A 72089-nucleotide genomic window follows, 5' to 3' on the forward strand; every position below is an offset into this window, starting at 1 on the left:
AAACAACTCATGTTTTATAAGGGCAAACACAGTTGTTTTACACACATTTTTTTTCTTATAAATTTAGAATACGCAATAAAATGAAATATTTTTTCCCGGTCAAACGGTGTTAACTTACAAATACACGTGCGACATTCTACTTCATGTGTCTAGCAACGTATTTGGGTTTGTGTACGGTTTAACCAGCAAGCAAACGTGCCACAAATACACGTGCCACATTCTACTTCAGTTGGGCTTATTCTTTGTCCATAGTAAAATGAACCAAAGAACAATGGCACACAAGTTGTCGCGTTCTTTAAACAAATGCAAGAAATTGCACAGATTATAACAAAATTTCATTCACAAGTGGTCAAATTCTTTGAACAAATGCTAGAAATTGCGCAAATTATAACAAGATTTTTCACAAGTTAAACTTTTTGAACAAATACGGGTTTAACTTATATAGTTGTAAACAACACCATCACTTCAACTACTCCACAGATAAAACATTGAACTAAACTTATATATATTTTACAACGTTTATAAAAAAGTTTCGCCTATATGTACATATAAATTGGTTTGTAACTCCATCAACTATAAACCAGAACCAGAATAAAATAAAATGCTTGTTATGCTAATTTCTTTTACATAAAACCTTGAATTAAAATTTTGTTCTAGCATAAAAAATAGATGCTGTCCCTATTACCGATCCCCCAGTTTATGTTAAACTAAGTGTTATGGGCGTCAAACACGAACGGCAAACCCATGTGAGCCACAACACCATGGAATAACGCCACTCACCATAACAACCAAAGGTTGATGGGTGCCAAATTTATGTTCAGCCAGCCCCTTGAGATGCTAGTACAGTAACGAGCAAAGGGGCTCAAGGTGGTGTAACCACAATCAAATCCAAGCAAATATATTTATAAAAACCAAAATGATTATAAATTGTCCCTTCACTACACTGATTTATGATTTTATGAGTTAGTTAATGCCACACTGCCTATGTGTAAGTAACGTCAAACACTTTTGGTTAGCTAGCCCGCTTCCATGACACTTTGTATTATGATGCAATATCATAAATTGTTTAGGGATGTGTGAGTAACATTAAAAATTCCCAAAGGATCAAAATATCCTTTGGGAAAACAGACAAAAACTCACCCCAACACTTGTTGTAACAACCATACCACATGTCCACTTTGCTGCCATCTATAAACCTTAAATGATCATCACACAAACACATATGCACACACAAATGGCAGCCTCAATGACACCACTACACTTCCTTTGTAGTGTTCTTGTTCTTATTATGATCACTACATCAACTGAAGCATATGGTTTTCCTAAATGTGGTTCAATAAACCCGGGTATGAAAGTCATGAGGCTGACATCATGTGCACTAGCTGCACAATATGAATTCGCTTTCGTGTCTCGTCGTTGTTGTGCGCAAGTTAAGAAACTCGAGAAGGATCCGGATTGCTTGTGCTCGCTTTTGTTGTCTAATGCTGCTGAACGGTATGGGATTGACCCCGAGATCGCAATGACTATTCCTAAACGTTGTAATATTGCTGATCGTCCCGTTGGTTATCAATGTGGAGGTTGGTTTAATACTTTAATTAACCGTTTAACGTGTTCGATTAATGTTTTCGTTTAGGACGTTGTTTTGGTTTGTGATGGCTGACCAGTTTGCATATTTTGCTTTGCAGATTATAAGTTGCCGTGAAGGGTAGTTGGTGTTGATGTATGTTGTATGAGTGTGTTTGTGATTTGAGTAAATCACATGTGGTTTATGTACTTTTGTTTCTTGTGTTGATTTTGTTATGGTTTGTAATAAGTTATGTTGCATATATATGGAGTGTAATTAGGGATGGAAATGGCTCGGATTTCCTGACTCATACTCGATTGTACAATTGTGATTCATACTCGATTGTACAATTGTGTCATGTACACGTCGAGTATCTATTACTCATTATCTGTCAGGTTTGCAGGTTTCCCCATGGGTATCGGACTATCAGGTATACATGCTTATAATATTATGTCTCTATTACCAGAGACTCCATCTTAAAACCAACCGAAAAAAAAAAAAAGAAGAAGACTTGAAATATAAAATACCCAAATGCATTTTTAACAATTTACATTTTTTTTATCAATTCAAGTTTCCAATAACTTCGAAATTCCGTTTTATCATATTTTTAAAGATTACCCAGAATATTAATACGTTTGGTTTCAATACAGGTAAACGATTATAATTAATCCCATACCAGACCCCATACCCAAATACCCATAACGAATATGTGCAATTCGAGTCAAAACGATCAAAGATCTTGTCAATCCAACTATATAAACTAGTGAAATATTACACGCGATATAAAAGTCAAAATCGATTTAAACAAGAACTAGATACCATATCTTCAGTAGTAGAGAGATCCTGCACAAACAAAAAAACACAACATTTGATCAAACATATGACAATTGAAACATGACATAAAACCTTGAATTATCTTTCAAACAATTAATAATTGGAAAGTAATACTAATACTACCTTGCCACCAGTTTCCTCTTGAAGCACTGTTTCCATTAGGATCTTCATCACCTCTTCCTTTCTGAAACTAATCAACCAAAAATCCCATCAATAAAAACTATAGATTCCAAAATAATACTTATGTTCTTTCTATTAATGGAAAGGAGGAAGATACTCACCGCACGCTGACCGCAATTGTTTTGGAGGATAAACATCTTGACCACCATAGTAGATTGATGAACTATAATAGCTTGATTCGGCTGTTTCAATTTGGTAACTTGAATTAATTCTGTTTTCGCATTTCATTCCTTCTGTCTTGCAATCTGTTTCCAAAAAAGGAATTTCATGAAATTGATTGAACACCTTAATTTTAGGTGTGTATGGGTCGGTATTAGGCTCAAAGAAGTTACATTTTTGTATTATTATTGTTAAAATTTATAAATCTCATAAATTATAACAAAATATAATGTTTTCAACAGAAGTTAAACGGGTAACAAGTTGTGTCGTAAACCCCTTTTGAATTGCAAAACTCAATCTTTTGAAGACTATATTGATAGATCTAGGAGTCAATCTTTTCAGTTTTCGGTACATGCAAAGCATAAGCCGGACCGGAAATTTGGTTCTTGAAAAAAAAATACATAAAGCCAAACCGTCCATTTTTAAATGAGTTCAGTCATTTTTTATTCAGTTATGCCAGTTATTTCGGTTACTAGTCAGTTATTTTGGTTGCATGCACGCCGTCATCTATCATATGTGAATGAAGCATTGAAGCTAAGTTATAATACCAACCTGTTGTTGAATGCTTGAGGTTTCCAAAATCCTGCTTGCTTGATGATCCAGCTACACCCTGAAACAAAAACCAGAGAATTATATATTTGTATTCGTATCAGTTTATGTTTAATTTATTCGTTCGAATTGAGGTTAAAACAAATAACACCCATGAATTGATTACATAATAATAAAATTATGTATCAACTAGAAAGCGTGACAGCGTACCGTGGAAGACGGGCCAAAAACAGAGCCAAAGAGGCCGGCAGAGGAGGCACAACCGTCCTTCGGGCCAAACAGAGTTTCCGTAAACGATGAAGACGATGACTGGTGCTTCATGTTCTCCATTATCACCAGACACGTGAGCTTCTGTATGGTGGTGAACAAATCAAACGGTATTCGTTATTTATAGGGCCCAAAAACGAATCCTTGTTATTAAATTATTATTAAATGTCACATTTGACAGTTGGTTTCTAGGATTCTTAGTAGTTTCACATGCACAATATTACAATGTAATTATATTTTTTAGTCACTGGTGTTACTCTTTTACCATAAGTTGTATTGTATAGAAAAGGAAGTTTATAATTTTCTTTTTTGTTATCAATTTTTAACCATTTAAGGGCACTAACTTTCATGTACACATATAAATCAGTGTCATCTAAATAATTTCATGCAGGATACATGTTCAAAAGCAGCATCATGATTCATAGTCGACATGTGTGACAAGTTTTTATAAAATAGTCAAGAGGGGATTTATACGAGGACTTGGTTTTCACAAATAATAAATTAAATAATATTGTCTTGATTTCCTTTACACAAGTTTCAAGAACATTCATGAACTTAAGCAATAAGCACCTACACATTTGGCAATATCTATCAATTCGTTATTCTGCACCCGTTAGTTGTTAGCTCGACAATCAAATTAATTGGATTTAGCCTTTTTGGGTTAAGGTTTCGTATTTCTATATTATACTTTATAATACTCGGTATTGTTTAATTAACATCCATAGATAAATGCACAAGCCATTATGTACATGTATGTACAACCTCTCACAATACACCATATTTATACGCTTTCGTGTTGTTCTTCTTTTATGCGATGATCTCAATTCTCATATATTTTGTTAAAAATCAATTTAATTTTATATAGACTATGCTATAAATATAAATAATTGATAGAGCTAGTCAAGTACAAGTTGGATATGATACGAGGTAGAAGCAATCGTCGTCAAATATAGGATATGATACATGATTCCTCTTAGAAAGCACTGCAACATGGAAGTGTTGTCAACTTCCAAGTCTACTATATATGGAATAATGATATTATCACGTTTTACATCTTCTATACCAACACAAATAGTGGTAGAGAGTATAGCTTAAATTTTAGAATCCAAATATATATTGCGTACACTAGTATATTTTTTGTATCATTTATTGATTTTATTTTATAAATAATCTGAGCTAATTACATATCATATATTTTTTCCTCCAAATGCATTAAGTATGATACCAAAATACGAAAAAGGGTGGGTTAGAAAAATATGATGCATGAAGGGCGAGATAATTAAAAATAAATAAATAACACATAAAAGAACCACTCATCTCATTGTTTATCAGCAAAGCAATGAGAAGTACTGATGATGACTGGTAACAGGGATGATTCAATCTTTTTAAAGATTTAAAGCAGAATAAAAGTTTGAGGCCTTTTTCCTGTTTTATTAAAAGTTTATTTCTCTAGCTTTATTTGATGAAAATTGTTTTATGGTATAATTATATATATTACTTTTTAGATTTATCGTAAGTGAAATTGAATTGCTTTTCCTTTTCACTATGGGCCGAGCTTTGGTCCCAAAGATAATATATGGAAGGTAATGTTTAGTTACGTGATCATTTACACAAGTTCCTCTATCTTGAATCACAAGACTACACATCTAAGAGCATATGGAGGAGATCAGTCATTACTGTTTTACCCCACTCCCTGGACCCACATCATCTTCCTCATTTATGAGGGGACGGCGGTTCTTTTCGATGAAGTTACACCCTCCAACTCATCACCTTCCACCTCCGCATCAACTCCCAATTTTTCATATCACCCATTGTCTAGGGCCGGCGGTCGGGCTAGCTAAATCTGGCCAATGCTTTAGTTCTTCAGTTTCATAGGGTCTCCATTTAAAGCAGAGTTATGTATTATAGGTTTTTGAAAGTGTTATTTTATTTTTTTATTATTAATTTATTGATTGACCACAAGCTAAGGAGAAAGACCTCGTGTCCATTATCACTATATATCATCTATATTCCATAATTAGTGAATTCTCTATAATGCTATTTATATGCATAAAAAGGAAAAAAAATATATCTCAACATTTTAGTTAGTTTTAGGTCTCCGAATACATTAAATCAGTACAAATTTGTCCACACAATTATGCACATGTTTATTTATTTATTTATTTATTTATTATTATTATTATTATTATTATTATTATTATTATTATTATCTGAGTACTTCTTTTTACAATAACATTCATAACTATGTTTTTGTTTTAAAAATCCATTTGTTATTTTAATACAATATAATAACTTATATTAAATTTGAATGTAATAATCTCCATAGCAGAATATCGCATAACCAAGCTTAGTGCAAAATACGTTACAGATTTACAGAGTTACAGTTAGAATCGATATTGAAGATTCCAAATAAGTTTCATCAATAAGCATTATTAAATTAACTATAAATAGTTTTTCATATCAATAAGCATCTTTTTTAGTTTGATTTTGATTAATCAATTATAACTAATTACAATTATTGGAATCATAGACGAACCCATTATTTTTGACACATTATATAACGGCTTTCGTAATTTGGTTGAAGATATTATGCATAGACGAGTAGCAATTTCGATATTCCTAATAAGGTGGAGGTGGGCCATGAGTGATCTTGGGCTTACAAAGTTTAAATAACCGGATTCGACTAGACCCACCTTTTTCTTGCCCAAATTGGGTTCATAAATGACTTGACCCTAACATATTCCAGTCTTTTAGTGATTTCTAATATTAATATTGTTTTATTTTTCTTTAATTCATTAAAACCTTATTCTATGGTTATATGTAATACATAGGTCATCAAACACAAAAATGATATAAAGAACAAAGACATATGTAATAGAAAACCCCAACCATGTTGACCTCGTTGCTATCCATTTTATTTGAAATAGGAATATGACAATATTATCATTACGTAAAGATCGATGTAATAGGCTGTGATATTTTATAAATTAAACTGGATAATCACCGGGACTAGAGTGGATGAAGGAGGCTACAACTGGACATGTTAGGGTTCTTTGAATAACCAAACTTTAAGAAATTATCTTCCAAAATTTCAGTATATTCATGATATAACAAGAGGAAATAGAGAAACAAAATTTTAAATATGTAAGTACTTTAAAATAGATCATGAATAGAGTCATTTATTTGAATATGAAAAACTAATTATTCTGACTTCAAGTCACACATATCACTAGATAATTAGTTTCATATCATACATCTAATCCTTTCCATTTTCATACTTTTATGTCATCAAAACAAAGTTGTGACCCGTATTCTTTCCTTTTTCGGTGTTAGTAGAATGCTGAGGCATGACCACTTGTAAAAGCTGACAGGAAAAAAGTTCTTAAAATTTGAATATTTCGCTATCAAGATAGTTTATTCTCGAACAGTTGACATGTTTTAAGTGAAACTTTGGTATTTTATAAAATTGGTTTATTCTTTGTTCTTTGTATGGGCAACATGCATGATCTATGGTTGAAAAATTGTTTTGTCAAAATGTCCAAATAAGTCAAAAAGAAAGCATGACACTTGAAATCCCATTTCTGTATTTGGCAAGAACATATACTATTCTAATCTTTATCATTATAGATTTGTGATTATATCTCATTATTGATTTTGTTCCTGATTGGTATAAAATAAAATAAAATAGAAACCAATATCCAAAGTGTGTTATGTGTACATGGTCAAAAGCAATTTGTTCCAAAATCATTCAACTCCCCATGCCAAAGAATTAATAATATTTATCAAATTGTGTTTGTGGAGCCCGTAAGTTTTTCGATAACAGATTCTTATGGTTATAGAAGGAAAAAAGTATTCATGGAATGATATTTTCAAAACTTAAATTTACTTTAATTTTCAATAGTTCACGATATCAAGATGGATGTTTCATACCGATGCTGTTTATAATAATGAAAAGTGTCAAAATCCCATCTTTGGTTTTTATAACATGCATGCCTTTGTACCTAGCGTTACCATATATCTCATCACCACACGAACTATATTTGTTTCCTAATCTTATTTAAGACATACTCATACAAGTATTTAGTATTTAAAAAGCAAGAGTTTCAAGTTCGTGTACATTTGGTGGCCTTTATCTCCTTGAACATGCGTTCAATGTCTATCTCATGCTCTATATTGTCGAGCCCCAAAAGAAGAAAGTTATGCTGTTATGGAACATTTATTTTTTGTAAAAAGATTTTCCTTTGTCTCAAAGTTATAAAATTTGGTAAAACATGCAACTTAAAAAAGTTAGACAATTGTTTGAATACTCTTTTAACATGTATCGCAAAGATAAAACCAATGTTTTCATAACCGGATCGGAAACGAACTGGATGGACAATCGGTTTACCGGTTGAACTGGTCAGATCGGCCGAACAAATTCGGTAAAAAAATGGCGGGTATGGTTGAAAAAAACAGATTTTTTCAAAAATAAAATATTTTTTTTTCATAGTAAACCGGTTCAACTGTTCTGGTTTTCAGGTTAGGCCAGTCAAACCGGTTCAGACCGACCGGTTCTCTGGAAGACGAGGGAGCCGAGCGAACTACATAGAACCGGACCGGTCAGTGGACCGAATCCCGATTGGACCGTTCAGACCAACCAGTCCGGTCCGGTTTCATCAACGTTGGATAAAACAAATAGATTTTATAATTGAAAATTCATCTCATAATGAGCAAATTCATCTCATAATAAGCAAATAGATTTTTTGTTTATTTTTCTAATTATATCCTTAAAAACAAGTTACATAATAAAATAAACTTCTACAAATAAAAGTTATTTATGAATTTATTTGCTTAGTACTACAATAAATAGAAATCGAGTTGTTCAAAACAAATTTTCAATTTAAAAATAAATTATGAAACATTACCGTCATACATAGAAATGGGAATTGTTCAACCAAAATCTCATATAATCGTATTTAAAGTCTCAATAAAAGTTAACATAAAGACATAAATTAACACAAGCATTCGAATCATCTACAAGCGTTTCAAGATTCAAACATGATTTGTGTATCATCATCTGCGTCTTTAACATTGCTCTGACTGCTCGTTCTCTCATTGGCTACATCTTCTATATCAAATATATATCAAGTGATCAATTGTCATTCTTTGTGTTATATGGCTATAAAGGAAACAAAATGCCATTATGACTTAGTTAATTAGCTAGGCCAATGTGATCCTTTAAAATTCTTGTCTGCTCTCAAATACTGAAACATTTTTCGATAATAATTTTTGTGGATGAACGTTTCAAATTGTATAAGTCTTTTGGCATGTTGAATTGATGTCCATCGCTGATCACTATTTGTGTATCATGTGCAATTGTGCATGCCAAATATAACCTAAGAATACATACAAAAGATATTGGGCTCTTTTACATATGCTTGAATGATTATTTTAATATGTATTTATATACCCAGGTAACACAAAGATAAGTGGTATAGTGACATTAATCACTTTATGTATGTACGAATGTACCATTTAAAGCTTCTAAACAATTCTAAAACAAAAAAGCAAGTTGTAATGAAACGATGGTAAGTATATGAAAAATATATAATAATTATATGATTCCCTGAACCATTTCCATATTTGATTAGTAGAATCCTTGGGAACATGTTCCAGTTCCTTAAGCAAGTGTGAATGCAATCTTGTCGCACATCGCAAACTTGAGAAGTTGTATTGCTAATTGTTTATACTTGTTACTTGATTTAAATAATACAAGCTATAATGTGACTGTGAGGGGAAACGACACCACTGTTCATGAGTGCCAATATTCGTATTTGGTCATAATCTTCTAAATGTTTTAAGGAGGTTCCACAACTTTTTGAAATAGATTTGATTCATCATAACTAGTATATGAACATCGTGTCACTTTCATATAAACACTTTAATCCATATCTTCAATTCGTTGTGTTTTACTTGTTTTGAAGCTTGTATATTTGATAACATATGTGAAGAAATGTATATTACATGAGTATACTTAAGTTGGCCTTCTATATTAGGCTTTAAACTTATTTATCTTCAGAGTTGCCTTACGTGTTGAGTGTAATAGCATATCAATTGTATTCTAAAACTTCGTGCTTCAAAAATACCCTCTTTGCACTGTCTCAGGCTCTCAGCTTTAGGAGTTGAGTCTAATTAGATATGTTTGATAACCTATTATGAATTTATGGATTTATATTTATATGTGAATGTGAATCCAAGTTTGATCCAAAACTAGTAACATCAGTTACACCACTAAGTAATAACTTTACACTATACATACCAAAACTAAATATAGAAACATCTATATGATTATTCAATTTAATTGAATTAAAAAGCAAAATTTCTAGAAGAATATTCCTAGGCCACGAGTGGACATATTCTTTGCCAATTTAAAGAAAAAAGCACGTAAAGAAAAAGATGAAGCTATAATTCAACAAGACATGGTCCCAAACTTTTCCACTTCCTTTTTATGACACGTGAAAATTACTTGCCTTCGACAATTATTTACTTCTTCAATAGATTATCAATTTATTTAATTATTCCATAAAAACTAAAACTCTATTTGAGAACTTAGGACTTAATCCATATAAACATTGATTGATAATAATTTATACAAGCATTTGATTAGTGACATTTTTAATGTTTACTTTTCTTGAAGGCTACAAAATGGAGGGTTCGATACGTGGCGTCAAGTCAACAGAAAGTCGGTTTTTATTTTAGGAGTGTAGTGGTTTTTAATCCAATATTGTCTCATCATATCATACACACACACACACACAACAACAACAATAATAATAATATTAACAAACAAACTCACGGTGGCAAATCTATGCCCCCCCCCCCTTTTTATCGCCCTGCATACCCCCCCCCCCCCCCGGGCATAATGTAGCTTTTTATGTCTTTGTTTTCACTTATACCGTTCCAAAACATTCTACAAATTTACGTTAATGTTAGAGAAAAAAATAGTTAGATTCATCAGGGGCATACTTGGTTAATTCTTGTTAAGATTAAAATCAACTTTGATAACGAAAATAAAAATTATAAATGTGATTTCTTAAATTGACATGTTTAATTTTCATAAATGTATGTCGATTGTTATAGAATTCAAACTCGTGTAATAAGTGGTTGATGTATGGGCTTTCATCCGAAGATTTCGCAGCCGGACTATCGCCAATAAAAAGTTAGAAAAAAAAATAAATTCAAAATTTTGAAAAATGTTAAAATACAAAGGGAGACAATAAATTAGAAATGTGAAAAAGGCTTTGCCCTAAAAAAATTAACAAAAAAAAAATCATAACTCAAAATATAAATAATAAACGTAAAAAACAAAAAAACTAAAATGTTTCTCCCATCTTTCTTATTAAAAAAAAGACACAGTTTCAAGAAAAAAACGACAAAAAGAAACAGAAACACGATGATAGATAAAAAAGACCCACTAGATCGCAAAATATAACATAATGTTGAGTAATATAACACGATATAAAGGAAAAAATACATAATGTCATTGAAAAAAACACAATCAATGACGTAAATTAATAAAGAACACAATGATAAATAAAAGACACAATAATCTTTTTTCTCAACATTGTGTGTGTGTAATATATATTTTTATTATTATTATCGAGAACGATAAGACGGGGAAACATTTTTGTTTTTTGTTTTTTACTTACTTTCTTAATTTTTTTTTATTTTAAGTTATGATTTTTTTATTAATTTTTTAAAAGGTTTTTTTTTCCCCAAATCCTTCTTAACCTTTTTATTTTTATGCTTTTTAAATAGGATTTTCATTTTCTAACACGTGTGGCCTAAAAACATATTTAAAAAACATTTATTATGTAAATATTTTTGTTGAAATTACAATTTCATATTAATTATATTAATATTATAATAACTATCATATTTAATATTTTAAAAATATTAAATATGATAATTATTTTAATATTAATGTAATTAATATTTTAAAATATTAATATAAATAACTTTAGCCTCAAAATTTTATACCGTAAGTTAAATGAAAACTATATATATTCGATAAAAAAAATGAAATATTATAATGAATACCTTACCTTTTTAATTTTCTTGATTTAACACCGACCTTAATTTTCTTCGAACCTACGTTTTCATTCATTCATTCATTCAAAGTGCAATCTTTTTGACAAAGATGAATTGGGCGTCTTGTTCATTACCATCACCGATACCAATCTATCAAGATAATAACATTACCATTACCATTACCATTACCATTACCATTACCACCCACTACTAGCACTACCCACAAACCAATCCATCAACTACTTTTAGCTTCCATTAGGGTTTTGTTATTCAGATCTTAATTAATCGTATCTGTAAACATTGTCAATTGAATATGCAAACTGAAGCGGCGGCGGCGGTAGGGGTGGTGGAAGGCGGTGGTCCGGCGAGGAAACTGGTGGCGCATCACCAGAGGCCGGCGCCGCAACAGCAGCAGTCGCAGGTGGGGACGGTTTCTCAGCTTATCGCCGGTGGGGTTGCCGGTGCGGTTAGCAAGACGTGTACGGCTCTGCTGGCTCGCCTTACTATACTCTTTCAGGTTTTACTTTAATTTTTATAATATTAATTTGTTTAATTATTTGATTTATGTTTTTGGAGTTTTGGAGATTATATATATGCACATAAAATCCGGGTTATAATTTCTGTCAAGTAACGGGTAGAATCCTTGCAGCGATTTAAAACGTGACAGAGTGGCCTTGTTGCCACAATCCAAAACATGTGACGGGATTATAAGCGGGTAGGGTGGCATTGCTGTCATAGTTCAAAACGCGTGACCGGGTATTGTGGATAATGGGCTGTTCAAAAAGCTCGAGGCTCGAAGCTCGGGCTCGTGGCTCGCTCGATAAAAGCTCGAATAAAACTAGCTATAAAAAGTTGATTTGAAACATCATGAGCTGAGTTGGATCATTTTTGTAACCAAGCCAAAATTGACTCAGGCTCGGCTCAAGTCATGGCTCGATCTTAAGCTCGTTTAACTTCAAAATCGAGCTAGAGCCTAGCTAAGTTGCCTCGTTTAATTTCGAGCCCGAGCTTGAAACCACCCTGGCTCGACTCGGGCTCGACTCATGAACAGCCCTGAATTGTTATGTAGGAGTGGCTTTAAAGCCATGATGGGGCATTGTAACAGGTAGAGTGGCATTGCTGCCATGTGGTGTTGTTAGTGGTAGAGTGGCCCGGTGATGGGGTATTGTAAGTGGCGGAGTGGCCTTATAGTGCACCATCATGCCAGTGAAGTTGTAAGGCCACTCTAATAGGGTGTTGTAAGTGGCAGAGTGGCTTTGGTGCCATGGTGGGGTATTGTAAGCTGCTAAGTGGCGTTGTTGCCATGACTTAGGACCTAAGCAGTTAATGCGGAAAAATATCGGATATCGGTTAAGGACCAATATCTGAGATATCGGTTATCGCAGTGAGATATCGGTAGGATATAGGTAATTCTAATAACATGTAAAATTCATATATATAACATTTTAACACTTATAATTCAGCATAGTCTCCTACCATTAACAAATTAACCTTTTGCAAATTGCAAAACACTAACAATCGTAGCAAGTAAGAATTGATTAAGACTTAAAACACCAACATTGAACACTAAAAGTTGATAATTAAGACTTAAAGCACTGATATCAGGAATATCGGTGATATATCGGTCAAATACCAGCCCAATATTGGTCAAATATCGGTCAATATCGCTGATATTATCGGTACCGATATTTTGACCGATATTTCGCCAAAGGGCCGATAACCGATATATCGGCGATATCGACTGCCTAGCTTAGGAGTTAGGACAGAGCGTAACAAAACGATTGGGATTTGCCAAGATGGCACACACTAACAGTGATTGTTTTTTAATATAGGCAATGTTCATATGAATGAAATTCGTATCTTGATCAATGTCCATGCAAACTAATGTTCAAATATTTCTCAATCTGATATATTTTATAATTCTACAGGTGCAGGGCATGCACTCTGATGCTTCAACTTTAAAAAAGACCACAATATGGCGCGAAGCCTCACGTATAGTTAATGAAGAAGGATTCCACACATTTTGGAAGGGGAACCTAGTGACAATTGCTCATCGGCTTCCATACTCCTCGATTAGCTTCTACGCATTCGAACGCTACAAGAATGTTGGTACAAACGTTCTTTGCAAGTTGATTAGCATCTACTCGGCTTTCCAATCATCATTTGATGTTTTTACAATGTTTTTTGTTTTTGTTTTTATAGATTCTGCAGCTGATAATGGGAGTTCAGAATCATGGGACAAGTATAAGCACAGACTTGTTTATACGACTCGCGGGCGGCGGGCTAGCGGGTATAACCGCTGCTTCGGTTACATACCCGCTGGATCTCGTGAGAACTCGCCTTTCAGCATAGGTAGAAACTAATTAGTTTGTGTTTATAATTAATATTATTATTATTATTAATTTTTATAACATCTTGCAGACAAATGTTATGTATTATAAAGGCATATGGCATGCTTTGCGCACCATCAGTCATGAAGAAGGCGTTCTGGGTCTATATAAAGGACTCGGTGCTTGTTTACTGGTACTCTATAATATTAATGTGATGGTTTTTACGTTTTTGCTGCTGTTTATGCCTCGGTTTGTAATATTTTTGTTACAAATTTTGTTGCAGGGTGTTGGGCCGAACTTGGCGATTAGCTTTTCGGTTTATGACACCACAAGATCTTACTGGCAGTTGCATAGGTAGTTGTACACATTGTTTTGCCTGTTGATATTATTATTTTTATTTTTTAAACATTTTAATTAACGGTTGTTACATATTGTGTGACAGGCCGCAAGATTCGACCGTCCTTGTCAGTTTGGCGTGTGGAAGTCTTTCAGGCATTGCATCATCAACAGGTTAGTCCTAAACCACCAAACCGGTCAATATTGGGTGGTTTGAAGTTATTTTTACTATTGCAATCTATTTGTTCAAAACATGCTTTATTACAAGTTAATGAAACATGTTGGTACATGTTTGCTGTAGTAACGTTTCCTCTGGATCTGGTGAGGCGGCGGATGCAGTTAGAAGGAGCCGGTGGGCGGGCCCGCGTTTACAAGACGGGTATTTTGGGTACGTTTGGTCAAATAATAAAATCGGAAGGGTTGTGTGGTATATACAGAGGAATTTTGCCCGAATATTATAAAGTGGTTCCGAGTATTGGGATTGTATTCATGACATATGAGAAACTGAAGCAAGTTTTGTCAAAATTAGACTCTTGCTAATGAAGAGCTGGAGGAGAAGGGTATTTTAGTCATTTTAGTAAAAGGATATAACCTTAGTTATAATCTTCTTCAAATTAGGAATCTTGTTTTTGTCTACACAAATTATATCAAGTTATTGTTGGTCCCTCTAGAGGGTGTAATCATTTTGACTTGTGTTTCAATGAGATTATTTTTGTAGTTTTAGGAAAGTTATATGTTGAAGTTTATTTAGGGGCATGCAATGGCTATAAACATTCTTTATTAACAATTTCATTGTTTCACACCACTTGTTAGCTAATCATTATCAAATTGTATATCGAGAAATGACAATAACTTTCGGTCTCATATTCCGCATGTCTTCGTGTTTTAGGAAATCATCTAACGTCCATCAAATAAACAGGTGACATGTAAACTAGCGATTAACACGATAAGAAATTGAGATGTTTGCTAAGTCATAGCGTAAAAGGTTGATACACAAACTTGGCTATGAACATTTTTTCAAAAACTTGAATTAATTGGGTAAGAAGACAGAACTCTCTTAGTTGAAACAGTACTTAAAATGTTTAATATTATTCCCAAGTGAAGAATTAACTTTATACTTTCTACGATGTTAATTCTTAGCTATTATTTTTTTCAAACGACCAACAAAGTCCGATCATCCGGATACATCCATTGAATTACAATATTAACATTCTAGAGAAACCAAAAACATAAAGGAAATTGATAAAGAAATACAGAAAACTTGCACGAATATTATAAATTGGCAAAGCTAAATGAAAATCCAAACAAATTGAGACAATAAGAAATATAAACGTGTCATTTTTTAATTGGTCACCTAACAAATCATGAAATATAGTATTTCATAAAAATCATTTAATTACATGTAATTCGTGGGACCTATAATTAGCCAAATTTCTTCTGTGTAAAAGACAAAAACATGTAATTTATGAAAACGAAAAAAACGTGTTAGATTTATAATCATGTTACAATAAAAAATTGAATAACGAAATTCACGTTATAGGGTTACCATTGTTGGTGTACATATCATTTTGATAGACTTACGAGGGAAGATTAAAAAAATAGCTCTCTTGATCCACAATACTTAGAAAATAGTTATTGATATATACTTTTTCAAGAAAGATATAACCTAATATATCTGTTTTCTAAAATTATCAAAATTCCAAAATGATTTTATTATTATTGAATTTTTATTGCATTCTTTTAAGTTCTATTACATGGCATTTAACATAAACATATACACAAAAATGGAATAAAGATGGGAGTAATTTCACTATATGTTTGTAAAAAAAAATAGGCTTTAGTGAATCACTCAAGCAAGTGGTGAGGGTTCAAACCCTTTGTAGGTATTTAGATGAATTCTATATGGTGTATAATTAGAATTTAAAAAAATCTCACACTTGTTAGTTAATTATAAGGATGGAGGTTATATTTCATTTTCATTCTACAACTATCTGTCATCTGCATCAACGTCATATCACATTTTCCACTTATCCCAAATCGTTGCAAAACCATGAGAATATGATTACCAAATCACACCAATCCCAAAGCTGATTTTTAATTAGCCAGTTAATAAAAAAGTTACTAAAATTAAAAAAATAACATGTAAGGTCCCGTTCCCAGTAACCTTACTTTGGTGTTGGATTTACTCATAAACACCATTCTAAAATCAGAGTTACTTAAAACTTTCTCGGAATAATTTAAAACTTCAAACATCACATTACAGAACATTCATTTTTGTTTTAACATACAAATTGTGTTTCCATAAACATTAATTAAAACATTCATGACACTTCTTCGTAGATGCCAGTCTCTTTAGCTCATGCAATGTGTCCCTCCTCAAGCCAGCTCCCTCAATCTATTTGTCTGCGTGCATACTAAAGTCAGCTACGCTGAGTGAGTTCTAGTTAATAAATTAACATACATTACATTCATATTCTTACTCATACGTGTCCGGAGATACGTATTCATAACCCACTTGCTATTACTTCTTTCATACGTACTTTATATACATACATACGTACTTACATACTTTCTTTCATAAAACCCTATGGTATACCATAAGTTTTTCTATCTTAAACATCACAGATATTATAAGGGTCTGGTCCCCAACATCACAAATATTATAAGGGTCTGCTCCCTAACGTCACAGATATTATGAGGGTCTGGTCCCTAACATCACAGATATTATGAGGGTCTGGTCCCTTCTGTCTCGAATAACCATACCTTTTATCATACGGGCATACTTCACATATCTTCTAGTTATAAATATATATATATACATACTCGTTCATACAATCATTATGTAACAATACATTCAATACACAATCATACACGTATCATACACTTACCAATCAAGTAAATGTATTATCTACCACATAGGAGTATGCACACAGCCCTGAAAACCTAACAAAGAAATGGGGCTAGAACTCACCTGGAGCCGATTTCTCTCGCCGTTAATGGTAATGCCCTTCCTTAGTTGTGTACGGCTAACTGTACAATACATTACGCGCGTCAATTATCGATTACTTCTACTTCCTACATCTAAGTTAATGAAACCCTCAACTAACGGGGGTCCAGGGGCAGCGCCCCTGGTAGCAGGGTCTAGGGGCGGCAGCCCCTAGCAGGGTCCAAGGGGTAGAGCCCCTGGCTGGGAAAAATTTTATTTTCATTAACAGTCCTTTAACAAAAATGCATCAGAAAATGAATTTCATGAAATTTCGCATGACCTTTTCGCTTCGCATGACTATGCGATGCAAAAATATTGATTTCGCTTCGCATAGCTGTGCGATGCGAAATTCATGCCTTTCGTCGTTTTTACCATTTTAAAGCCATTTTTCTCCTTGTTTCTTCCTTAGGACCCGATTCTACTCTTTTTATGGGTTTTGGGTTATACCAACTTTGTATACCCGTGTTTCTCATAGTCCAGACATCACCTTTTTGTTCTATAACACACCCGTGAGGCTAAAAGTCACCAAGTTCATGTTTTTCTTACATTTCACAACCCGATCTATCATTATATCGGTTTGCATGTCGATTCTAACCATAAACTTAACCTTTTGGCCGAAGCTTACCTTTTTGCTCCGGGTTCGGTTCAGATCTGGAAAACCCCGAAGATCTGGACGTTTTCTTGATGTTTGAGATACTTGTACACCAAGGTCCTCCTTAGTTTTAGCCCGGACTTGGATTCGGGTTTTGAGAGAAAATATGTGTGTTCTTGAGAGTGTGTGTGTGGTGAAAGGGAAGAAAGTGGTGAAAGGAAGGAGGGGTTGGGTTTATGTAGGGGACTATGGGCCCCACAACCGACTCACACTTCTAATTCCATTTATTATCCAAACATTAACACACCCAGTTAAGTTAACGACACACAGTTAATTATAGAACTTTCTGTTATTTATAATTCTCAGAAAAGCGGATGTTACATAACAATAGTTATTATTTAAATAATTAATATTAATTCATTTTAGTGATTTCATAAAACAACTTTTTATTATACTACTTTTTGGATTATTGGCAAACTCATCCCGTCAATCCCGAAAATGTTTCAATACCAATAGCATGGGGTTGTGTTACCCTTTGGCCTTTGGTACCAAACCACCCATCACCACTTACATCATCTTGTGACCACTCTGAAATACCTTAAATCTTTTTCATGATATATTTATAAGTTATTGGCATATAATTTATTACAATTAATCACAAACAAATAATGCAAATACAAAATCTTTTTCATGATATACTTTTATGGGGAAAGTGAATACGGTACTGTCAGCCGTGCAACCTTACGCGTAAAACCCATCAAAACTACGTAGTTTTGATAAAAAAAAAAAAAAAAACCCTAAAAGCTAAAAAGAATTAAAACACCCTTCAAAACTAACAATCTCCTCTCTGCTCTCTTATGCTTCATAATAAACCCTAGAAACTTCAATGATGATCGACGATTAACACAAACGGACGGAGATTGAGGCTCATTAACAGACCTGAAGGTATTTCATGTAGCCCTTGAATAATCGATTAGGTTTTGATTAGGATTGTATCTCCTATTTCTCTCTCTGCTCTCTTGTCTTTAATAAATCAAAAGGTTATGACTAGATTAGATCTGCAAGGTGATTAATTAATCAGTTTACATGTTCAAATATTTTTCTTTTATTGATACAGGACATTCATACCATAATGGATTTAGTAACGGTCCAATCAGAGAATGAAGCTTTTGAAACAAATCTTATTGAACATATTGATGCAAACGGGTATTTGGTCACAAATAACGGTTCCGATATTGAAGTAGAGGAAACAGAAGCCGTGGACCTGGATTCTGGGGTTGAAAAAGAAGTAACAAATGAAGTAATTGGACAGGTTTTTGATACTCCTGATGATGCTTATGAATTCTATAATGGTTATGCGTTTTTACATGGTTTTGGAGTACGTAAACGTGAGACTTATAAAAATAAGATAACAAACGAGGATTATCGAAAGAAATATGTATGCAATAAAGAGGGTTTTAAAGATTTGAAGCGTGATGGTTATGCGGGAGAAGCTAAGAAACGTCGTAGGAATATAAGGACCGGATGTGAAGCGTTTCTTCGAATTTCAAAAGGTAAAGATGGGAAATGGTCCGTTGATGCATTTAACAATGCACACAACCATGAACTAACCGTTACTCCGACCAAGGTAATGAAACATAGATCTCATGGGAAGTTTCACCGCTCACTGGTTTGCAAATCTCTGATGTTGGAACTTGGTCAATCCGGATTGAGACCTTGTCAAATCAAGAAGGTCGTAAACACTATGAAAAATCCAAGTGAAAATGATGTTACATCAAAACAATGTGCCGATATCTTAGGTGAACAACGAAAACAATACAAGGGTAAAGAGTTTTATGGCCTTATTAAATATTTCCAAGATAAATTACTAGAAGACCGCGACTTTTATTTTGTTATGGACTTATTTAACGATGGGTCTCCTAGAAATATTTTTTGGGCAGATGGGAGATCAAGAGAATCTTATATAAAATTTGCAGACGTTGTTGTGTTTGATGTCACATATATGACCAACAAATTTATGATGCCATTTGCTCCATTTGTCGGGGTGAATCATCACTGCCAGTCCATGCTTTTTGCCGGTGCGCTGTTGGAGAATGAGAAACAAGAGACTTTTGAATGGTTATTTCAAAATTTCTTAAAGTGCATGTTTGGTAAGCATCCATTGGCAATAATTACTGATCAAGACAAAGCTATTGGAAATGCAATTAAAAGAGTTTTTCCAAAAACCCGACATCGTTTCTGTTCATGGCATTTAAAGAAACATCATATTGAACATCTTCGAGCACTTACAGTTCGTTATAGTGATATTGAAGAGGCATACAAGCAGTGGATAAAGAGTAATACTGTTGAAGAATTTGAAAATCATTGGGAATTTTTATGTGGTAAATACCAACTTGAAAGTGGAAGTTGGATAACAGAGATGTATAAGCAACGCAAGTATTGGGCTAAAGCCTTCTTGAAAGATTGCTTTTTTGCTGGCATGACATCAAGTGGAAGAAGCGAGAGCATTCATTCTTTTTTTGATGGATTTTTGAATTCAAATACCATGTTGAATGAGTTTGTAATCCAGTATGATAAAACTTTTGCGTGCCAAAGGGGTTCCGAAAACGATGAAGACTTCAAGACCATGGACTCCGAGCCAAATCTTTCTTCTGTAAATATGATAGAGAAAAAAGCAAGTCAACGTTACACTAGAAAGCTCTTTGATATATTCAAGAAAGAATGGACCGAAGCTACCCTTAATTTAACCCATGAGACGATAAGAAAAACTTTAAAAGAAATTAAATATAAGGTTGGACAACTTGATATTGATAAAATATACTAGAGAACTGTTAACTTTCGACTCTCGGATAAGATAGATGTAACATGTTCATGTGCAAAGTTTGAAACAGATGGGATATTATGCAAGCATATATTATACGTGTTGAAGAAGAGGAATGTTGAAACCATTCCTGATCATTATATTTTACCTAGGTGGACACGTGATGTAAGGTATAAGTCTGATAATCACACGATCGCGCTCGAAGACACAAATAATGGAAATGAAGTCAGTGCGCTAACTTTATGGTGTGTTCAATCAAACTTTAGAAAAGCAATCGAGCATGCAAGAGATTCCCCATGTGAGATAAAGAAACCGAATTCTATCTTGGTAACTTTTTAGAAGAACAAAGCGTTCGAACACATTACAAACAGTTGGAATGCACTATACATAATTCTAATGTGGGAAGTTCGCAAGTAAACTTGATGCCTCAAATTTCTATTCGTGATCCACAAATTAAAACAAATAACAAAGGTCGTCCCAAAAGTGCCACTAGAATCAAGTCTTCCCTCGAAGCACCAAAAAATAAAACTTGTTCTTACTGCAAGCAACCGGGTCATTACATCACCGGATGTCCGGAAAAAAAGAAGGTAAATATGTATTACTGATAAATAGTGGTTGTTAGTATTGTACTTACATTAGTTTTTTTGCAGGACGATGAGTCGTTAGTAGAAACAGAAGGATGAAACGTGAATCGACTTGGGGACCGAATACTTTTGTAGATTTGCTATGGTGGCACTTCTTTAAGTAGTGTATGAAATAAACTTGTTTATGCCGTTTTTAGATCTTTGCAGTAGTTTTGATATTTTAATGGTAGTATGTTTTTTTAACCTTTTTGAAACGAAAATGTTTGCAATGGTTTTGATAATTTAATGCAGCAATTTGAAATGAACGGGCCCACAAATAGTAATATAAAACAAAACGAGCCAAATATAGCCGTATGAAGTTAAACGGGTGAACACGTAACAATATAAACTGAAACAGGTGAAAACGTAACAATATAAACTGAAACGGTTGAAAACATAAAAATATAAACTGAAATGGGTCCACATATAGTAATATAAAACCCCAAAATGTAGCAATATAAACGAGTCAAAAGGTAGCATGTTAAAGGGCCAAATCCCGAAAGTCAAAGTTAAATTTGAAACAGTCAATGCACAAGCCAATGTTAGACTTATGGTCAAAAGCTTAGGTACTGGTTAATAAATCATAGTCAAATCCCGAAAGTCAAAGTCAAATTTGAAACAGTCAATGCATAAGCCAATGTTACACTTATAGTCAAAAGCTTAGGTACTGGTCGGTCACGGTCACAGTCACAATGTCATGTAATCAATTGTTGTTCTGGTAGACTTTGAAAATGTCAACAGTGGCTTAATTTGAGTTACCTACTTACCTTATTATTTTTGTAGGACAATCCTTTAACAAAGGTAACATACATCCCTTTTGGTTATGTTACCTTGTTAAAGTTTGCATTTTTCCAATTTTAAAACTTTATAATGCGACATCATTGGTGGAAGTTTAAGAAGATTAAAAGTGTTACATGTTTGGATTATGTGCAGGCAACTATTGTGTCTGCTTGCGTTGGGACAAATTGGTGCATTACATCTTTATAGGTGTTAACAAAGTACATAACAAAACATAACTTTTTAGATTTCTTGCGAATACAATGAAAACCGTTTACATGGACATAAAAGTAACAACAAAAAATAGAAACCTATCCAAACTATAATCAAGTATCTCCTCATTCGTCTTGCATCATCGTCAGTTGCTTTCAGTGTGTTTATCTTCAAGTTTTTTTTTTTTTTTATCAAAAAAAACTTGCCAATCTTGATATCTCTATGCAAAGTACCTTGGCTGTCCATAAAGGATTAGCAGACAGACAGCTCAACAAGTTAGTACATGTCGACATTTCTTAGAAGAAAGATAACAATTCGTGGAGCTACCTCTTTAGCCATATTAAAGAGAAATCACCTGCACCCAAATTAAAAATGAATAAATATATAAATAAACAGTTAATGCATAAGCCAATAGATTCGGGCCAAAAAATGTCGATGGTTAGATTAAGATCTATTCGGGCCAAAAAACCAAACCCATCATGTGGCTTGAGCATAATATTAGTGTCAAAGTTGAGCATAACAGTTGTGTGAACAAAATAACATCAGGGGTAGCTGCACTTATCAAAATATCCATTTTATGATGTCCAGCAGTTCTAGAAGCATAGACGATCAGCCAACCTTTTCTCTCATTAACCCACGGGATAGTAAACTGTTACCAAACACCATAACGGGCCCAACCCACCCCGGATATACCCAGGAGACAGTCGTTTGACCTGCATCTACACCTGCACACAGTAACAAACATGCTAACCCAAACCAGAGCCCTCCCACCAGTAAAAGACAAGAAAATAAATTTCTGGCCCGTGAGGGTAAAAATGGAACGGGTTTTCATGAAACGGGTGATAAACGTCTCATCTCTAGGGGTGTCATTTTTAACCATAAACGTCCTTGTTTGTGCAGAATTATCCTTCACTGCCATTATCCTTCACTGTTATCTGCATCACACAATTGTGGTTTGAAATTGAACTACCATAAATCAAACTGAAGCGTATTTTCTGCAAATATGTGTTATAAAAACCTTATTAGATAATCAATTGCAAAAGACAAGGCCAAAACCTAGAAAAACTGAAATAACAAACATTACTTGTAGAGGAGAGTGTCCGTCCATCCTTGTTAATCGTCTTCATTTAGGTATGTACCTAGAATAATTGAGCTTCCTAGGGTTTGCAATGAAGCGCAAGAGAGCAGAGAGAGAAATAGGAGATACAATCATAATCAAAACCTAATCGATTATTCAAGGGCTACATGAAATACCTTCAGGTCTGTTAATGAGCCTCAATCTCCGTCCGTTTGTGTTAATCGTCGATCATCATTGAAGTTTCTAGGGTTTATTATGAAGCATAAGACTTTTTAGCTTTTAGGGGTTTTTTTTTTGAAGGGTGTTTTAATTCTTTATAGCTTTTAGGGGTTTTTTTTTTTAATCAAAACTGCGTAGTTTTAATGGGTTTTACGCGTAAGGTTGCACGGCTGACAGCACCGTATTCACTTTCTCCTACTTTTATATGCATGATTCTTTTACTAATAAATAAATAATCAAGAATTTAAACTTCTTATTGCATACAACGTATTTTGGAATCATGTACTCGATGACTCGATGTTGCACGGGACCAACTTTGTTTTGTCAAAATTCATTTTATAATAAATGCACAATCAAGGACCTAAATTAATGAGTTTGGACCTCCTCATTTGATGCATAGCCAAGCCTCTTTAACGACTTATCAAAGTTACTTCATAGTCGTTAAGAAAGAAATTAAAGTATAATAGACTATACAAAATAAGTTGATAAAAAGACAAGAATATGGCTCAAACTCGAGGTTGGGATATTGTTATTGAAAGATTTAAAAAGAGATTCTCTAGATGGAAAGCAAAAATGTCGTCTATCGGAGGAAGATTGATGTTGCTTACTTCATTTTTGGGATCTTTAGGTATTTATTTTGTCTTTATCTTAATGCCATCGAAGATAAAAAATAAATTGGAATCGTTGAGATCAAGGGAGGAGAAGGTAATGGCCAAAAGATCTCATGGGTGAAATGGGATTTTGTGATGGCTTCTAAAGCAAAAGGAGGGTTGAGAATAGGAAGTTTGGAAAGTTTTAATTATGTGTTACTTCAAAAAATGGCGGTGGAGGCTCGTCAACAATTGGAATTTGCTTGGATTAAAGCGATAAAATCCATCCATGGGGACCAAGCTGGTTTTAGGGATAGCTCAAACGTCGGTAGTGGAAGTGGCATTTGGAATCGTATTGTTAAAGCTTCAAATGTTCTTCACTCTAAAGATATTATTCCCATGTCTACAATCCGGAAAAAAGTAGGAAACGATGGCTCTACATTATTTTGGAAGGAATATTGGTTAGGTGATCAGCTTCCTAGTGAAAGATTTCCTCGTTTATTCAGGTTAGAGAATAATTAAAATTGTTTGCTTAGTAGTCAGCTTGATAATGGGGCACGGGAGTGGTCGTGGCGTAGGCCTATCACCGGGGGGGGGGGGGGGGGGAGCAATCCCAACTTGAGGGTTTGAGTCATTATATTCAACGGGTTAGTGCAAATAATGATTCTGATAACTGGAACTGGGAATTGGAGTTAGAAAAGGAATTTTCGGTTAATCGGTAAGAAATGTGATTGACTTACGCGTCCCCCCCCCCCCAGAGACGGAAGCTCCAACTAGGTGGAATCGGATGCTGCCTTGGAAAGTTAATATTTTGGCATGAAAAATTCTTTTATACCGCATTCCTATGAAAATAAATTTATGTAATCATGGTTTGGACATTACTTCGATTATGTGTTCGGTTTAGACAAGTTGAGACAACTGTGCATATGTTTGGAGAATGTGGTTTGGTTGTTCGGCTTTGGAACGCGGTGGCTCGTTGGCTTGAGGTGACTTTTCCTTCATCTTTGTCTCCTTCAGGTTTGGGCTTTTGGATCGATACTATTACTATTAGTAAATAAAGAAGATTGATTTTAGATGCTATTATCATGACTACTTGGTGGGTGATTTGGAAGCATAGAAACAACATGATCTTCGCTATAGGTCCAAATAAACGTGAGTTTATCTTTGATGATATTGTTAATTATTCATTTTTATGGTATCCTAGTAGGTATTCTAAATCTATAATAGCTTTCATTGATTGGTTAAAAACACCCGTTTTTGATGATGTAATTTTGTTTTTGTTTCCCTTTTAGCTTCTTGTTAATGTGGGTTTTTATAAAAACAACTTAAAATTATATAACAAATACTTGGCACGCTTTGATTCATTTACACTCCATGACGGCCTGACACACCAAATTATATGTTGAGCACCCCTAACACATGATACCTTTTAATTGTTACGTTTTGACACCTAAATATGAAATTCGATACGTAATAACTTTAAAAATGTGATGACCTAATCCGAAATGTTAAATACAACATTTTCTATTTTCTTAACTTTTTTGAGTATCAGAATCTGATCATTCAATACCAGTCAGATATACACTTTATTCTGTTAAACAATCACTTAACAAAATAACCAGTCAGATATAACCTAATATCTATATATCCGATACTCATAAAAAATACTTTTAAATCAAATTCGTATCTACTCTATCCGAATAATTCAAGTTTTTGGTTTGATCCTTGGAATATTGGATTCTAACTTCATTCATCCTAAATCAAATTAGGGATGAGCTCGATATCAACAATTTCAATCATGATTTTTCCAAAATCTTGATACCGGTATTGAAAACATAAATCGACAAATAATGGTATCGTATTGATCCCAAAATATCAAAAATCGGTACCGAATTAATACCGACGTTGCTAAACCCAGTACCGTTATCGGTTCGATACCCTTTTCCTCATTCCCTAAATCAAACCATTATTATGATTTAACCCAAAACCTTTAGTCAAAGTGACGTTATTATTTCCCTTAAATAATATAACCCCCAATCAAATCACAACACAACGCAGCACACCCTTTTAGGTTCTTCCTTAATCCTTCCAGACATGAATCGATAGATAAGCCGACACTCTTCCCCTAACCCTTTTCATCTCAGATCACACAAAACCCAATTCACTTTCACCAAAATAATTAAGGGTTTTTTGAACTAGGGTTTGAGATGGACCCAGTGGCTCTTGATAATATTATCCAGCGGCTAATTGAAGTCCGATCGAACAAGCCCGGGAAGCTGGTTCAGTTGTCTGAGGGTGAAATCAAGCAGCTTTGTGTTGCCTCTCGTGATATCTTTATGAAACAGCCTAATTTGCTTGAACTTGAAGCACCCATCAAGATTTGTGGTATTTTTTTTCATAATCTTGTTTGTTTGATGGCTAATTTGGTTTTTAATTTTTATTATTGTTTTGTTGCTTTTTGTGGGATTTGGGTGTTTGATGTTTTTTGGTATGTGGGGAATTTGACTTAATTGTTTTCGGTTATGTGGATAATATTTATATTGTGGTAAACATTGTGCAATGTGTTGAATTTGATGTGTTTGTTGTATACTTAGTACAAAAAACATATGATATAAGTAAATAAGTAATTAAGTACCGATTTTAGGTAAATAATTTAGGATGATCGTAGGCGAGATTGATTAGTTTATATATGTTTTCATGTATAAAGTAGTTTCTTGATGGCTATATGTAGTGTTACAATTGGAAATAAGCGTAAGGGAGTTGGGTACAACAACTAAAGGAAATTGCTCTCACTAACGCGTTTTCTACTAATTATATGGGAATAAAGGAGACAAAAGAAATATGAAGTATAGAGTGCGTGACGTGAACTACGTCGGTTTGGTGGGCACGTATGAGTCTCGTCCTGTTGAAATACGCTTGTTTTTAATGATGAAATCCGAAGAAGATTTGGCAAAGCCTTTTTGCAAAGTTTCCTTTGGATTTCATTATTGAAATTAAAGATATTTCATTGGGGTGAGACTGATACATGCCCTTCAAACTCATGTGGTTCTTGTCATGCGTTTTCTGCTTGCATTTCGTTGGTTTCTTTATTTTCCCATATAATTAGTAGATAGTGGGTTAGCGAAAGCACTTTTTTTTGTTGTTGTGCCTAATTCTTTTTATGTTTCTTTCTAATTGTAAAGCTATTATAATCATGAAGTATCTGTTTTATGCATGTAAATGAATATGAATTTGTCTTAGTGTCTCTTGTGATCTTTCTAAATTTTCTTCCTAGAATTGATAACTATCATATTACCAATATTTCATCTATACAATGTTTATAGTTGAAATTATTTTGAACCTATTGTTTTATAAAGGTAGTAATTTTGACCCATTTACTTATGAATGGGTTGTGTTTTATGACTTTTATCTCAAAGAGGTCAATTTAAGAAGTCTACTAAAAGGGGAATGGATCGAATTGGGCAAATGGGTTGAAAGGCACCAAAAGTTTTATTTTAATTCATACAACCTTCAAAATTATTTTATCTAAAAGTTCATATTTTTGTTATTGCAATACTACTATTTTTGCAATCATACCTAACACATTATCGATTATTATTATTTGTTTATGACTTGCACATTTTCGGCCCGTACGGAAAATGACTTATTCCAACCCGAGAGATTTTGACCCGTTACTCAACCTAGGCGTTCCACCCACTTTTAGCAAAACTAGACCATCTTTTGTGCGTTGCATTTTTGTTTCATGATGTAAATATAGCAATTATCTTTTACAAATAAAAACTGATATATCTCATTTATTGTCCGTTTTTCTTTTTAAATTTTAGGTGATATTCACGGACAGTATAGCGACTTATTACGACTCTTCGAATATGGTGGATTCCCTCCGCAATCCAATTACCTTTTTCTTGGTGATTATGTAGACCGAGGCAAACAAAGTCTAGAAACAATATGTCTACTTCTCGCTTACAAAATCAAATACCCCGAAAACTTCTTTCTTTTAAGAGGAAACCACGAATGTGCATCCATAAACCGAATTTACGGGTTTTATGACGAGTGCAAAAGACGTTTTAATGTCAAACTATGGAAAGCTTTTACAGACTGTTTTAACTGTTTACCCGTTGCGGCTCTTATTGATGATAAGATACTCTGCATGCACGGGGGATTATCGCCCGATTTTTCAGATTTGGACCAAATTAGGAATTTGCCACGGCCCACTGCGATTCCTGATACGGGCTTGCTTTGTGATTTGTTGTGGTCGGACCCGTGCAAAGATGTGAAAGGATGGGGGATGAATGATAGAGGGGTTTCCTTTACTTTCGGGCCCGATAAGGTGTCGGAGTTTCTGAATAAGCATGATCTTGATCTTGTTTGCCGGGCCCACCAGGTTGGTTATAAGTTATAATTTATGTTTTTTTTTCTAAATATGCGAATCGGTTTGTTAAATAGGCTGCTTTGGGTTTTGTTTAAACGAGTTCGGGTCAATTTTGGATCAAAACAGCGAACACAATTAGTTAAATGGGTTGTGTTTGGGTCAACCTGGTGGGTTCATGGGTTGATCTGTTTAACCTGTATATTAATACTTGGGTATTTTAAATGTGTTTTATATAATAACTTTTGCTATTAAGTATTTTTAATGCCAAAATTTTAAGTTTTATTAAGAATATGGCATAGTTTAAAAAAATATTGTTTCAAAAATGACAAAATAATCTATAAATCTAGGAGTTTCAAACTAGTAAAATGCAAAAGAAAAAGTTGAACGATTTTTTTCCCAGTTAAACGGGCCATGCTCGTGTCAACCCACGAATACGCGTATCGTGTTTGGGTTCTTTGTGTGACATGATTTGCGGGTTAAACAGGTCATGATCGTGTCAGCCCATGAATACACGTATCGTGTTTGGGTTCATGTGTGTGACACTATCTTCGGGCCGCATAAATTCTTTGGGTTTGACCGAAGAATCCACGGGCATGATCTCTGTTTAGCAGCCCTTGTTGAAAGTGACCCAAAGTGTATCCAAATCTTAAATCTTTTTATTGATAAATCATAAATGTTTGTTTATTCTTGTGGCACTATGGTTTTATCAATCATATATATATGGCGTACTTTATATTTATTAATTTCAAAGAAGGATTAAAAATTTATTTGCGGGTGGACCCTATCCGACCCAACCTGTTTATTTATAGGAAAATGTTTGGATATCTTTTGACATTCCAACTAGGAGAATATAGTTAAATTTTATTATATTATTTTTTTTGTTGTATGCTGTTCACTATAACACTTGTTATGCTGCAGGTTGTGGAGGATGGCTATGAATTCTTTGCAGACAGACAACTTGTTACCATATTTTCAGCCCCAAACTATTGTGGTGAGTTTGATAATGCAGGCGCCATGATGAGTGTCGATGAGAATTTAATGTGTTCGTTTCAAATCCTTAAACCGGCCGAGAAGAAAAATAAGTTCATGACATCTACAAAGATGTAATTGTTGCATTGTTTCAACTGCTCATTTTCCGAGGTTAGATCATTCTTTTATTACTCAAATTTACCTCCTTTGTATTTTTACTTATCATTATTTGATGGTTATAATGATAATTGATAAAAATACCATCTTGCGTGTTTCGACTTAAAATATATATTTCATTCTTTCCAGATGACTGGTGCTGATTTTAGAGAAGAAAAAGTGGGAATGCGACTCTTTTCGTCTTGTGTATTATGACTTGATCGCATGTCGGCGTATCCAATGGAATGGTTATGTTTAGCAGGTGGAGAATGATGAAATTTGTGGAAATTGTTTTTTTTTTAAACTGTTGCATCAAATATGTTTATATTTAGCTTAATAGCTTTTACCCAGGTTTGGTAGTTTTAAGTGCAGACATTGGAATGCTTATCTTTTGAAAAATTTGTCATTTAAATCAACTGGTTTTCGATTTGCATTGTACCTCGCTTTCGCTTGTTTGCACGTCAAGTCATTCATTCGATAATTAAACAAATATATATAAAATGTCACTGAAAATTTTGAGATAAAAAAAGATAGATTATTACTTAATACTCAATGCACATACATAAGTCTAAGTTTAAACATTACAATTGCAATTCAAAACCAACAGGAATCAAACAATAGCTTTAGAAAACTAATGAAAAAAAGAAAAGAGACCACGTATGCGTGTTGTATTTGCAGCCTTCAAAACATCACAAAAAGAGACCAGTTACATGTGTTTGTTTTGTATATCAAGCAACTATGGTGAGTGTTTTCGTGTTCGATCAATGCTGAAACCCATAGCATTGTATCGATCAAACAAAATGCTTGCAGACCTCATTTCTTCAATAGCTTCATGACATCACCAACTAAATGTAATGAGCCCGTTACAAGAACCTGATATAAGCCAACCCATTGAAGGGTGGATTCGGGTTATGTTTCATCTTTAAAAGATTAAATAAAATATTATAAAAAAAGAAAGAAATGGTTATAATTGATTACCTGCATACGAACAGACCTATTTTGTTTAGCAGCATCTCTCAACCACTTAATAGCCAATGGAAGTGATGCAAACACCAAGCTGCTATCACAGCTTTTAACAATTGTTTCACTATAATCTTTTCCCTCATTTGAAACCAACTCACTACTATTGTTATTCCCTGTAACATAATAGTTAAATTACTGTTTTACCCATTCACCTAAGTATTAAACTGAAGTCAGAGAAAATAAGTGTTTAAATGATACCTCTTTCACCAGATATGATACTCTCCCAAACTCTTTGAAGTGCAAGTTGCCATGACACGTCAGCTACAGGTTCAGTTGATGACAAGGATGAGGTTGACCCAACTTTGGTGTAAAGGGACATGTTTGGTACAAATAGCGCCTTCTTAAAGTTTACACCTGAAATATCAATATCAATATCAATATTAATATTAATATTATTATACATATGACTCCAAAAACACATGATTAACATTGATTACCATGACCACTACATGTTTTCACCAGCCGAGGAAGAAGCAACTGCGGGTCCCGCACCGACATACAATTAAACAATAATATCTGCATTTTCAAATGAATTTAATAAATCCTCTAAAATGATGCTTCGTTGTATCAAAAATAAAATTGAATATTATGTGTTGTCTAACCTGTGTGGAGTCCTTACTGGCATCTTCTTTGATAGCAATAGAAAACCAATTTGCACAAACTTCCATGCTTTCAGGACTGTGGGCCCCATCCAAATAGAACACAAGATCCCCCACACTTTCAATATCAAGTGACGGGTCGGGTATGATTTGGGCCCGCCCTTGTAATGTAGCTGTCGTTAGTCCTTTAATGAACTGCTGAGGCAGTGAATTCTGTAAATCCAAACATAAGAAAACAATTATATTTTTCAAAAATCAGTAAATTGAAATTGCTTTTATGGTGTGCTTACATTCTGGTCAAGAGAATCGGGTTCTAGTTGACCTGTGTTTTGGAGCCACGTGGAGCATAACTTGATGGCAAGCCCAGCGTTTACATACTGGTGCTCGCCGACAAGCCCTAGATTTAGCTCCTTTAGCAATTTGCTATCTAATGGATATGCTACTTGAAGTGGTACCTGTAACACCAGAATACTCAATACAATTATTTTTCGTTTCAACATAAGTATTTAAAATGTTGTATGTGTTAAAAACAAATGTAGGCAACTTTCAACTTGCTCAACTTATTTGACATTTCTCCTTCTAGCTAATTTTTCTCTTTATATATATTTTTACCCTATTGGCCCGTTAGAGATACAAGAATATAGCATAACCCGAAACAAAACAGGCTAATTAACAAAGGTGACGTGAATTACATCTAACTGTGCAGCCTTCTCCTTTAGCACTTCCATAGCTTCATCTGGTTGCGGCACAGTAAATGCAGGAACACCTTTCTGCATAAAATAAACACATATTAAACATTAATTAATACAAACAATAATTAATGAAATTTATGAAGCACCTTAAAGAAAACCAACTGCATAAAAAAAATAAATTAAAACCATCTGTAAGCACCTTAAAGATACCCGCTTTCTCCCCAGCAATTGCTCCAAGGGTATTTCCTACAAAATTGGCACACTTAAGATTTGTCTAATATTCACACTCGAGGAAAATATCAAAACATGAATAATAAATAAATATATGAACGTAAGTATGTTAAAATTTCTGTGTGGTCATACCCCAAGGATGCAATACCACAAACAACAGGCGTCTGAACCTGAAAACTCATGCATGACATTCAGATATAGACACATAACAATTTGAAGTTACAATCTAAAATAGTGCGTTAGAGAGGCATATATATGCATACCACATTTGTTGCATCAAACTTTCCGCCTAATCCAACCTCCATAATAGCAACATCTACCTGTATCCAAAACAAAATATGTATTATTTATAGTTTTGTTTCGGAAAGTTAGATAATAAAGTCACGCACTTGCTCTGCTGCAAAGATTTTGAAAGCAAGTAACGCAAGAAAGCGGAATAAATTTGGCATTGGTATATCATCAGTGCAATTTTCCTGCATACATAAAGCATAAGCAATTAAGAAACATCTAATTCTTCAAGAAGAAAACAGTCAACAAGCGCGTTATTGACCATGTTACGCTTATTGGGATCAATAGGTAAATTACATTAAGAATGATTATGGGTCAGAAATCATGCCTTCAATCTATCCCAACACCACCAGAAGTATGCCAAAAACTTCTCTTCACTTATATCCACACTGAAGCATACAACAAATATACATAAATTAAACAATCATCCACATTGATAGTATGTATGAACCACTTAGGGATAAATCTGACAGTTAAAAGATAAACCGAAACTCACCCGTCCAATCGAAATCTTTCTCTGACATCAATAAGGTGAGGAGATGTGAAAAGCCCTGTGCGAAAGCCACAATTGCGCAGTATTGCCTCGGTGAATGTGCATGTTGATCCCTATAAATAATTCATAGCCCGTTGGCTGATAATAATTCATACTCACAATTTGAACAATGGCACTCCTAAGTTTCAATTTGGTTGCCACAGTAGCACAATCATCATGAATTTACACTTACTTTCCACTTGTAAGCTTCCTCATTTCGTTCACAATCGTCATTTTGAGCAAAAATAGTAATAATTAAGAGTGTAAATCTTTGATGATTATGCAATTAGTATCAGTCAACAGGTAAATTATTAAAATACAATTTGCCAGCATTATTATATGATTAATGATGAGTGCAAATTACCAACACAATACCTTTCCTTTAGTGCCTGCTACGTGTATAATCTTCATCTTCGAAATCGACTCCTCCAAATCCAAAATCTATAACAAATCATAAAAAAACTGTATTCAATTTAAATTCAGACTGCAACATGTTCAATTTGAAATCTATATGTATCAATAGATCTACCTTTACATAATCAAACATGAGCTCAAATCTGAGGCCAGCGTTTGTCGAATCGGCACGGCTTTTCTGCGTAATCAGAGATGACAAAGCATCCATTGCCTCATCATACGGTGAGATATTACTACTAGCTTCAATCGATCCGCACTTATCATCTTCTTCAACGCCAGATTAACAATAATAAGTTATCAATATCAGTACGTTATTAGGTTTAACTCAAACATTCATTCATTGAATTGAAATTGAACAATTAAAGTGATAGTGAAGAGGAGATAAGTACCTTGCGCCATGATTGAGGAATCTGGAATAAGAAAGTAGAATTGAATTGAGAGTGAAGTGAAGATATGAAATTAAAGGCGGTAGAAGAAGATTGATACCTGATGTGGAAGGAGACGCAGTGACTTCACTCGTCCACTATCTATATCTATATCTATATCTATATCTATGTCTATAGTTTTGGGCTTCTGATTTTGACCCCTCACTTCACTTTTTTAGGAAAACCATGTCACAACCAATCTGACACATGAAGTGACTTTGGGTCGTAGAAAATACCCGTACGGATTTCGAAACTCAACAACCCAGTATCGTTTGCTTATCTCAAGTTACCAGGGGATATCGGATATATTCGTTAGCTTGTTAAAATTTACCCGTACGATGCTCAAATACTTTTCTTACTATTTGGATTTTTTATAAAGTTCTATTATTTTCAAATAAATTTTCAGGTATGGTTAGGAAAAACACCTATGTATGTTTCAGGTAAATAGGTTATGTATCACATAGTACCGTAAGGGTGCCTCAACCCGTGAACTTTCTATTAATCTTATACTGCTCATGCTTATAATACATTTCTTGAATGTTTCGTGTTTTTTCTTTCGTCTCTATGTATCAACCATTTTTCTATGCATATATGTATTGAAAATGATTGCGCGATACTATGGGATATCAAACATATTTGGTGATACTGAATATACGTCATGTACCACAAGAACTTCCTTTATTTATGCGAGAATCAATTTCGTATATGGAAGCCAATATTGGTTATGGAAGCCATATAAGTTCATAGGTCTTTTGCCTCACAAGAGCAATCGTTGCTCATGCTAGTGATGTTTGATTTCATGAATTATCACCCTGTTGAGAGACTTGTTGCACTTGTTAACGACTAATAATTAGATGTTGCTAGTGTAAGACTAATAAAATATGGTAGTCCTGTAGACTACACTATAGTCTTGAGAGTGATTTTTTATACATTCTAACAACCGCGAAGATTGTAATATCATTGCTTGAAACTCGGATAATTCCTACATTTCTAAATTACTCCTTGTTACATTGATAGTTCTGAGTGTTAGAATAAACAAGGCATGCTGAAAATTTATTCTTTTTGTTCTTCTGTTTTCTTTTCCTGCTAAAATCAAAGCTTTCAAGACTCTTAGCACTAACTTTCATTTTAAATTTGGACATGTAAGTGACAAGAGTACTTGGTAATATCAAGTAAAAGCATTGTAAACAAGGCAATTAAAGTATAAGATTAGAAACCGGATACACGTTTATGAGTAGAATTAGTGAGTGTGTGAGTTAGTCGTTTTAAAAAGGAAAACATTGTAAAGTAACACAACTTAGGATGGAAATTGTTAGTCAACATTATTTTCATCTAATTCGATATTATTTTCATGTGATCAAGACTACATATTAACGTAATTAAAGTAGAAATCGACAACCAACATGATATTCATGTAACTTCATATGTGTGTAATCGTATATCATTAGGACTAACGAGTACCCCCTAACGACTAATGTGACTTGTCTATAATTCAAAACTCTAAGACTTGCGGGGCTAAAGAGATGATAACTTCGAAGAAGGATTAATTATGAACCATTGATTAAAGACAAAGTGGTTCATATCATTAGGACTAACGAGTATTCCCCAATGACTAGTGTGGTGTATCTAAAATTCAAATTGGCTCTAACTAATATTAGTAAAAATAAACTTTAACGAATAACATACAAGAACAAGCATAAACTACCACATAATATAAATGAATACTTAAATTAGTATTAGTAACAAAATAAATTTGAGTTAACATATATGAGTTAAATAAAGTAACGAATAAACATATGCAAGAATTATGAACAATTGATTAAAGATCATAACTTTTTTGGACCGACAATTGAAGATCAAAATTATTGATTCATATCATTAGCGCCAATGAGTAACCCCTAAAGGCTAATGCGGCATATCTAAAAACTTAAATTGGTTCAAAACTAGAATTAGTAGAAAATTAAAACCACAGTTGAATGAATCACATAAAATAACTATGAAAAATAAATGAATAACCTGCCTTCAAATTAAACTATTAGAAATAAATAAATTTGAGTTAACATATTTAAACGAACAAATATACAAGTGAGCATACATGAATAGCAAAACGAACATTGCAAACTAATGCAAATAAATGATAAGCATGATGTTTGAAAAGCACTCTTTCTGCACGAGCACAACATTGTTTATTAAAAGTCATTTTTGTTCTTTAGAATTTGACGTTGGCAACAAACAATATCGTCTGGGTGGTGTAGTTGGTTATCACGCTAGTCTCACACACTAGAGGTCCCCGGTTCGAACCCGGGCTCAGACAAAGTTTTTTGTTTATGCGACAGTAATATCTACCCAATTAAGTTCAAAACTCTTGATTCCTTTAATAAGGATCGGACCTGAGAAGCCTAAAACGCAATGCAATAGTTAGGTGTGTTGCGAGTGTGAGCAAGCTAGTTGTGTATCATTCCATACCTCTATTGTTCGGGAATCAAGACCCTTTTAGGTTATGTTTGGATGAAATCAATTATTAATTTTTATTGTTTGGTATCCAAAAAATTCTAGAAATGAAATAGAAATAATAAAAACACTCATATCTCAAAATACTTTTTAACCAAAAAAAAAAAACCCCTACAATGACGACGGTGGTAGCTCCGGTGGCGAAAATGCTGGTGGTGGCGCCGATGGTAGTGGTGGTGGTGGTGGTGTTGATAAAGTAGGGTGAAGGAGGAATGAAATGAAAAAAAAGAAAGGGGGGAGGGGAGTGAAAGGGAATGGTTTTGATGGAATGGGATTCCATATTTCCATGTGTAATGGATGATTCCATTCTAATTCTATTGACTAACCAAACACAATTTTTTTCATTCCTACGTAATGAATCATTTCATTCGTACTGTTAATTCTGCATACCAAACGCTACCTAAGAGATTGTGTGCCATTATGGGTCTCGGGTTTTTAACTTCCCGAACTTATCCTGATGCTGACATTATCTCCGGACCTTCCTTGGGTGCCCCAGCCCATATCCAGCTGGACTAGCCCACTCTTTGTCGGTTGTTCCCAGCCTCACATGTTCCTCTTGGGCTGCTGTAACAACGCTCGGTCTATATCTCATCAATAACCAACAACTTCTCTTAAAAGGGCGTTAAACATTTACATTTGGTTCTAAACCTAAGGCATCTGAGTTACATCTTAGGCTAGATTTAATCTTATTTTGAAGCAACCCAAATTACATTTACATTATGTTAGTTTTCTTTTCGGTTCAGTTTTTTCGATTTGAAACACCAACCTCAAATTCCATTTGAATTATTGGCTACAACTAAAAAATCAGGACACCCAAATTCAAACTAATGAACACTTCTAGCAACGCGTATGAAAAAGATAAGAGTGGGAAAATGGCATAGACGTCGCAAAATTTGTGGCTAAAACACGTTGGTAATGACCCAGTCGACCCACCATTTGGGCTAGTTGACTTTCACTCACTAAAATTAAACACCAACTTGACTAGTTTATTGTCGTTTTATTCCTTTTCTTTAAGTTTTGTACACAAAAGTCTACTCCAGTTATTCCAAAATTTAATAACAAATTTCAGAATAAAATCTTTATTATAAAACTCGATTTTATTATACTTGACCAAGTCTACCACCGATTGCACACGCTACATTGCTTTACCAATTGTACATAACACATTAACACATGTACACTGTATTCACACTATGCAATTCAACTATGGGCAAACTATACACACACCATCTGACATCTTATGAACACCGCTTTAAACGGTCGTTTAGATAGAGATTGCACGCCTTTGTGACAAATAATTTTCAAAATTTAATCATATGTGGTCAGAATGATTGTCTGGATATCATCCAAATGATCTTCTAATTAATAATTTTCAAAGTTTAACTCCTTCATGGTTATAATATCAATAATTTTCAAAATTTGACTATATGTGATCAGAACGGCCATTCGGATATTGGCTCAGCGTTGTTATGACTAATAATTTTCAAAGTTTGACTTCTCTATGGTTAGAACGGTCGTTCGAATATTGTTCAAATGCCAATTCTGACAGCTAATTTTCAAGTTTGCATATTTTGATCAAAACAACCGTATAAATGTTCTATATAGAGACATTTAATTGTGTGAGATCAGATGAGTTGGTGTAGCTATAGCCTATAGCACGACACTTCAACTATTCAAGTGCAATTAACTAATCCAAAACGATAGCCGCTTATCAACATGTACCTCATTCATTAAAACATGTACATCTTCCTATATTTAGCAATTTCAAGTGTGCAAAAAACAAAACCCATCCTTGTTTAATTCTTCTTCCATTCTTCCACCTTGGAACCATTATCACCCACCCACACAGAAACAAATGGCTCCATTGCAGAGATCCAAATCCAACACTTCATCCACCACCATGTTCTTCACAAACTTTACATGACAGCCGACTTCAACTGCGACGGTTGCAACACCGGCGGATCCGGCGTAAGATACCACTGCTCCGCTTGTGACTTTGACCTCCATGAACAATGCGCCACAGCTCCCAACCGTATCGCCACCAGCATCCACCCACACCACCACCTTGTCCTCATCAACCGCCCCGGTGACTCACACGTGTGCCATGTATGTAAAGGCGTCACTAACGGCCTTTGCTACACGTGTGAGATCGGTCCCGCGTGTGAGTTTAATGTTCATGCTATTTGTATCCAGGTTCCGGCGTTGACCAGTGATAAGCCGTTGACTTTGGCTAATAATAATAACATGATTAATCATAATCAGCCTGTCAGCCTGTGTTGATCAACCAGCAGCAGCAGCAACCCATGCAACTGACACATACGACGTCGTTTGGTGGATTTAATGGAGTAGCTAATAGTCAACCGGTGATGGTCAACCACCAGCAGCAGCAGATGCAAGCGATGCATACGGCTTCATTTGGTGGTTATAATAATAATAGTCAACATATGATGACCAACCAGCACCAGCACCAGCAACAACAGCAGCAGCATAAGCAAGTGATGATGCCTACGACGTCGTTTGGTGGTTATCATGGAGTGAATAATAATATTAATCAAACTCCGGTGATCAACCACCAGCAGCAGCAGCAGCAAGTGATGCCTACGACGTCGTTTGGTGGTTATCATGGAGGGATGAATGCTAATAGTCAACATGTGATGGTCAACCACCACCAACAGCAACAATTGATGCCTACGACGTCGTTTATGACCAACCACCACCAGCAGATTCAGCAGCCGCCTGCGGCAGTTGGTGGTTATCAAGTGGTGAATAATAATCAGACTGTGATGATCAGCCATCCTCCACCGCCACCGCCACCGCCGCCTCCTCCTCCTCCGCCTCAGTCTAATGGTTATACAAAGGTAGGGAAGATTGCTGCAAATATTCTTTCGACATCCATTATCGGAGTTCCATTATTTATGTCCAAATGAATAGCGGTAACGTTTATTTGATTGATGTTCGTAACAAGTTTTATTATCATTGTTTGCGATTTCCATTACAAATATCAATTGCCATGAAATGAAGTATGAATATTCTAACTTTCATGTTATTACATCACTTGTCATTTTATTTTTATTTCGGATATGGTGATTAACTGATTATCCTTTTCTTTTGCTAAAAGTCTATGAGGTAGCTTATAACTTATAAGTACTTGATAGAAGTTTTGATTATATATGATTAACATGTAATATGATCGCGTTAAGTTCTAGGACACCTTTAGATAGCATTAGATTCCATTGTTGATTGCCATATATCATGTCTAAAAATCAGTATGATAAAAAAAAAACGGAAGTTATATATGACAATTCAGATCTTAATTATAACTAAGAAAATAGCACAAATCTTGATTACAATGATAACTTGTTTGAATCCCTATCAAATTCCTCCACCGACTTGTGGCTATTCAAAATTACTCGCCAACAATTGCTCGTTAGAGTCTGAATTGTATTAGGAAGGTCTTAAGCTCCAAGTAGTTCTTGTATTTCCTTGAACTTGATCCTAGCTCGCACGATCTTTTGTCAGAATTTCGGCTCATTGTCTGTCACAGCTTACATGCATGTTAGACCGCTACTTCATCTTTCAACACATTCTTGAATAAACCAATACCACGCATGTATGTGTTTGTTTGGACATTGGAAGACGGGGCTCTTAAAAGTTTTAGTTTTTCTTTATAAAATTTTTTGTTTTATAAAAATATTTGAAGTACTCTAACTACATTTTAGTTGTATTCATAAACCTTTAAAAAACAAAGAAAATCAGAAGCTAAAGCCTTCTACAAAACAAAATATGCTATTTTTTTATTATACTCTATTCGGTCACTAGGCAATTTGCTTAATGGTACATTTAATTTATTTTTTCTTATTGCACCATCAGGTTATTAGACACATTAAGATTTTGATAAAAACCTTCGTACATATAAATGTAATGAAAGTAATTCTGTAAATTATTGTAACAATTTAAGTGACTTAATTACGAAATGAGGTCTCGGTTTTGATTTTTATTTTCTTTTTAGTAAGTAAAGGGCATTTGCCTAGTAAACATACATACATAACACTAAAAAAAAACTTTCACAACTTTCAGGGGGGCATACCCGTATTAACCTATGTCTCCGAAGTCTAAAGCATGCTTTGGAGTTTGGAGACCAAAAATAGGACATAAGACAAACGTTTCTCTAAGACACCAAATTAATGGTCCTAGTAGGAACTAGGAAGGGTGTTACAACTTCTAGTACAAATATAACACACCGAACCAAATAAGTGGTATGATCTTAAATTGTTTTGATTTTTGTATAACTGTATGCCAGTTGTAATTGGGTAGGTATATTAAAGCCAATCACAATAATTGATCTTGCTTGATTAACAGTAGAGATTAACTAAGGGTAATTTTGTAAATTAATTGAACCTTTAAGTGGTTCTAATTACTTTGGTTACGCTGTTACGGTATGTTGGAATTTTTTTTTTCTTTTAGTTTTTAAAAAACTATGATAACTAACAAATCTTTTAAAATCTTTCACTCCTTTCTCTCTCCCATCTAATCATACATATCTCCTTTTCTTTTAACAAATCATCCTTTCAAATCACAACTTTTGTTTTTGTCATATTCAAGGAATTTTTAAAGAGAAACGATATTGCAGGAAGAACATTCATGAATGTTGATTACAATGTGACAATGCAATATACATATGTACCTCATAGCTTAAAGATCGATTGATCCATGTAACTTGAAGAGTTACACTATGTTACGTGCATGCATGTAGCTGGTAGTATAGTTTTAACATTGCACCGTGTAACATATATATAACTTATATGTTTGTAACAACAAGGATTGCATATATGCGGAACCAAAATTTGATAATATAATTCAACTAATAGAGTCACATGTAAGATATACATATGTAACTTGATAACTCACATATACGTAACAAGTTAAGTATATTTACATCTAGACATGGTTGTATTGCCTGTATAATATAACCAAATTGTTAGAAGAACCAATCTTTTATTAGAAAAGAAACAATTTACTAGATGACAACGAAAACTGTTTTCTTGTAGTGATCAAAAATCTTAATAGGAAACCGGAATTCGAACCAGTGAGCACTATAGCAACGCATACAATTTCGATTTGTGGCTGGAACACTCTGGTAATGGACCCCTTCGACCCACCCTTTCGGTTCGTTGTCTTTCACTTGAGTAGTTTAGTGTCCTTTTAATTATATTGTAATTGACCAAGACTACAACCCATTCCACACGTAATGGCACTTTAGCAATTAGTGCATGTATGTTACTATGATTTTCTTGAATTCAACTGTAATTGACAGATCCGAAAACATCAACATGTACCTCATTCATTAAAACATGTACATCTTTCTAAATTAGCAATCCTAAGTCTGGAAATAGGAAAATCTTACCTATGTTAAATTGTTTTAAGGCTAGAGCTAGCGGTACGAACACGAACAAAGTTTTGTTCATTTTTGTTGTTAAGATAATAATGTGTTCACGAACGGTTTACTGAACGAGATTTTATATTCGTGTTCGTTCATTAAGAAAATGAATGTGTTGATCACGAACGGTTCACGAATACAAATAAAATATGCAGAACCTAGAGATTTAAACCGATGTATTCATTAATGTGAATAATGAAAGCCTATAAATGACTCGAACAAACACGAACAAAGGCATGTTCGTGTTGGTTCATTTAACTTAACGAACACAAACACTAAACAAACATTTTTGTCCGTTTATTTAAAAAATGAGCATTTGTTTTCGTATATGTTCGTTTATTTAAAATCTAAACAAACATTATCAAAGATAAATGAATATAAATGAACATATATGAATAGATGTAAATGAATGCAAACAAACATAAACAGACATAAATGAAAATACTTAAATGAACACAAATTAGCAAATATAAAATCTTTAAGCAGATAACTTATCCGGATAAGATTTAATTATTTTATATCAAATATATAAACAAACATAAATAAACTAGATATACGAACGTTCATGAACATAGATGAATGAACGGAACACGTGTTCATATTCGTTCGCTTAATAAATAAACGAACATAAACGATTTCCCGCCAAATAGTTTGACGAATATTTGGTTCATTAGATGTCTATTTAAGGCACTGGAAGTTGGAGAATGCAATAACAGACAAAAAAAAACATATGGCTCCGTTGCAAAGATCCAAATCTTTAAGTCAACCCAGTCAACTCCAGATCCAACACTTCATCAACATGTCCTTCATAAAATATACATGCCGTCTGCATTCAATTGCAACGGTTGCAACACCGGAGGATGCGGTGTAAGATACCGCTGCTCCGCTTGTGACGTTGACCTCGATCCACCAACAACGCGCCACCGCTCCCCACCGCATCTCCTCCCACCTCCACCCACACCACAACCTCGTCCTTGTCAACCGTCCCGGCAACATCTCCTCACACGGGTGCCACGTATGCAAAGGCGTCACTAACGGCCTTTGCTACACGTGTGAGATTAGTCCCGCATGTGAGTTTAGTGTGCATGTTCTCTGTACCCACATCCCAGTGGAGTTTAATGTTTAAAACCACCACCATGTACAGCAACATGCAATGCCTACGACGTCGTTTATGAGCAACCACCACCAACAGGCGGTTCAGCAGCATTGTGGTCGCCAATCCTCCTCCTCCTCAGCCGCCGCAGCAGAGTAATATTATTTCGACTTCCATTATCGGAGTTCCAATATTTATGCCCAGAAGATGAATAATTGCAAGGTACGTGGTATTACGATTTACGATGATGTTCGTAAATGTCTAGTGAGCTGAACGTCTGTGCATGGCATGTGCATGAAGTTTGGAAATTCGAATAAAACTGAAGCCATTGTGGTCAGGACTCAAGAGGGTTGTCCGGGTTTCTTGCTTTATTTTCGTTTGCTTCGTTCGCTTTCAAGTCTACTAAAATATTGCTTTGGTACGTTGTAAGTTCGTATCTTTTGTTGGAATATGGTAATTGAGAACACCAAGAGAATACTCGAGAACTATCTATCTATCATTAAAAATAAGCCTCCTTATATAGGAGAAGAAAACAATAGAGAAACCTAGACCAACCAAATCACGAAAACAAGAAACTTAACCTTATTGACTTCTAAACTAGATAATGAAAATAAAAGTAAAAATAAATCTGAGATCCAGATATATTATTATTTTAGCATCTTTCATCGAATCAGCTGTTACAAGTTTTATTATTTCTGTTTGCAATTTTCATTACAAATATCAGTTGTTATCAAGCTAATGCGAACAATATTCGATCACCTAATTTCATATTACATCACCTTGGCAATTTATTCCGGACACGTTGATTATGTATTTTCCTTTATTAGTTACGTATACATTTCTATGACGTTGCCTTAGCATATTACGTTTCTATGCCGTCGCTTGTATTTTACTTTGGTTATATATTTGACCAACATGCAAGAGGATGGCATTATGAAACAAAATTCGTACAAGTAAATGGGGTTTGAAGAAGACATCCTATATGAATATAGATGTTTCATAGATGTGCAGCAGCTAACGAATATGTCCATGATTTGTGGACATTAGTAACTTTGTAATACAACTTCATAAGAAGCATAGAAAGGAGCAATTTAATGATAATTAAGCGACTATTTTTAATACCTGGTTATCATGTTAAAAGAATAAATGTTCCCCAATTATGGCAGAAGTGGGAAACAATGATAGCCCATACAGGAGCCTTTAATAATATAAGTTTCCATGCAATGGCAGTGACGACGAGACCCTTTGAGATGCTACTACCCAAGATATACTTCTTTCCTCGGCACTAAGCCCGGGTCCTCAGTTGATTTATGAAAAATTTATAGCGGCTAAAGGCATTATCAGACAAAATACAACCTGAAATTATTTGAAAAAACAGGCTGCACGCGTTGTCCAGCATGCATGGCAATACTCCATCCATCCGTATTCGATCCTCCTGATATGTTAACATTGGCCACTGCCAAATCACCAATAACCCAACAAATCCTTGGGACAACAAGTAACATAAAAGGCATCATGAATAAGGCACTAAGACAGCAGACACTACAAGGTGGATTAAACCGAATTTCAACTCACATACAGAATATGCATATAAATCATTAGTTTCACACGTATAAGGTGGGACTTATAGTTGAAAAATAAGCTGTGCTAAAGAGCATATGACAATAATCAGCTGCGCGCAACCATAAATTGGGAAAGGTATCATATATTCAAAAAAATCAGCACCTAATTAGAAATTTGTATGAAATTTCTTCGCTTCTGAAAATTGCTATAAAATATAATCTGAGTTTAATCAAACATTTATATTTCAAGTAAACGAGGATGAATTTGGCGCATATACTGTTTTTCGTATACCCCACGTTGCATCTCATATATTTACAAGAACTAGGGGTAAGTTGCAATGACAATAGAAGCCATGTTGAATCATAAAAGGGTTGTAATCATTTAAGTACCCTTGGGCTTGCTTCCAATTTAACCAACTTTTCAAAACTTGTGCACTTGACCCAAATATAACATGAAACAGCCCTCACCTCTAGGTTTTTCCCTTGGCATATACATCGAAGCTTGTGTTACAGTAAGAAAAACAACAGTACAAACATGTTACAGGCTCCTTCCCAAAAACAAAACAAAACTCCATTTGAATTCAATTCAGATCAGCATACATGTTTTGGAGGAAAACAACTGGTTACATGAAACAATATCATACATACATAATGATACTTGACAATAAGCATTGCATTATAGAAAGCAAATTATTAAGTACAAAAAGAGTGAATGATAAATAAACTTATAATTAATTAAGATGCATCATACATAATATAATAATTCAGTTCAGACAGGAAAAAGAGACGGGGTGAAGAAGAAGCTGCAAAACTTTGTTCCACAAAGTTGAAAGCGGGTCAAGTCACAGAGGCGATGAAAAGTGTTCGAGGCGATGTTATAGCGTAAGAGCGTAGCCCCCCCGGTAGCTTCCAAGACAAGGAAGGAATCCTCTTCTCGTCCTTCGTCCCCAAGCATAACCGAAAGCACATTGGGAATGGGAGCGGGATCAGCGGGAGGGGACCGAAGATTAAGATGGTACTTGAGAGACCAGCCGGCGGCATAGCAGCGGGGATCCTTCATCTCCTAAATATTAATCTGCTGCAGAGGAGGGTTGGGCTGGAGCACCCTGACGAGGAGCAGGCGATCACGTGAGACAAGCAGCCTATCATGAATACCGTATGTAACCCCATACAAGGCTCTATGGTCTTGGACATGCATAAAGTCTCCTGCATCTCCGTCTCCGTCTAAACTGAAATGACAAACGTGAAGACGGGAGAGCCAATGGATGGCGCCACGCCAGTAAACGGCCCTTTTATCAAATGTTATAAAAAAATCCGAGATTAAAAGTGTGGGCATAAGCTCTCCAAGTGCCTGTTTCTGAGGAGTAAATCTCTACACGAACACGAAACCCGGGCCTAGTGACATCTTCGCAGGCGTAGAGGATTTTGTAGTGGGGGGACAGCGTGGGGTCAAAAGCCAAGGCGAGAACTTTGATGAGTCTATCTGCTACCAAAACACGGGGCGGTGGAAGCAACCTACACTGGTTGATGGTTGGATTGAATACATATATAACTTATATATATCGGGCATCCGTTACATGAGTGCAAAACCTCCAATTTGTATAGGGGATTCATGGTCTTGCTAATTGGTGTTGGTATTGAAGGAGGATTATTATTAGAGTTCAATGGGACATATATAACTGAGAAGAGGCCGACTGTAGTTGGAATAACAGACCTTTCGGGCTATTTCTGCTACGGAGGGCGTTGAACGTAGGATCGGTGATTATCGATAGCCATCGCTTGCACACCGATTTGAACAGGCGAAGGGAGCACAGAGGTAATCCGGCTAAGATTTGACTCAGGAGATCTTCAATTGAACACACTTTCTCTGCCGCCGCTCGCTGCTGATATCACGTCCGATGATGATTCCATCTTATGTTAATAATGATGTTAGGGTTTCGATTTAGGATTTGCTTTTGTTTCTTTCTTTCTTTCTTTCTTTCCTTGGTTCCTCTGTTATTTACTAGGTAAAATACCGTGTAAACTATATTAACAAAATACCCATGTATACATGTTGAAACACTGGCGGATGCCTTGTAACATACCGCGGCTCCGCTTGTGACTTTGACCTCCACGAACAATGCGCCACCGCATCTCCTCCAACCTCCACCCACACCACAACCTCGTCCTTGTCAACCGCCCCGGCATCACACATGTGTCACGTATGCAAAGGCGTCACTAACGGCCTTTGCTACACGTGTGAGATTAGTCCCGCATGTGGGTTTAATGTGCATGTTCTCTATACTCACATCCCAGTGGAGTTTGATGTTTATAACCAGCAGCCTGTGATGGGGTTGTCCGGTTTTCGTTTGCTTCGTTCGCTTTCAAGTCTACTAAAATATTGCTTTGGTTCGTTGTAAATTCGTATCTTTTGTTGGAATATGGTAATTAAGAACACCAAGAGAATACTCGAGAACTATATAGACCAACCAGAACATGAAAACAAGACTCTTAAGCCTATTGACTTCTAAACTAGATAACGAAAATAAAACTAAAAAATAAATGAGATCCCGATTATATCTAAGTATCTAAATAATTAATTATAAGACTTTGAATTATTATTTTAACATCTTTTCATCGAATCAGCGGTAACAAGTTCTATTATTTCTGCTTGCAATTTTCAAAATATTAGTTATCAAGCAAGTGCTAGCAATATTCGATCACCAAATTTCATATTGCATCACCTTAGCAATTTATTCCGGTCACCATGATTATGTATTTTTCCTTTATTAGTTACATTCCGTCGCGTGTAAATACTTAATACGAGTTTTGATTATATATTTGACCAACATGCAAGAGGATGTCATTATGAAACAAAATTTGTACGAATAAATGGGGTTTGAAGAAGGCATCCGAAATATGAATATAGAAATGTGCATAATTTCAAAGCGTAGTTAGTCACAAAGGGCCTTATGGGATTGAATTTGAAAAAAAAGAAAATAATAAAACATTTTCTTTTGTTACGATGCTTAAATCCATCGGATTGGTGATTGGCTTATTGCAGCCTTTTTTTATTATTGTGATGCATAACAAATAGATGTTATATATAGGGTTTGGATCAAATACAAATGAAATTAATGTGCTAAACATAAGAATCAAGTAGAGTAATTATATATACAAGTAGAGTAATTATGTAATTACATCATAGAGTAATTACGTAATTACACTATGATTTAATTACATAATTACTCTACTTTTATATATAATTACTCTACTTGATTCTCACGTTTAGCACGTTAATTTCATTTGTACGTTAACTTTTCCCGTTAAATATAACAGAATAACAGCTTTCCACTAGGACGTACCATATATAATGGACCTCTAAGCAAAACCTCAATGTTGTGTTGATCCTACGTACAATAAAGTATGTGATATTGTGATTTGAGTGTCGAAGGGTGGTCCAGAGACTCCGGTCTCTGACCCCTTCAAACAGGTTTGTTTATCATAAAGATCTGATAAGTCGAAGAAGATTAGGTGTTGTCGCTTTCATCTTATTCATCGTTGGAACACGTGCATGGTAGTTGGGTATCGGTCCATTTTTCTTCAATAAATATAGTCATACACTTTTCAAGATTTCAAAACGATACATGATCAGTGTGGATATGCGTGGGTCGTAAGTTTCAAGCAACAAAATATCATTTTTTTTTCCATATTACATAAAACTTGGGGAATAAGCTAACGCCTAAAACCAAGTCAAATTTAGTATTATCTTAATGAATATTGATAAATGAAGCGTGGCTAAGGATATGCCTCAGTCATTCCTTATAAATATTTGATTAATTTCCTTAGAAATATTTTATATTGGCAAGTCACCTTACATCGACGCTTACTGAGGCTGTCTTTTGGGAGACACTACTCCCACAATGAGTCTGGAACCGGAATGAGTCACTTTAGCATAGTCAATAGCAATACCTTACCCCTTAACAGTTTACAAATTAGGGTTTTGTAGATCAATAACCATGGTGGATGTTATGTCAATGTCGTTCGATAATGTAATAGCTGAATCTTTATATGGACTCTGTTATCCATCACACATAAAGATAGCGATTTTTTACGGTTTATTATATAATTTGTATATGTTTTTTTAATGTTTGTATGCATCACTATATCTATGTTTGTTTAATCAAATTAATTACGGTGCTTGTTGTTATGTATGTTTTTGTAAGAGCAACCGGTAACATCAATTTTAAGAAACGATTAGTGAAAATCAATATGCATATTAGCTGTTAATGTGATTTTATTATTTCTCTCGTTGGTTTTAATCAACATGCATATTAGCTATTGGTTAATATGATTTTATTATTTCTCTCGTTGGTTTTAACCAAGGCAGGCAGAGGAGGGGAAAGGGTCCGCTCTCCCCGGGCTCATTTCAAACTTTAATAAAAACTTTTTTAAAGATATTTAATGTTTTTTTCTATGCACTTTGTTCGTACCGAGCCGGTACCAGTACCGAACCGGTACCGAACCGAATTGGGTACAGTAGGTATCAATTTGGTACAGACTTTTTAACGTTTTGAGACCGGTATTATATCAATATTTTTCAGAATTTTTCCTTTGGAACTGGTAAGGCGTTGTTTTTCATGATCAACATCAGTTTTATTTTTATTCAAAGGAGATGAAAAGAGAGAAAATAGTTAGATAACTTAACAAAGGTTATGACTGAGTAAAGAGTCCTAAGAACAATAGTTCTTTGACCTTGATTCAAAATATGGAATTTCAAAAGTGAATTTAATTACCATGAAAATAAAACCCCGTGAACAAAGACAAATTCTAAACTTTATAACTGAAATAACAGATTTAAACAAACATATGGACGAAAAACGTATTTTGCTCTAATAATGAAAATAGATAAACTACTTTATCATCTAAAAAGCTAAAAATGTACACCGTACCATCTTGGACACACTTTTCATTTTCTTATTTTAACAAACTAATGTGAGACGGTATAAACTATAGTGATAAAGTGGTATGTGGTTTGCCTAAAAAATTGATTCGTATAGGTAAAAATGTTCCAAGATTGAAAATGAGTTTAACCGCTCATAGAGATCTTGCGTACCCCCTCAAGATAGACACAACTACCCATTTACTTCTTTCAAACCATTTGAAATTTTTACATGATGCTTTAATGTCTTGTACCTAATGCAAAAAGACCAAAATGTCTTTTAACAAAAGAATTTTAACGATCTTAACGTGGTTAGATCTGATTGCAACGAAAACGAAACATCAGGAACTGAAAAACCGAGTTTTAAACTGTTGGATCGAAATGGCAAATTTGAACAAACCATAGGGATGAAAAGCGTATTTTAGTCTTTTTGTAATTACAAACTATTATTAAAAGAAATTAACTAATTAAGGACATATTTAAACATGTAAACTAAGAAAGTAAATGATTTACACGTTTTACACATTTGGGGGGGGGGGGGGGGGGGGGGGTTTATCTTCGATGAAAATCGAAGCTTCATTTGATGGAATTCGGGTCCAAAAAATGGGTCAAAACGCCTATGATTGCTTTCACATGATCCGGATCGCCAAGATTTTACGGTTCGCTGCTTATGGCCCATTTAACATCCGGTAACCGTAGTACATGTATAATATTTGGTCAATTATGTCATATTTCCCTTTGTTTAACTGTTTTAAATAAAAGTCTAATAATTCTTTTATCAAGATCCGAATCACACATCACATATTCATGCATTTTATTGGGTTTGTTCATTATTTAAGTGTTAGAAAAATTATCCGCTATACATTGTTCAGATAGGCTTAACTGAACTGAAACCGTCCAAAACTGGGCAAAAACCGAAAAAAAATGCGAACCGAAACTGATCGTAACATGGTAAGAAACTGATTTTAACCTGAACGAAACCAATCATAAACCAGTTTTGACTTTTGTTGACCAAACCGAACCGGTTTTAACCCAAACTGGTTTTGAGTTTTAAACCAGTTTGTGCACCTCTAGTCAAGTCAAGATCGCTGTTACATATTTAAGGAGTAACCCACACTCTTTAATCAAACTTTAAATATGTTTCATTGTTGACCATGAGACTTGAAGTTCGACCTTATGAGGGGAAAACCATTTTACACCCCTAATTGGCCTAAATCCCTTCAGTACTCCACTGATTAGTTCGATCATATCTATTAGCTTTACTAATTTATACATATTTTAAAATTTCAAATCCAAAAAAATAATTTGTGAGCGTTCAAAATAGTATTGGCGCACGTGCATACGATGATCTTAGCAACACGAATTTGGTTACTATTGGTTAGCTTCAACATGATACTGGCACTAAATTGAAAAAATAAATTATTAAACGTCCAGAATATTCGTATAACTTATGGTACAAAAATAGCAAATTTAAACAACGTTTATTCGGTTTGTAAAATATAGGTAATGTGATAGCGAGTGGAAGCAGATTTGATCGGTGTCGGTTACATTCGTCACGGACTCACGGTACTGAAACTAAAATATTAAAAAAATGTACCTATTTAAACAAAAAAACAAAGATTTAATTTTTTGACGCTACATTTTAACATGCATATCGAGCTACAACAGCATGCCCACAATAAACCGAAAACGTTTAGATATCACTTTGGTAATATTACGACTTGTACTTTTGGTTTTTCTTTTTCAATTGTTAGAGCTTATGGAGGTAACATAACCTTACCATAACGAACGAAATTGACACCGATCAAATTTCCAACGCATGCCAGTCGCAACATCTAGATTTAAAACCACTAGCACGTTGTTATTTACAATAATTGTTCTCTGTTCCGTTACTTATGGTCTTTTGAACTATTCTCTGGGTTACTTACCTCTTGTTTGTGATCATGACAATAACAAGCTTCCCAAGAGGTTTGGTTAAAGGATTTATTTAAGAGATGTTTGCAACAAAATACTTTAATTAATTTTTTATTTCCATGGTCGTCACGAAACCAGTAATATCACTTTTATTAAAATCAACCCTGTTACAACCAAAGAATCTCTTAAACAACTCGAATCAATGAAACAAACCAGAAAATAATATCCAACAATTTTATAACTGAATATCTTAAAGACTAGCAGATGATCATAAAGAACAGAAAAAATCAAAGACAAACCCCAATTTTGGAATGGAGAACTAGAGAGAATGAAACCAGGAGACTTATCTAAAAAGCTGAAAATCAACTCTATAAACACCCTCCTAACGGTTATAGTTTGAACCAGCATAACGGGCCTAGACATTAACAACAACAGCGCATACTTTTAATCATCAACAATAGTTAAAAAAACCTATATCCTTCTTTACTTTGAACCCTATAAAAACCCCCACACATCTAAGTGTATCAGTTCCCCAACCTTATTAGTTTTATGATCACTTAAAGGAAATGACTCATGACGTTGTTTAGCTAAATGACAAACCTCACAAGGATAAGACTCGCCATTTGAACCCATATTTAAATCGTCTTTTCATATATTTAACAATTGATGTGTAGGATGCCCTAGTCTAGTATGCCACATATTAATTTGATCAAAACTATTAAAACATACTTTAAAATCATTTGAAGACTCACCACAAAGATATAAACCGTCAATCTGACTACCAGTCACCAGGGTTCTCTTTGTGCATGAATCCTGAATATAACAATTTGATTCATTAAATACAACTGACATCTTGTTACCTTTAGCTAACTTATAAACAAGCATCAGATTTACATAATATTCTGGCATGACAAACACCTTAGTAAGAGTATCATCATTATTTAGTTTAAAATTTCCTATTTTAGTTACCACGACATTATATCCATTTGGATGTTTTACACTAATTTTAAATTCAGTAACATCTATAGCATAAAAATATTTTTGTCACTCATGACCATGTGTTGATTTGCACCACAATCAACCACCCAACGGGATTCAAGATTAGGTGTGTTTATGCTATTAAAACAAAAAATATTTTTCCTAAAAAATTGACTTGAAAAATTACACAAAAAATTACCTCCAACATTGGAGCTTTGCTGTCCTTCACCGGTTTTTTCATTTAACAACCCTACCAATTTAGACACTTGATCATGAGTTAGGTTAGGGTCCTAACATTATCATTTGATGAGGAACCTTTAGTGGGATTAGAATTGCTCAAAGAAAATTGTTTAGAAACAGGTTTAGATCTATTAGACCAAGGATAGCCCACAACATCAAAACACCTTTCAATAGCATGACCAATTGTATTACAATAAGTACACTTCAAATTTGAGTTAGGACCTGTATTAAACTTTTTCTTATTGTTAAAAATTAGAGTATTTTTAGATAAAAAGGCCAACATTCCGTGATTGACCTTTGGAAGAACTACCAAAATTTCTATCACCCATATTAGCATATTTAAAAAAAATAGACGGTATGAATTAGCACACAACAAATAAAATCACACAAGAGAAGCACAAATAATCCTAGGATGTCTAATGCACACAGAACCAGGCTAAATATCCTCTAGTATTAGCTAAAATATGCCCAAATGCAAGAACCAATAAGAATTTAAAAGTAATAAAGGAAAGATCTCACCAAAGATTCCCTGCAGTAATAGGATAGCTGTAACCTTCACTTAGGGTTATGAACTATCAGAGAATCCCACGAACTAGAACCAACAACTTCTTCAACAGTACACAAGATTGATATCAATCACCATCCAACCAAGAACGCCGTTAGGGTTCAGGACCTAAAAAACCTGAATACACCAAATAACAGATCCAAGCAGAAGAGCGATGGATTAGAGACTCAGAGCCAGTAATATCATGAAACCAGTAATATCACTTTTATTAAAATCAAACTTGTTACAACCAAAGAATCTCTTAAACAACTCGAATCAGTGAAACAAACCAGAAAATAATATCCAACAATTTTATAACATAATATCTCAAAGACTAGCAGATGATCTCTTTGATAAAGAACAAAAAAAATCAAAGACAAACCCCAATTTTAGAGATGGAGAGAATGAAACCAGAGAGACTTATCTAAAAAGCTGAAAATCAATTCTAAAAACACCCTCCTAACGGTTATGATTTGAACCAGCATAACAGGCTTAGACATTAACACTAACAACCTATACTTTCAATCAGCTACGAGCCCACATCCACTTTCAGAACCTCGACCTCACAAACCTCGACCTCGCACACATTTTTGGGCAGCCACTCCAACTCATTTTGCCTGCGCATCCTGTGCATCAACGCAAGAGCTCGTGACTTTCTTCAACCCTTTAGCTTTCTCCATCACATATCTCAAAAATTGAAACTCACGGCCCCCCCAATCCACCAGAAAGGGTCAACTCGAAAAACCTAATCGTCTCCACCAAGCAAGCCGGGGGTAAATGGTCCGCTGTCCAAAATGAATCCAGCAGCTGTTTACAATCACACAAAATCAGCAAGTGAAAATTAACAAACCAAAGTCTAAATAACAAATTAGAGCTCACCTTTTCTATCGACAAACTTTCCAAACATGGACACCGGTCCAGTATATAAAACACTGTAACCAAACCGTCATCCACAACATCTTTAAACTCCAATATTTTCAGATTTGGAAGTTTAAAGAGTGGTGGAACATCAGTAACCTGAAAAATTAAAAGCTTTAGTTAAACAAAATGAAAATATTAAATTTATGAAAAATACTTAAATAAACTAGAGAAAGAAAAACTTACGAAACCACAAGAAGTCAACGAGACCACCTTCAGTGTAGGAGACCCTAGGTTTACTCGGAAGACATTATGAGAGTACTCATCATGTGCAGATGTGTCAAAAAAACTGAAGATTAGGAAGACATATCTCCAATTGTGGGTCTAATAAAGGTTAATTCCAAGTCTCGAAGATCCACCATAAAAATCTAAGTTTTAGCTTGGTGATAGTCCCAAGTGTATAAAAGGCAGATGGAAGGTAAAGATCTTCCACAATAAGGTCAGTCTCAGTAATGTCGTGAGCGATAGCAGCATCAATCCACAGCTAGTGGGAGTAAAGAAGCAGTTGGTATGTACATACAGCTTTTCAAAATTGATCTGACCAAGAGCTTCCAAAACAATGTTTAGATGATCCTCTTGTACTAGAAGATTCTTATTATCAATGTGAAGTGTATTTACTAACTTCCAACTATCCTCCCAGCTTTTAGACAGTACGGAAGTCCTTCCCGCAGACTCGCTGGGAGAGTAGCCCCCCCCCCCTCCCAAAAGGCAGCGTCAGCAAACGACCGATGTGGCGTGACTCGTCAATATTAAATATTTGTTAGGAAATTAATCAAATATTTATAAGGAATGACTAAGGCATATCTTTAGCCACATTTCACCCATCAATATTCATTAAGATAATACTAAATTTGACTTGGTTCTAGGCGTTAGCTTACTCATCAAATTCAATGTATTGTTAAAAAATATGATATTTTGTTTGTTGAAACTTACAAACCACGCATATCAACACTGATTACGTATCGTTTTGAAATCTTGAAAAGTTTTAACTATATTTATTAAAGAAAAATGAACCGATACCCAATTATCAGGCACGTGTTCCAACGATGAGGAAGATGAAAGCGACAACACCTCATCTTCTTCAACTCGTCTCAAATATTCATAATAAACAAACTTGTTTGAAAGGATCAAAGACCGGAGTCTTTGGACCACCCTTTGACACTCAAGTCTGTGTATCATATAATACGGAGAGAGAGAGAGAGAGAGAGAGAGAGAGAGAGAGGGGGGGTGGGGGAAAGTTTTGGATGAAGACCTCCTTTTTGTATGTGCAGAGGCCTCTTTTATAGGCGTTGTGATGTAGTAACCCTAATAAGCCACTTTTTATTTGGGCCTGACAATATTGAATTAACAGGGGCTTAGACTAATATGTTGTATGTTGGGTTACGTGTGTTGGACTTTGAGAGGTTATCTCTACATTCATTTATTATAAATTTATATTTTTATTATATACTTATTTTCATTTAGTTAGTTTAATTAGTTATTTTATTTTATCATTTATTATTTTTTCTCTTTCAAAAAAATTAGTTAATCATTTTTCTATATAATTTCTTTAAGGTTCTAATTTATAAATTTGTAATTACTTATTGATCTTTGATGTCAATAATGTTCCTTTATATAATTCTGCATAGGTGGTGAGACTTCGTGTCAATTTTACATTTGTTTCACTATTGCACCACCTTCCAGCATGTCTCACATCACTAATTACCACTTGTTACAATTTTTTATTTATTTATTTGGCTTAATGAACAATTACATGATGTTACAAGGATTTTGACGTTTTGTGATCCAGATGATTCTAGTGATTTGCGGTTTGTATATTGGGCTGATAAATTTAGTTAGGACAACAATTGTGATTTGTTGTAGGTGGGCTTGGGCTTTAGACATTAATTATAAATTTAAACTTTTATTCGAATTAACTTTTAAAAATGAACCCGAGACCCTAAAATAACCCAATGAAAATTATTTGACCCTATTTATTTAATCCGACCATAATTAGTTTATTCGACTTCGGACGTTACACAATAAGTTATATGTATACAATCCAACCATCAGCTAGACTGGTTAAAGTTCTCGCTTTGGCTTTTGACCATAAACTCTCCCCTCACTACGAAATCGTCTGTGCTTGCGAAGATGTGACAAGGCCCGGGGGTAGACGTGTTCATGTAGAGATTTACTCCTAAACAGGCACTTGGAGGGCTTGTGCCCACACTTTTAGTTCCGGGTCTTTTGTAACATTTGATAAAAGGGTCGTTTACTGGCGTGGCACCATCCGTTGGCTCTACCGTCTTCATGTTTATCGTTTCACTTTAGATGGAGACGATGAACACAACCACCCTCACTTTTTATATGTAGAAGACCATTGAGCCTTGTGTGGCCTAACATATGGTATTTATGATAAGCAAGTCGTGTCACATGATTGTCTGCTCCTTGTTAGCGCCCTCCACCACCCTCTGCGCAGATTAATATTTATGAGATGAAGGATCGCCACTGCTATTCTACCGGCTGGTCTCTCAAGTACCATGTTAATCTTCATCTCGTCTCTTATTGCTGTCTGAATTAAATTAAATTATATCTATGATTTTGATTCCTGCCTTAAGTTTATTTTCTCGTTTGAATCTTGTAGTTTGCTTTCTATAATATAGTATAATGTTTATTATCAAGTATCATTATGCCCCCTTCATTTTGATCTTTTATGGCCTCTGATATCCTTGTCATTGCCTGCTACATATCTCAATGTTGTATATACGATCTTGACGGATCTCCATACCCTTACTTATCTTAAAGGTGGCCGGTTAGTCGGTTTATGTTTCTTTAGATATGTCAAGATAAAAGCTTTAACTAAAAAGGATATATGTTCATTCAAAATGGTATGTATAACTAAAAAAGATTTAGTAAGGCTTCAATGTATATGTCAAGGGAAAAACCTAGAGGTGGGGGATGTTTCATGTTATATTTGGGTCAACTGGACGAACTTTGAATTTTGAAAGCTTGGTTAAATTGGAAGTAAGCCCAAAGGTACTTAAGATTGTATTTACTTAAAAGTAGTTTTTTAGCATTTCAGAAGTGAATAAATTAAACACTTTTAACAACGTATTTTTGACACTTCCTGTAAACAATCTTCATTTTTTTAAAACCAAATTCCTTGATTTTCTCATTAAACATTTTTACATCTTCGAGATGACTGCTTTAGTCCATAAATAAATGAATTTCTTAAACTCGATCACACACATTATTGTAGGATCGCCACAACATTGAGGTTTTGCTGAGAGGTCTATTATATATGGTACGTCCTAATGGAAAGCTGCTATTCTGTTGTAGCATCTATTTGTTATACATCACAATCATAAGCATCTGGTTGTTATACATCACAATCATAAAAAAGGCTGCAATTAGCCAATCACCAATCTGATAGGTTTTAAACATCGTAACAACAATCATAAGCATCTGTTTGGGATCGTCAACGTCTTGATCCATACCTTACAAATTCATAAAACCTCAATAGTTTACAAAATAGGGTTTTGTAGATCAGTAACCATGGAGGATGTTATGTCAATGTCATTCTATAATGTAAGTGTTGAATCTTTATGTGTGAATATCGGCTTTATTATCTTTACTCCGGATGAAGAAGACTTGGGTATCAAAAGATAGCGATTTTTAACGGTTTATTATATTATTTGTATATGTTTTTTAATGTTTGTATGTACATGACTGAATCACTATGTTTATGTTTGTTTCATCAAATTAATTATGGTTCTTGTTATTATGTATGTGTTTGTAAGAACAACTAGTAACGCCAATTTTAAGAAACGATTAGTGAAAATCAGTATATATATTAGCTATTGGTTAATACGATTTTATTATTTCTCTCGTTGGTTTAAACCAAGGCAGGCAGATGAGGGGTAAGGGTCCGCTCTCCTAGGGCTAATTTTCAAACTTTTATGAAAACTTTTTTAAAGGTATTTTATGTTTTTTTTTCTACTCACTCAGTTCGTACCGAACAGGTTCCGCACCTAATTGGTACTGTCGGTATCAATTTGGAACCGACTTCTTAACGTTTTGAGACAGGTATCGGTATTTTTTAGAAATTTTCATTTGGTACAGGTACAAGGCGCTATTTTTCATGATCAACATCAATTTTATTTATATTAAAGGGAAATGAAAAGGGAGGAAATAGTTTTAGGTAAACTTAACAAAGGTTATGAGTGAGTAAAAGAGTTGTAAGAATAAATAGTTCTTATACCTTAATTCAAAAGATGGAATTTCATAAGTGAATTTAATTACAACGAACATAAATAAATAGTTCTTAGACATTATTAGAACATAAGACAAATTCTAAACTTTAGAACTGAAATACTAGATTTAAACAAACATATGGATGAAAAACATAGTTTGCTCTAATAATGAAAATCAATAAACTACTTTATCATCTGAAAATGTGAAAATGTACACCATACCATATTGGACACGCGCTTTTCATTTTCTTCTTCTAACAAACTAATTTAGCAGGCAATGGCAAGGATACGAGAGGCTATAAAAGATCAAAATGAAGGGGGCATAATGATACTTGATAATAAACATTATATTATATTATAGAAAGCAAACTACAAGAGTCAAACGAGAAAATAAACTTATGACAGGAAATCAAAATCATACATATAATTTAATTTAATTCAGATAGCAATAAGAGACGACGTAAAGATTAACATAGTACTTGAAAAACCAGCTGGCGGAATAGCAGTGGCGATCCTTCATCTCATAAATATTAATATGCCGCGGAGGGTGGTGGAGGGCGCTAACAAGGAGCATGCAATCACATGACACGATTAACTAATCATATATACCATATGTTAGGACATACAAGGCTCTATGGTCTTCTACATATAAAAAGTGAGGGTGGTTGTCTTCACCGTCTCCATCTAAAGTGAAACGATAAACATGAAGACGGGAGAGCCAATGGATGACGCCACGCCAGTAAACGACCTTTTATCAAATGTTATAAAAGACCCGAAACTAAAAGTGTGGGCACAAGCCCTCCAAGTGCTTGTTTATGAGGAGTAAATCTCTACATGAACATGTCTACCCTCGGGCCTAGTCACATCTTCGCAAGCATAGATGATTTTGTAGTGAGGGGAGAGTTTAGGGTCAAAAGCCAAAAGCGAGAACTTTAACCAGTCTAGCTGATGGTTGGATTGTATATTTGTATACATATAACTTATTGTGTAACGTCCGAAGCCGAATAAACTAATTATGGTTGGATTAAATCCGGATTAAAAGTTAAAATTTATAATTAATGTCTAAAGCCCAAGCCCACCTACAACAAATCACAATTGTTGTCCTAACTAAATTAAGCAGCCCAATATACAAACTGCAAATCACTAGAATCATATGGATCACAAAACGTCAAAATCCTTGTAACATTATGTAATTGTTCATTAAGCCAAAAAAATAAATAAAAAAATTGTAACATGTGATAATTAGTGATGTGAGACATGCTGAAAGTTGGTGCAATAGTGAAACAAATGTAAAATTGACACGAAGTCTCACCTATGCAGAATTATATAATGGAACATTATTGACATCAAAGATCAATATGTAATTACAAATTTATAAATTAGAACCTTAAAGAAATTATATAGAAAAATGATTAACTAATTTTTTTGAAAGATAAAAGATAATAAATGATAAAATTAAATAATTAATTAAACTAACTAAATGAAACTAAGCATATAATAAAAATATAATTTATAATAAATGAATGTAGAGATAACCTCTCTCACAGTCCAACACACGTAACCCAATATACAACATATTAGTCTAAGCCCCTGTTAATTCGATATTGTCAAGCCCAAATAAAAAGTGGCCTATTATAGTTATTACATCACACGCCTATAAAAGAGACCTCTGCACATACAAAAAGGAGGTCTTCATCCCAAAACTCTCCCCCTCCCCCCCTTCTCTCTCTCTCTCTCTCCATACTATGATACACAGACTTGAGTGTCGAAGGGTAGTCCAAAGACTCCGGTCTCTGATCCATTCAAACAAGTTTGTTTATTATGAAGATTTGAGACGAGTCGGAGAAGATGAGGTGTTGTCGCTTTCATCTTCCTCATTGTTGGAACACGTGCCTGATAGTTGGGTATCGGTTCATTTTTCTTTAATAAATATAGTTAAAACTTTTCAAGATTTCAAAACGATACGTAATCAGTGTTGATATGCATGGGTTGTAAGTTTCAACAAATAAAATATCATATTTTTTTAACAATACATTGAATTTGATGAGTAAGCTAACACCTAGAACCAAGTCAAATTTAGCATTATCTAAATGAATATTGATGGGTGAAATGTGGCTAAAGATATGCCTTAGTCATTCCTTATAAATATTTGATTAATTTCCTAACAAATATTTAATATTGATGAGTCACGCCACATTGGTCGTTTGCTGAAGTTGGGTTTTTTTTTTGGTTGGGGGGGGACTACTCCTCCAATGAGTCTGGAACCGGAAGGAGTTGCTTTAGCATCGTCAACTTCTGAAGCAATACCTTACAAATCCATAAACCCTCAACAGTTTATAAAAATAACCATGGTTTTTGTAGATCAATAACCATGGCGGATGTTATGTCAATATCGTTCCATAATGTAAGTTTTGAATTTTTAAGTGTGAATATTGACTTTATGATCTTTCCTTCGAATGAATACTTGGATATTCAAAATAACGATTTTCATCGGTTTATTATACTATATGTATATATTTTTTTTAATGTTTGTATGTGCATGATTGCATCACTATACTTATGTTTGATCAAATTAGTTATGGTGCTTGTAATTATGTATGTGTTTGTAGGAACAATTAGTAACAATGTTTTCATAACCGGATCGGACATTGAATCGGTCGGGTTACCGGTTTAGTGGTTCAACCGGTCGAACCGATCGGACCGGACGAACTCAAAAATTATGAAAAAAATGTTAAATGAAAAATATATAAAAATTCCATAATAAACCGGCTGAACCGGTCCGGTTTTACGGTCGGACCGATGAACCGGTTCGGACTGGCCGATTTTTTAGAAGCGAGTGAACTGTATCGAACCGGACCGGTCAGGTGACCGAATCCCGGTCCAACCGATCGGACCGGCCGAACCGGTCCAATTTTAAAAACATTGATTAGTAACACCAATTTTAAGAAACAGTAAGTGAAAATCAGAATGCATATTAGCTATTGGTTAATATGATTTTATTATTTCTCTCGTTGGTTCAAACCAAGGCAGACCAAAGGAGGGGTGAGGTTCCGCTCTCCTTGGGGCTCATTTTTAAACTTTTTATAAAATATTTTTTAAAGGTATTTTAAGATATTTTTTCTACTCACCCTGTTATGGATAAGCAAATGGTACTGGGTACCGATACCGAACCGATATAGTATCGAATCAGGTACAGGTACCGTCGGTATCAGTTTGGTACCGACTTTTTAACGTTTCGAGACTGGTACGGTATCGGTTTATTTTAGAATTTTTTTTCTTTGGTACCGGTACCAAACCAATATTTTCCCGAGTATCTTCAGTACCGATACCCATATTGGGGATTTTCGATACCGTTACCGAACACAGCCCGACGCCCTGTGCCTCTGGATTTTTATTGATTGCCGGGAATGCCTTGGTTTAAACAACGGCCTCCTATATCTTGAGAGTTCGACCTGCTATTATTTGAAAAATAATCGGTGGTTGTTAAGACGTTTAAATCTTATATAAGGATGCAAGTTTTTATTTCTTATAAGAGTTAAGTTTGTGTTCGGTACATCAGGTTTATTTACCTATTTGAGTGTCAAGCTTAAATTTTAACTTAACATGGGACTCTTGGCTTATGGTTACAAATATTCATTTTGCTTTGTTACAATGATGTAAATTTCAAAGCCATTTTTGATAACTTTGTTACAATTTATGAACAGTAAAATTTCTTTTTCCTTAACTCACAATTAGAGTCTTCAATGTCAGATATCCACACTTTCGGATATCGGGATATTTCGGATAGCGGATTTCACTATCCGAATCCAAAATTTTGGATATCTGAAGTTCGGACGATCGAATAGTGAACCAGGCATTCGAAAATCTGGAAGAAAAAAAAATAATAGTTATAAAGAATTTAAAGAATTATTTTAAAAAATATTCGGATATCCGAAAAATTATCTGAAAAATCCATAAAATTATCTGAAATATCCAAAATATTCAAAAAATTATCCGAAATATCAAAAAATGTCCGAAATGTATAAATAACATTTATTATTTAATAATTAAAAAAAAGTATTTTGGATAGTTCGGATATCCGAACTATCCAAAAATTTTCAAAAGTACTATCCGTATCCGAATACAAATTTCCGGATAATTCGCGTTTGGATTTTCGAATATTTTAGATACGGATTCGGATTTTTTTGAACACCTCTACTCACAACTCTACCAACATAATTTGGAGAATCGATTGTGATTGCTCTTAAAGTTGGTTTGGCCAGGGCTACTCGTTTATTGGAGACGGACCTAAATATTTTTTCTTTTCTTTTTTGATAGAAACTTTGAATTTAATTTAAAGAGAATGTAGGACGGGGAAGAAGTTGCGACGCTAACTCTTTTTTAATAACAAAACTAAGTTTTTCTAAACACTGCATTCACATAAATTGGGACTATGCATGGCATTGAGTTTGTGACACTTTTTTTTTCTATTTTACTAATAGGAATGGAAGAATTTGATTATCTTTAGCATGCTACCCATGGTGATGCGGGCCAAGATGTTATCTTTACTTCCCACGCAGTCCGCTGGGAGGACTTGCGTGCTGTCTAAAGGCTGGGAGGATAGTTAGAAACTAATAAATAGTCACCACATTGATGATGAACACCCTACACATCAAATGGAGCATGTAAACATGGTTTTGGAAGCTCTCGAACAAACTTGTCTTGAAAAGTTGTATCTACATATCACGCACACTTTGTTTTCACCAACTAGATTGTGGATCGATGCTACTATCTCTCACCACATTAGTGAGGTCGACATTAACGTGCATGATTTGAACTTCCATGTGTTTTTTTACATGTGGGACCATCACCAAACTTAAACTAATTTGAACTTCCATAGCATGCTACCCATGGAGTTGCGGGCCAAGATGCTACCTTTACTTCCCACGCAGTCCATAGGGAGGACTTGCGTGCTGTCTAAAGAGTGGGTGGATAGTTAGAAGCTAATAAATAGTCACCACATTGATAATGAACACCCTACACATCAAATATAACATTTCGGATTTTCCAAACCCGTATTCGTGTACGTTTAACCCGACACGAAACATTTTTAGATCCTTATTATTATTGAAAATCAAATGTTTATAAGTATTTAAGTTTCCATATGTTCACTTTAGCCCCTTCATACTTTAAAAGATGTTCAATTCTTAATTTATGCAAAAAAGATTCATTAATTATCCAATTCTCAAACTACAAGGACTAAAAGTGTCAAATTTGAAACTCCCTCTCATTTTGGCCGGATAACCATGTGATGGGGTGGCCTAGGCCCACCAAGCGGCGCTATGGGCAACCTGCACAGATCGTGTAGCCGATTTTCTTTCCTAGTTCGTTTTTGGCTCGAAATCGTTTATTTTTGGACCAAATCAAGTGTTTTAAGCTCCAAGAAAACTAATATAACTTACATACTTGTCCACATACATTATCCCTTCCACAAGATTGAATTATGTCTGCATATTAGGTTGATTTGATCATTAAAACTCGTTTCGGTTTTCTAAACGAGTAAATATACTAAATATGGTTCGTTTTTGTAATATCTATATAAACACATCATAATTCTCCTGTCAAAAACTTCCTCATATCCTAACTCATTAATCCCAGCCGTCACCTACCTCTATTCATCACCAAACCCTTCGGTTTTTGCTTATTCGTTGAAGATGCAAGCTTGTTCATTTGACTTTGTATGCGCATGGACCTTTGACTCATCGTATCTGTTGATTCCTTCACTTTTCCGGTAATTTGTAAACATAGAAATAATTCATATATATTCCCTAGTCAATAACCTTCAATTAATTTCGGTGGTTGAAGGGTGTTGACTGGCCAATTCGTTTAAAACTCGTTAAAGCGCAAAATAGTCAACAAGTTTGACTTTACGTTTTCTCATACTTCTGGTCGGATTCAACGTTCGATCCAGAAGACTTTTATTCTCATAACGCAATTTTAAGGATGCTGACCAAAACCCGACTTCCGAATCGCTGTTCGGATTCTGATCAATACCAGTTCGCTTAAATATTAAAACAAACATAACTTGAATTCTAAAAGTCCGTTTGGATTGATTCTAGTGGAAACGAGTTTGTTTTTTATTATATTATCATATCCTAAAGTCTCAGATTCTGAATTGTTTATAACGTTTGACATGTAGTGGACGACTCGCTTATTTGTTAGCTCGCTTATTCATATTTATATTCGTTTGTCATTAATCTAAGGTGAGTTTATCATTCCCATATTTTACCAACTTTTCTAAACATTTTGGGGGCATATGCGTACCTGTCCGTATTTCATACTATATATATATATCAAACAAATGCATACGTGTAATTGTGAGCGACTTAATCAAATATACGTTTTACATGCTTACTTGTGTTAATATTCATTTTTTCGTATATTGTGTTAGTATTCATTCATTCGTATAATCGGAGGGGTCCAACGTATTCCCATGTATTGGGTGCTCATGCTATTGACTAACGCCCGATTTGCTTAGCAACGGTCTACATACTTGTTTATGGTTTGATTATATTTACCGCTTTTGTCATGTTATGCTTATTTATATTGAGATGCAAAACTGGTGATATTCTTACTCAACTTTATGTTGACAAACTCTGTTTTCTACGCATATGCAGGTTGCTTGAAGTTGAAGTATGGACATTTCGAAAGACCTTAGGGTTTTAACGAAGACAAACATGGATTTAAACTTATTATATTTATTTACTTGAATTGCTTTGTTGTATCTGGATATTGTTTGTATTCTTTGAAATAAAATAATTAATTAGATATTGTCATTTATATTCATGATAGTATCTTCAAGCTGTGAGCAATCGGATCACGCCCCGGCATTTCCGCCTTAGGTTGGGGTGTGACATATATGTACATGCGTAAACGAACACAAATATTTAAATTGTCACATAAACCACATTTTAAAAGAATAGATAAAATGGTTAAATAGGTTAACCTGTCGGGTTGACACGAAGACAACAAAATAGCTAAACGTATTTGTGGGTTTGACATGAAACTCGTTGTTTAGAATAAACCGTTTCATTTTAGGCTCGTGTTGTATTAGAAAGTCATACCTTTAGTAAATGTAATCATGGCTGTATCTGAGAATCCCAAAAAATTCAGGGGGGCCGGGCAAGTAAAGAACAGGGCTCTAAAAATAAACTCAATAACTCCACTATAAAAAGTTAATAATACGACGATAATTGTGCTAACAATAAACAAAACAAAAGTATAGTATCAAAATAATTTAATTTAATTATGACTGTTAACATGAGGCCTAAGAATTAGGCTCATGAAATATGCCTGTTAATGAAAATGAAAACAATAATGGTCAAGGTCTTTTAAATTTGACTCGGTGTTCCAATGTAAAAAATATTCTTTAAAACTATGTTATGGATAGAAGTAAAGCTGTATTTACTCTATTAGCTCAACATTTTAAGCTCTCTAACAAGGATCCTTTTTTTCTTTTAGTTGACATTTTCATGTTAAACATTACTTGACTCGATCCAAAGGTGGAGACAATTGCATAGCGTTGACTTTCGTGTTCACTGATTTCATTTCTTCTGTAATTCCTAATACGTGAGCTATAAGAGATAATCGTTTGATGTGTACGTTCATCTTGATTGCAATAATATTTTAGTGTCTGAATTTTTTTTATTTTAGAAACTCATTTAAGTTTTATTAATAAAAAGTTTAAAGTTAAAAGTTTTTTATTGCATCGAAACAGAAGGCAAGCGGGCAACAAACAGCGCCACTGCCCATTTTTGAATTGCAAAACTCAATCTATTAAAGCTGTGTAAATCGCTTTGGTATAACTTATTATTTTGAAAACGGAAATGTAAATAAACATATGATTTACAGTAACTTGAAATGCCATGAAAAAAAAAAACAATCTAACTTGTTGCAAACATCTCCGATATAATTTCTGTTATTGCCATGATCATGAACAAGAACTAGGCGATCAACTTAAGGACATTGATACAATCCCAAAAACAGGCATCCCTATCATCGAGGCTATCGTACATGGTTCAGTTTTTTGGGTCTGCGCCTGTTGGAGCCGCCGCTTCTCTAGAAGCTGTGCCTGCAGCTTGAGCCGGTTCTCTAGGAGCTGCGCCTGCAGCTGGAGCCTCTGCTCTAGGAGCTGTTGCTGGAGCCTCCGCTCTAGGAGCTGCTGCTCGAGCCTCTGCTGTAGGATTAGGAGCCTCTGCTCTTGGATCAGGAGCCTTTTCTCTAGGAGCTGCTGCTCTAGGTGGTGCAGATAATAAGGATTCGGAGTCGATGGGACGTAAAAGTCATCACAAGGCTCGCATGTGTAGCAAAGCCCGTTAGTCTTCTTGTTGCATACGTTGCAATGGATATAATTTACCGAGCGATTGGCGCATTCTTCGTGGAGGTTAAATCAGGGAGGCTAGCATAGTGATTGCGGTATGAGGCCATCTAGTTAATGTTAAAGAATTAATCAAGATGGTATGAGGGCAATGCTATGATATGTATAACATTTGCAAATGTGAAAAGTCTTAAATCTTAATGCTCAAGGATCAATGTGAGACTTTTTCATTACCAAGTATTTTCCAAACGATTCCTTCAACCTTATATTTTTCTTATAACTAACACGTTTTATTATTATTATTATTATTATTATTATTATTATTATTATTATTATTATTATTATTATTATATATATATATATTCTATAATGACATATTATAATAAACTATTTAGGCTTTCATAACGTATAATAAATCACATTTTACTGTATAACGCAATAAGAAAAAGATTATAGGTATACTAAAGTTTTAATCCTTATAAATAAACTAGCATTGAATTCCGGTCTTCATGGCAAGATTGTAGAAGGGTGTTTTCAAGTAAATATTTGTTACTTGGTATATAGATGAAATAATATAGACCATCTAGTTTTAACCTAAACAATGGTACTATAAATAAACAAGCCATCCAATTAACTAAACATGTCTAGAGTTAAAATTAGCTTTAATTATTATAAGTTAAATAATTTTTTTAATAGAGTTTTCATATGACCCCTGAAATTTACTGATTCTTTTTTTAGCGATTCATATTTTTACCCCCAAATTTTAATAAAGTTGTTATACAGCCTCTAGCCTAGCCTCTGAACTCTAATAATTCTTTTTCATTAAACGATCACATGTTTACCTCTAAACTTTAAAATGATTGACCATCCGGAGGGGACATTGATGAGGGTGAGATGGTGTTGAGGGTGGTGATGGGAGGAGATAGTTGAGGGGGCGGTGGCACTTCATGGAGGTTAAAATCAGGGAGGCTGGCATCATGGTATGAGGTCATCAAGGTTAATATTAAACCACTCGAAAAAGGAAGGTTGATGTTAAATAACTATTGGAGATGTATATGGTCGTGCAACATTTTGGAACCGCTAGAACCGGATCAGAATCGAAATGGAATTAAAACCGAAAATGACTGAAAAATAAAATCGGAACAAGACCCTATTATAGTACAACGGTTCGGTTCCAAAGCCGTTATAATCAGTTCTCGCTAATCGGTTATGTGCCAAACCCGGTACGGCTGGTTCTCTTATCAAATGGGCAATGCAAACTTTGCAAATTGCAACAATCAAAAATTAAAATCAAATTAACCCAACAAAAAGTAGCAGCGTTCAAACTTCAAAATTCAAACAACTGATGATGGGTAAAAGGATGCGTTTTTAATGGTTAATATTGTGGATTTTAGTTATTTATATATATTGAACACGACTACTTTTAGTTCTTTTATGTTTATTAGTGCTTGGAGCTTAAACGAGTTAATTTGGGGCGTTAATGATAGTGAATGTTCAAGGCATAGAAGATTGGGGATGATACACGCTCGCATCGAAGTGAAATGCAAAGAAAATATAAAAATAAGGAAAATTAGATAATAAGTCAAAAGCTAATTGTGTTGGGTTAATTGGGTTTCATGTATTTTAAAAAGAACCAAAAAAAAAAAAATTAAAAATCACAATGCTAAATTAAAGCGGCATAAGTTCTTCACCTGTAAATAAATAACCAAATAATAAACCAACATAACTTGATAAAAACAATAAAAAAGGTAAAATTTAATAAAGTCCAACTATAATTAAAAAAAACACAACATAATCATCTTCAATTTATGATTAGGTTGTTCGATTATAGTTGCCATTAGTCATAAATTGGAAACATACATAAATAATAGACAATAGATTCATAATAGGCGGAATTGAAACATTCGATCGGCCAGGTTATGATAATCTTAGCAGCAAGGCTTAGCGTATTACACTTAAAAGTATATTTGTTTTGAAAGTAAAAATTTAATCTGGTTTTCTAGGTTGACCTGAAAAATAAAAACAGACCCAAAAACCAACCTAAATTATTTTGGTTCTGGTTAGTTTTGTGACAACTGCCCAATCCGACCTGACCCAGGTACCCGTTTTCGAATCCGATTCTTTTTATGATTTAAAATTTGATTATTAATCTTTGTAAATTTAACATTAAATAAATTATATATATATATTTTTATATTACTTACTAATAATAATAATTTCTTTTGCGCCGACCCGTCCCTTTCTTCCTTCTTCCCGCCGTCCCGCCTCCCTTTTTCTCTCTTGTCGCCGTCCCGCCCCTCTGCTTAACCCTTAAGCCTGGAACCCCTTTTTCTCTTAACTCTTTGCTTGTCCTTTGGTTCTTCCCGCCTAAGGATGTCTACGCAGCTCCACGCGCCAGACTCCTTACAAGGAAGCCTGCGTGAAGACCAGCTGTTCCTGCGATACGCGAGGCGAACTGTTCCCGCGGCGCGCAAAGGATTGTAGTTTTTCCCGCGGCGCGCTAAGAATGGTAGTTCTTCCCGCGGCGCGCTAAGGATTATAGTTCTTCCCGCGGCGCGCTAAGGATTATAGTTCTTCCCGCGGCGCGCTAAGAATTGTAGTTCTTCCCGCGACGCGCTAAGGATTATAGTTCTTCCCGCGGCGCGCTAAGAATTGTTCTCTGTCTGCCTTCGCCCTCGCGCGCGCCCTCGAGTCTTCTCGCGCTAGACCTTAAGTTTTTTCTTCCGTTTATGCCAGCCTGTATGCTTTTGAAATATCTTATCTTTTGTATGAGCACTGTAGGTCAGTTCCGACATCTGTCCGAAGAGCCACTTTCGGCGCAGCATGCGCACCAATCCTATTGGTTGACAGAAAAAGTGACTGACATAATCTTTTGAAATCTTCTTTTGCATGTCTTGAACAGTGTTTTATCTGACTCCTCCCATGCTTTGACCTGTAACCTGTCAGCTTTTCCCCATCCCCTGCAGCTGCCGGCATATCTTCTGATATCTTTTGCTTTTGGTTTCTTGTACTTTTTAATATCTTTTGCTTGATTTGATAAGATCTTTTCCCCTTTTAAGGGATTGTGTTCCCTTGGGTTTTCCTATAAATTAAGCTAATTTCTTGTTTATTAACACTACACACTACACTTAAACACTCCCCAAATCTCTCTCCCTTTGCTCTCTGCCGTAGTTCCTCTGCAACGCCACTCCTCTCTTTGCCTCCGTCTTCTCTTCTATTCAGCCCAGAATCTCGGTAAATATGAATATATATATTTTGTTTTAAATTGTTTAACTAACAAAAATCGATACTTACTGCATATATTTAAGACATAAAAAAAAAACCAATTGTTAAACCAATAACCTCTTATTTATAGGATAACTTGTGCTTGTTTAAAAATTGGACTCTTGCATTATCTTTCAACACACCTTTTTCAGGTGAGTAATCTCGTACTTAATCCCCTTTTATTTTTAACGTTTTGGGATGTTCATGTGTTCGTACAACTTGAGTCTTAAACTTGTTTATGAAATTTATGTGCGCAAAACCCCATGTGTTATGGACGTTTACTTGGCTGTTTATTTGTATGTGTGAATCATTAACCGCTTTGTTCGGCCTATTCCGAAGTTTTCATGGATCCATTAGATGAACACGGGAGACCTATCGTTTACGGTTTTCTTGTTTTGTTTACACATGCACGTATGATTAATTGTTTTTGTGCTCGATTGGGAGCACGGATTGAACTATGAGCTATGATCTATTTAGGCTTGATCACAATCTGATTACACCCTATGTTAAACCCCAGTTAAGCACATGTTGCGCGCAGTGTTTGTTATTATCTATTTATATCTATTAAACTTGATTTCTCACCGACACGCAAGTGTTGACGTTTTATTTTAACACATGTTCAGGTTTGCTGTAGCTGCTTTTGGGAATCTCAAGGACACGTAGGATGTTTTCTTTTTCTTTGGACCTAGATTAAAATGTAACAAGACAAATTATATTATTTGAATATTTTAAGTTATGATATGATTTATGCTACTTTACGATTCGTGTTCTGCGCGTGCGCAATGAAAATGTATTTATTAAATATTGACACCCAAATAGTGTCACGAGTAATGAAACAATACGTGGCGCCCCGATGTATAATCCGCCTTCGGTCGGGGTGTTACAGATTGGTATCAGAGCTCCGTGACTTTAGGATAGGTGGTTAGACAACGACCTAGAATACCTAAGGGTCCCTTCTCGCGCATGCGAAATATCTCATGTTTGCGCGCTAATTGTTAATTACTCGATATTTATAAAATATGCTTGCGCATACGCAGCACATGATTTCATGTTTATTTCGCGATCTTTCGATTTTTATTGTTAAATTTCAATTCGTTTCTTTACTTGCATATTCGTTTGTTGTTGGGACTTAACATTGAAAATCCGAAAAGTCATGGTGATACATGAATAGTTGATTTTCAATCCCCATTAACTTTATGTTTTAAATTGAAGATTTGAAAAGTCATGGTGATACATGAATTGTCAATCTCCAATATTCATTTACTCGATATTTTAAATTGAAGATTTGAAAAGTCATGGTGATACATGAATTGTCAACCTTCAATGCTCATTTACTCGTATATTTTAAATTGAGAATTCGGAAAGTCATGGTGATGCATGAATTGTCGATTTTCAATTCGAATTCATTACCTGTATTAAGTTTGCATTTAAATTCATATTTTACTTCAAAATTTGATAGCATTTAACTCCGCGAAACAAGCTTTACGACGATATATTTTGCGCTAAAACGATTTCCCATACCAAGATATTAACAAAAACTAAAACTTTTATAGAATGCCTCCGCTATCTCGCCGTCATCAGAGGAGAGAAGCCTCGCGCAGACGTATGCAGCGTCGTTCCCAGGAAATGGCCGCCGCAATAGCCCAAGCCTTAAACCAAAATAATACCAACCCCTCCGGATACAATATTAAATCCTTTAATGCGGGTAACCCTCCGAAATTCACAGGACTTGAAGGAGCCACCGTAATGCTCCAATGGCTCGAGAAAATTGAGAACACCTTCCTCCATACCCAATGCCCTCCAGACCGACGAACCTTATACGCCTCAAGTGTCCTAGAATCAAGGGCGCTTACTTGGTGGAACGGAGTAGCTCATGCGCGTGGCGCAGAGGCTGCTTCTAGCATGCTCTGGGAGGAATTCAAGGAACTTTTGACTAGAGAATTCTGCCCTCCCAACGAAATAAAGCGCCTTGAGGAGGAATTTTGGAACTTGAAGCAGTACAGTGGCGAAGCGCGCGAGTACGCTACGCGCTTCCACGAACTAAGTTTGCTTGTCCCGCACCTAGTTACCCCTTCCCGCCGAGCCATCGAGAAGTTTCTTGGGGGTCTCCCCATGGAAATTCAAGATTCTGTTTGGGCCAGGAACCCAGAAACCCTCTCTGACGCCATCGAGTTGGCCGCTGTGCTCAGCGACAACCATGTCAGGGCAGGAACCCTGTTCCTGCGGGGAG

The 72089-nt window shown here is 34.8% G+C and overlaps 4 protein-coding genes, 1 long non-coding RNA gene, 1 other non-coding gene and 2 pseudogenes across 7 annotated transcripts; 6 read left to right on the forward strand and 2 right to left on the reverse strand.

The window, feature by feature from the left end:
• Nucleotides 1-1234: 1234 nt before the first annotated feature.
• LOC143588298 (uncharacterized) lies at nt 1235-1702 on the forward strand. Its single transcript, XM_077069344.1, has 2 exons — nt 1235-1577; nt 1686-1702. Exons 1-2 carry the CDS (start codon nt 1235-1237, stop codon nt 1700-1702), a joined length of 360 nt encoding a protein of 119 aa, XP_076925459.1.
• Nucleotides 1703-2318: 616 nt separating this feature from the next.
• On the reverse strand, nt 2319-2689 carry LOC143588307 (uncharacterized). Its single transcript, XR_013145085.1, has 3 exons — nt 2680-2689; nt 2522-2588; nt 2319-2407 (listed from the first exon to the last, which is right to left on the reverse strand). It is a non-coding gene; the product is annotated as an uncharacterized LOC143588307 (long non-coding RNA).
• A 9247-nt stretch (nt 2690-11936) lies between these two features.
• Nucleotides 11937-14952, forward strand: LOC143588308 (uncharacterized; annotated as a pseudogene). The gene is made up of 7 exons (XR_013145086.1): nt 11937-12140; nt 13552-13728; nt 13826-13975; nt 14045-14146; nt 14237-14307; nt 14396-14463; nt 14591-14952. The product of XR_013145086.1 is annotated as an uncharacterized LOC143588308 (transcript).
• A 4047-nt stretch (nt 14953-18999) lies between these two features.
• LOC143588299 (protein FAR1-RELATED SEQUENCE 5-like) lies at nt 19000-21293 on the forward strand (annotated as a pseudogene).
• Nucleotides 21294-26291: 4998 nt separating this feature from the next.
• LOC143588309 (serine/threonine-protein phosphatase PP1 isozyme 3-like) lies at nt 26292-29691 on the forward strand. Its single transcript, XM_077069351.1, has 3 exons — nt 26292-26573; nt 28013-28572; nt 29479-29691. Exons 1-3 carry the CDS (start codon nt 26396-26398, stop codon nt 29665-29667), a joined length of 927 nt encoding a protein of 308 aa, XP_076925466.1. The 5' UTR covers nt 26292-26395; the 3' UTR covers nt 29668-29691.
• Nucleotides 29692-30436: 745 nt separating this feature from the next.
• Nucleotides 30437-33742, reverse strand: LOC143588310 (folylpolyglutamate synthase-like). The gene is made up of 15 exons (XM_077069352.1): nt 33580-33742; nt 33426-33491; nt 33015-33124; nt 32847-32907; nt 32620-32703; nt 32494-32550; nt 32343-32400; nt 32199-32248; nt 32000-32077; nt 31598-31762; nt 31311-31520; nt 31146-31224; nt 30907-31062; nt 30664-30821; nt 30437-30558 (listed from the first exon to the last, which is right to left on the reverse strand). The coding sequence occupies exons 1-15, from the start codon at nt 33670-33672 to the stop codon at nt 30499-30501; spliced, it is 1485 nt and encodes a 494-aa protein (XP_076925467.1). The 5' UTR covers nt 33673-33742; the 3' UTR covers nt 30437-30498.
• Nucleotides 33743-36129: 2387 nt separating this feature from the next.
• TRNAV-CAC (transfer RNA valine (anticodon CAC)) lies at nt 36130-36203 on the forward strand. The gene has a single exon. It is a non-coding gene; the product is annotated as a tRNA-Val (tRNA).
• A 2117-nt stretch (nt 36204-38320) lies between these two features.
• Nucleotides 38321-38680, forward strand: LOC143588300 (protein VACUOLELESS GAMETOPHYTES-like). Its single transcript, XM_077069345.1, has one exon. The coding sequence runs from the start codon at nt 38321-38323 to the stop codon at nt 38678-38680; it is 360 nt and encodes a 119-aa protein (XP_076925460.1).
• Nucleotides 38681-72089: the final 33409 nt, after the last annotated feature.

Source organism: Bidens hawaiensis, unplaced genomic scaffold, assembly GCF_021521415.1.
Source record: "Bidens hawaiensis isolate Kalapana, Puna unplaced genomic scaffold, B.hawaiensis_p1.1 tig00036306_1, whole genome shotgun sequence".
NCBI classification, from domain to species: Eukaryota; Viridiplantae; Streptophyta; class Magnoliopsida; order Asterales; family Asteraceae; genus Bidens; species Bidens hawaiensis.

Coding starts and splice junctions, on each gene's coding strand:
- LOC143588298 (XM_077069344.1), top strand. CDS start 1,235: ATGGCAGCCTCAATGACACCACTACACTTCCTTTGTAGTGTTCTTGTT.
- LOC143588300 (XM_077069345.1), top strand. CDS start 38,321: ATGACAGCCGACTTCAACTGCGACGGTTGCAACACCGGCGGATCCGGC.
- LOC143588310 (XM_077069352.1), bottom strand. CDS start 33,672: ATGGATGCTTTGTCATCTCTGATTACGCAGAAAAGCCGTGCCGATTCG. Junction 33,125..33,425: donor TAGCAGGCACTAAAGGAAAG/GTATTGTGTTGG, acceptor AATTATTTATAG/GGATCAACATGCACATTCAC. Junction 30,822..30,906: donor TATCATATCTGGTGAAAGAG/GTATCATTTAAA, acceptor ATTATGTTACAG/GGAATAACAATAGTAGTGAG.
- LOC143588309 (XM_077069351.1), top strand. CDS start 26,396: ATGGACCCAGTGGCTCTTGATAATATTATCCAGCGGCTAATTGAAGTC. Junction 26,574..28,012: donor AGCACCCATCAAGATTTGTG/GTATTTTTTTTC, acceptor TTTAAATTTTAG/GTGATATTCACGGACAGTAT. Junction 28,573..29,478: donor TTGTTTGCCGGGCCCACCAG/GTTGGTTATAAG, acceptor GTTATGCTGCAG/GTTGTGGAGGATGGCTATGA.